General features: G+C 42.8%; 2 long non-coding RNA genes across 2 annotated transcripts; both read left to right on the forward strand.

Annotated features, from left to right (window-relative positions):
• The first annotated feature begins 3,854 nt into the window (after positions 1-3,854).
• Positions 3,855-52,289, forward strand: LOC109392311 (uncharacterized). Its single transcript, XR_002126038.1, has 5 exons — positions 3,855-3,937; positions 10,950-11,009; positions 15,496-15,710; positions 35,973-36,071; positions 52,164-52,289. It is a non-coding gene; the product is annotated as an uncharacterized LOC109392311 (long non-coding RNA).
• A 6,922-nt stretch (positions 52,290-59,211) lies between these two features.
• LOC109392356 (uncharacterized) lies at positions 59,212-61,329 on the forward strand. The gene is made up of 3 exons (XR_002126045.1): positions 59,212-59,826; positions 60,539-60,584; positions 60,681-61,329. It is a non-coding gene; the product is annotated as an uncharacterized LOC109392356 (long non-coding RNA).
• The last annotated feature ends 10,760 nt before the right edge of the window (positions 61,330-72,089 follow it).

Here is a 72,089-nt window from a genome sequence, read left to right on the forward strand (position 1 = left end):
TCTGTCAGGGGGCTTCTTGTCCCTCAGTGCTGCTTGTACTGTGTCTCTGATAATCAATGCTACCCTTATCTTTGGAGGAAATGCTGCCCAGTGATATCACACACTGAATCGATTAAAAGCAGAACTTTGAACTCATCTGTTTGGAGAGGTCTCCGTAGAGTGAATCACTCAGTCCCCCTTAATGTGATCCGATGCCTGCCGGAAGCCCCAGTCCCCCTTAATGTGATCCGATGCCTGCCGGAAGCCCCGTCTGCAGCTCAGAGGCAGCTCCCCTTTGCAGACCCAGAACATCCCGCATTTTCACAGATCAGCTTGGGCAGGAGCCATTCTGTGTATTTATCTACAATGAGGTCACCTTCAACCTACCTGCCTTCGACTTTTGTTTTTAGCACAGTTCAAACAGAAAGACCTCCAGATTTCCTCTGCTTTCCCTGTTGCTGGACTTTCTCATTTAATCCAGTGCTTACCGTCATTGCACTTTCTTTGCAGAGAAAGTTCCCAGCAGATGGGTGTTTCTGTTAAATTTCAAACTTCCAGCCCTTCCCTAGATGGGAGGTGGAGGTACATGAGCTGGTCTCCTAATTCAGAAACATGGCTAGGAAGAAGAGGCATTCAGGAGGTGTGATCAAAAGTAGGACCTGTGCTATGGACAGTTGGGAACTTGAGTCCTGGGGGAGGCACATGTGGCCCAGAAAGGCCAGGGAAGACTCCATCAAGGAAGTGGGACTGGGGCTGGGTCTTGGAGAGGGAAGGAGGGATTTGAAGGGGCAGGAGATGGGATGGGGGTGTTTTTCAGTGAGAAGGGAGGGGCAGCCTGATAAAGCACAGGGCTGATGGTGGGCATGTATGCCCAAGGAGAAAAAAGCAGGCACTGTCAGAGGTACAGGTGGGCGGGTTGGCTGAGTGGGATGGCCAGAGAGGAGACAGGGTGTGCCGAGTGTGATGGTTCATGTTTGTGTGATCCTGGCTAGGCTACGGTGCCCACTTGTTTGGCCAAATACCAGTCTAGATGTTGCTGTGAAGGGATCTTTGAGATGAGATTCATATTTAAATCAGTAGACTTTGAGTAAAGCAGATTGCTGGCCATATTGTGGGTGGGCCTCACTCAATCAGTTGAAGGCTTTAAGAGCAAAGATTGAGGTTTTCTGAAGAAGGGATTGTCCTCATGGCTGCCACACAGACAGCCTGCCTGTGTTTCCATGCTGCTGCCCTGCAGGACTCGGACTCAGGACTGCAGCATCAACTTTTAGTTATCATCCTACCGGCATCCCCTATAGATTTTAGACATGCCAAACCCTGAAATCTAATGAGCTAATGGCTCAAAATAAATTTCTCTTTCTCTCCATATATCTACTTATATCCTATCGGTTCTGATTTCCTGGAGACCCCTGGCTATGACCCTGATAAAATGGGGTTTTGCTGAGTGATAGAAGTTCAAGGACAGTTTCTGAGAGCCAGGCTCCCTTTGTGTGGTATTTAAAGACCAGGCATTGAGTCAATTTCTGCAGCCAAGTTCAATGCCCACCAGACTCTGCCCAGGGAAGCCCATGCAAAGTGATTCCTGGGGACTCTTTAAATGACCTTCCATGCAGACACATGACAAGTGTGGGGTGGGGCCTGGCTCACCCCCAGTTTTTTCACTTCTTGGGTGGAGATGTTTTTAATTGACAAGAAGTCCCTCTTCCAGTGGAGATTTTCTTGTTAAAATCAATGTTCTTGCCTTCTGTCACGCAGCAGAAAGATTGTTTTTTGGTAAGCGCGCCCTGGATTGTTCTGACCCAGTCGTGTAAGAAGCATCTCTCCTGGAGGCCGCTGTGCAAATGAGTCTCTGCAGAAATGTGTCCGGGCTGTCAGGGTGGGGAGAGATATCTTTAGTAAGAGCAGGTCATGGAATGAGACTTCCCCACTGCAGCATGGATGGGCAGAGGGGGTTTCCACCAGGACAGTTCTTAAGAATCTCTGTAAAAATGCATGACTCCATCTGTCTCCTCTCTCTTCCTTGGCTTCAGATGAGCTGAGCCATTTAAAAATCCCCCAACAAGGGACCTGAGGCACCAGAAGAAGTGATGAACAGATTTTCAATTTGGCTTTGATTTGCATGAGTTTTTTTTTGTGTGTGTCTGAACTTGGGGCTGGAGATGGGCAGTGGGTCTCCCCATAAGAGGCAGATTCCTAATTGGTCTGGACAGACTACTGGTGCTCCTGGGTACAGGGCTCTAACCTCAGCTTATGGAGAGAAGGAAGAAGTGGCAGAGGAAGAGCCAGGGGGGAAATGGACTATCAGAGCAGCACCCAGGGCCAAGGGAAGGACCCCGTATCCCCACCAGGGAGCCAACCCACCGGATCTCCCAGAACTGCTGCTCAGTGACTTCTCAAGGGTGCCCCAGGGGGCGTCTTCTCGACCATGGCGCTGACTGATCTCTTCTGACTAAGGGCAGCCTTGTAATTTCTCACAGGCAGGATAGTGGGGACCTCAGACTGAGCCTGGGGGTTCTGTGGCCCTGGGAGCTGGAACCTGGCCCTCCAGAGGGAGCTGCAGAATATCTAGAGAGGAGGGGCTGGGGGAGGGGAGCGTTCTGGCTGGAATAGTAGGCCCCAGGATACCAGCTCCACGTGTTGATAATTTGGGATGTCTTTGGTAGTGGTGCTGGGGCAATACTGCTTGGGAGGAATGTGTATTAACAGTAGCCAACATTTATGGGTGCTTATTTGTTCCAGGCACTGGTCTAAGCCTTTATTCATATTCAGTAATTTAATTGCCACAGCAACCATCCAAGGTGCTCTTACTATTCTCATTTTCAGATGAGCAGCGATGCTAAAGACCTCGCCTAGCTACCTCGCCAGTAGGTGAAGGTACAGCCAGGTGGGGACCCAGGTGGGCTGGTTTTGAGCCCTGTTCCTAACCCCTGCACGCAATAACTCTCTTCTAAGCTGCCACTTGGTTTCAGTACCACACCCTTCTCTCCAGCCTGATGTGTGGGGCCAGGCACACTGGGCTGTCCTTCGAAAGACCATGTAGACCTTCCTGGGGGCTGCGGCAGCCTCTATTAAGGACCTTCCAGCTCAGAAAGGAGATCCCCTGGAGCCTGTTCAAACCTTTCATTCTGCTGAGATCCCCTCCAGCCTTCCTCCTTTTGCCAAGTCACATCCTCTGCTTGCCTTTGGAGGCCTGGACTCTAGCCCCATCCACTCAGAGGCTGTGGGGAGGCAGCCTTCTAAGGCACTGCTTTTAGGGGAAAAGTTTCAGTTTGATCTGGCAAGTACACGGATTCCCACAATAGAAATAGCAATATAAACATCAAGTCTAGATTAAAATTAAAAAAATCCAACCCCATGGGCGGGAGGTCTGTGTCCCTTGGGCTCCAGAGCTTTGGGCAAGGGCCTGAGGGCGATTAATGCGCGAGGCCTGGAAGCTCAGGGAGAGGATAGCATGGACCCAGCAGCTGGGGACTGCTCAGTCCCCGAATTTTACAAGTGGGGAAACTGAGGTCACAGACAGGAAAACTTGTTCATTTCAGGTCCCAGGAGACCTGACCCCCATTCTGAGGGTCCTTGTATCTTGGCTCAGGCTACTCCAGGGGCTTCTCATGGAAGAATCTGCTGGCCCAGGGACGCTGCATGGCTGGTGCTTCTGGTTCTTAGAATAGCATTCATTCATTCAGTCAGTCAGTCATTTGTTCACAGGTATTTATAGAATGCCCACTGTGGGCCAGAGACTGGACACAGGATACAGCTGTGAACAAAACAGGCTATCCTCTCCTCGTGGAGCTATCATTTTTTTTGGAGTGGAGACATAAACATACATTACATAAATAAACTTTGTGTCCAAGGTGGTGAGGACAATGGGAAGAAATGCAGACGGGGGTGTGAAGTGTCCCCTCTGAGGCTGGTTCTGGTCTGAGAGAGCGGGACCCCTTGAGCCATGGGAAGAGTGGTGGTAAGATCCCCCTTGGCGACAGCCTCTCCCCATGTGAAGGGGCAGGAGTTAGAGGACAGGGCTGGGGACCAGAATTCACACGACCATATGAGGGGTGGCTAACAGGCGGCATCCGAAGGGCCAGGGAGAGTCCTGGGTGGTGAGATGAGCTGGGAGTTCAGGGCGAGCTTCCCGGTAGAGGCCAGGCTGGGCTGGGCATTCAGGAAGTGCCCTCGGAGGGAATTTAGGAAGGGCAGAAGCGGGCACAAGTAGAGCTTTCCAGCTGGCTGGGAGCAGCCTGTGGGAGGAAGACGTAAGGGGTGACTCTGGAGGGATAGTCAAGAAGCAGTGTTGGAGCCTGTGAAGAACGGGCTCAGCAGGCTTTATTTCCCAGGCATGGGGGCTCCTCGCAGTTTATAGCCAGGGGACGTCACTGGGGAATGGCTGCTTTATGAAGGACCTGTGGCAGGTGCAGGGGGTTGTGCGGCAGCAAAAAGGTGACGGCATTTTGGGCGCTGATTGTGGGGTGGAGCGAGGGGATGACGCCAGGGAGAAGCTGTAGGACTTGACGCCTGAGCCACAGTCCTCAGTCCGAGGCTGCTGCTCTAGGTTTGGAGGGAGTAGCAGCCTCCTGTTTCACTGCTCTGTGCATGTGTTGCCGGGATGGGGAGAGGTGGCCTGAGTGCTTGGGGACTTGGTACAGACGTGGAATCTTATGATACCACAGCTCTGCACCCCCCCAAGCTCCCCTTCCGTAGCTGCCTCCCCGAGTCTGCCTTGGATTTGACCATCCCAAATCAGACAGAGCCTGGGGGACACTTGGCAGAAAAACCTGGGGTCAGCCCAGGGATAGAGGAGACGCATGTGATCTATTCCTGCAAGGCCAGCTGGGAAGGGGGTTGGGAGGCTTCCTTTTTTATTAGTTAAATGTATTGGGTGGCAGTGGTTGGTAAAATGACATAGGTTCCAATGTGCTGAGTTGAGTGACACTGCAAGAAAGAAACCCCAGGGCAGATCTGTGTCCCTTCAACTCCACAGGCACAGTGTGGGGAAGTTGGGGCCCCAGGGAGCACTCTGAGCATCTGACTGGTCTGGGTCCCTTGGCTTGTTGCAGTCTGGCAGGAGCCCTTAGCATTTTGGAGTGGACAAGGCCTGACCTAGTCCTCAGTGTCCCTGTCATAAGGGTCAACGCCTCCAGCCTGGGCCCCGCACTGGGTCTCGGAGGAGAATCCTGCGGTGCTTCCAAGCTCACTGAATGCCCCTGGAGAGGCCCACACATGGTTTCCCAAGCAACTTCTGGGAAGACCTGGGCTGGCTGCGATGGGGGCTCTGGAGGCTGCTAGGGTTCTAAGGGTGCCCTGCCTGTCAGAGCCATGGCTGCTATTTAAGGGACAGATGTCACTAAGGGTGACCCAGGCTCATGTGTAGTGGACAGTAGCCAGGTGGGGACACCAGGTGAAAAAATGGAGACTCAGAGATAAGCAGGACCCCCTCTGGCAGAACAGAGGCTGGAATCCTGCCCTCACCCCCTCCTAGCTCACTTTCACCTCCTCAGCTCCTTGAGGTCTCAGGCGGGGCTTAGCTGAGAGCTCTCAGAGGCCACCACAGGACAGCCGCATGTGAGAGCCAGCCATCTGAGACGGGGACTCTTGATTGACTCAACCAGGCAGCTTTGTTGTGCCCTAGTTGTCTCCCCACCCTCTCTTTGCAGACTGAAGTGGCGTGTACTTTGTGCTTAATTATAGTGCTCATCATCAGAGGAGCTGCCTGGAAGCACATGTCATCTTGTTTGGGGCTAACAGACACGAAAGCTGGAAACTATCTATTAGATCATCCCATCCTGGTCTGATTTGTGTCTGAGTCCTCCTGTTTTCTTCAGCCTGGGACTCAAGCAGGAGGGAGCCTGTGCTAGGCCTCCTGGGAAATGGCCCCTGCACATGTTTTTCTTGGGCTCTGCGCTCATTTTCCTTGTCTGTCGATTCATTTTCTATCCAGCAATCTGGCTCTGCCGGCCTTGCTCTGCTGCGTCCTCCCAGCGAGCATCGATTCCTCTGGCTTCTGTTTACGCAGCCTCTGCTCTGTGGCAGGACTGCGTGCTCAGTGCTAGGGGTTCAGACCGTGATATCAACTGGTCCCTGTGCACAGACTAGGGCAACGTGAGACATGCCTATGAATAACCAATTCATGGCTAAAAGTGGGACAGTGGGCCGTACCATGCAAGAAGTTTCAGTGTAGTTAGGAAAAAGACAGGTCACTTTGGGCTCTGATCATCAGGATGGCTTCACGGAAGACTTGGTATTTGAGCTGGGTGAGAATTGGCTAGGTGGGATAAAAAGGGTTAGGGCGCCACCGCGGCAACCGACAGCCTCCCCCTCCTCCTGCCTGACTGGGGACTGCTCAGTATCCTCTGTCTCCACTTCACCTTTTTGGCTGTGGATTGAGTCCCTCTACATCTGACCTTTGCCACCTCATCCCCTTACTTCTCCCTCTTCTCCCACATCTGGCCCATTTTAGATGCACTGGGCAGGCAGGTCCAGGGTGTGGCGGGAGGCAGGTGACCACAGTGCTAGGGCCATCGCTGCCACAAGCCGTCATCTGCAAAAGGAGGGGTGAGGGTGACCTCTCTGAACCCTTCAAGCCTGACGTTCTAGGAATTTCTAAAGCAGTGAGCCACTTGGCTGCTCCAGGGTCCAGAGGTGGTGGCCTCATATCTGTTTCTTCCTCGTCATGACTTCAGCCATCACCACTAGCCCGGCAGCTCTCCGAAACACACATCCCACTGTTCCCTGCTGTCCCCCTGGAGGGGTCTTAGAATCAGCATGTCCAGAGGGACCTGCACTTCACACCCTCTGATTCACCCTCCTGCCAGAAAGCATATCCATAACGCAACACTCCCACACTTCCGGTCACATGAGTCTCTTGCTTAAAACCACTCTACCAGGGTAAAATCCCCAGAAAACGCAGGGTGGTGGGGCACAGGTCATTTGTGACTTGATCCCAGGATCATCTATCATGGCTCCCACCTCTCAGACATCATACTCAAGCCACCCGAGCTGCTGAACACAGCTCTGTGCCTTTGTCGCATCTCTGTGCCTCTGCATGTGCTCGTCCTTCGGTGTGGAAGATCATGCTCATCCCATGTTTGCTTGATGAGCTCCTATTTTTTCATAAACACCCAGCTTCCTTATCACTTCGGTAATGAAACCTTCCCAGACATTGCCTGTGCCAGTGCATTGATCATTTCCACTCTCTTTGCCATCCCTGACCTGGTAAATACAGCTTTTATGGCACTTATCAATGTTATTATCAATTCACAGATCTGTGGGCATACTGTCTCCTGTCCATCTTTGGCCCCAGTTTTCTCTAGCACAGTCAGCACTTACTAAGTGCTAAGTTTTTTGTTTTTTAAACTGAATGGAACACAGTCCCAAGTACTGACCTACAGGACTCAGCCCGTGGACATCTTGGCCCTGCTTGAGGTCAGCAGTACATTTCCAGAGGCTTCTGCAGTGGACAATAGCAGGGAGAGTCTGTTTTTTCAGCTCGATGCATGCCCTGAGTTAGTGTTAGGTGTTTTCTCCTTCACAGGCTAGAGCGAGCCCTTGAGCTGACCCAGAAGCCCTGAGCATTCGTCACCCTGTATTGATAGCCATGTATTTTCCTCCCCTCTTTATTCCTAGAGATGAAGGAAGAAACACAAGCTCATGTTACAAAGACTATTTCCCATGTTTATCAGCTCTCCCCCTCTCAGCTTGCGCTCAGAATGATTTCTTAGTTCTCAGCTTTTATTCCTCTGATCAAAGTGCCCGAGGCAGTGAGCACTGGGGAGGCGCTGGCATTTCTGCCTGAGTCTCATGCCCTCCTCTTCTGGGCTGTTTTAAGAGCCAGTAACCTAAAGGTCTATGGTTAGGTGTGCATGGCCTGGTTGGGGAAGAGTCTCCAGGGGCTTATGGGGCCCGGCTCCCCTCGGATGTTGGGGAGCAGCTGCTTTGCCTAGGCCTGGAGGAGATCAAAGCCCCTCGCATCTTCCCTCATCCTGCCTTTCCCATTCTGTTCACTCAATCTAACTTTTCTCTCCAATGAATTAAATGCAGAAAATCCATGAGCAAGATTTCTCTCTTCAAAGAATCAAATAGCCTTTCTTTCTTTCCCCCTTTTTAATTTTTTTCCCCAAACTGTGAAAAGAAAACATGCAAACAGACTTAGAGTTAAAGGTGAGAAGAAAGAAAAGTTGCAGCAAAGTAATTTCAACTTGAGAAGTAGAGCAGTTGAAACCCAGAAAACAATGTATGCTCAGCAATATGGTCCTCTCCTACAAATTAATTAACCCAAAGTGCTTGTTTAATTAGTGTGAGGGGTAGGGAATTGAGTAGCTAACACTATCTCTCACCCAGTTTAGAATTATGTTTAAAAAAGAATTTCCTCTTTCTTTTCGGAGAGGGTTGAGAGAGTTGCCCCATCTATCAGGAATCAGCAGATACCTCATGGCTGGAGACATATTTTGAGATGGGTTTCGCATCTGAGGAGGTGGTCTTTCAGCTGCATCCCCTGACCCCCTGCCTCTGTGCATGTCAGGTGGGCCTTTGCGGAGTGAGGGCAGAGGCCACTCAGCTCTGTTCCTGGAGAACTGGGTTCTGAGGGCCTCCTGAGACCAGGTCTCCAGGCCTCTCAGCCCTTCCCATCCCCCCAAGCCCCCCCCCCTTTGTGCTGTATACAAGATCTGACAGTTAAGTTCACGAACTTGCTGCAACGACATTGCTAAACTTTTTTGATATCAGAGGGATTATTTATTATGAATTTGTACCAACTGGACAAACACTTAACCAGGTTTACTCTTTGGAAGTGCTGAAAAGGCTGTGTGAAAAAGTTAGACAACCTGAACTTTCTGCCAACAATTCCTGGCTCTTGTATCACCACAAGGTACTAGCTCACATGGCACTGTCTGTGAGGAAGTTTCTAGCCAGTAAACAAATCACTGTATTGGAACACCCTCCCTACTCATCTGATCTGGCCCCCAATGACTTCTTTCTTTACCCGAAGATAAAGAAATATTGAAAGGAAGACATTTTGATGACATTCAGAACATCAAGTGTAATACGATGAAAACTCTGATGGCCATTCTAGAAAAAGAGTTTCAAAATTGCTTTGAAGGGTAGACTAGGTGCTGGCATCGGTGTGTAGTTTCCCAAGGGGAGTACTTCGAAGGAAACCATAGTGATAGTTAGCCATGAGGTATGTAGCACTTTTTCTAGGATGAATTCACGAACTTAATTGTCAGATCTCATAAAATTTCTGAGTTCCTGCTTTTGACATGAGTGTGGGTATTGATCACCTCTTGAAGCACTGGGAGAACTCAAGTCAGTCAAGTTCTCAGAGAGCTGCAGTTGAAGATTCTGTGGCTGATGTTGTGAAGGAATGTTTGTTGGATGCCACGCTTCACGGGGATCACGGAGGGGTGTTTTAACTCTCCTTTTTTGTTTGTTTTGTTTGTTTTCCATATACTCCTTTGGCATCTAGTAAGGCTTATGAGCTTGCTATGGACTGAATATTTCTGTCCCCCAAATATGTTGAAACCCTAACCCCCAATGTGATGGTATTTGCAGGTGGGCCTTTGGGAGGTGATTGGGTCATGAGGGTGGAGCCCTCTTGAACGGGATTAGTGCCCTTCACAGAAGAGGTATGGAACAGATGTTCTCTCTCTGACATGTCAGGGTACAAGAAGAAAGCAGCTGTCTGTAAGAATTCTCTCACCAGACACTGAGATGGCTGGTGCCTTGATCTTGGGCTCCCCAGCCTCCAAAACTGTGAGAAATAAATGTTTGTTGTTTAGGCCACCCAGTCTGGTATTTTGCGATAGCAGCCTGAACCAACTAAGACAGGGTTTATTGTCAGAATAATGCTTTTAAATGCACAAGATAAAATACATAGGAATAAAAAGGAAACTAGGTATATTGACATACAGTTATCAAAATATAAATAAAACAGATACATAGCACAGTCATATAAATGCTTCTTTCTTAACTCATTAAAAAGAAAGATCTACTTATAGTTCTAATAACCATCATATATCTGAAATAAATAATATTTTGAGAAATCTGAAACAATCATAATAAAGTATTTGATTTCCACTGTTGAGAAATAGTAGGCATTGCTAAAACTACGTACTGTGCTTATTGCCACATTTGTATAGTTCAGATAAAGGTTCGTGAGACTAAAGATAGACATTTTCCCATCCAAGTTCACTGACCCTCTGAATTCTGTGCAGCTTTGAGTGAGCCTCCACTGATGAATAAATGAGATTCTTAGGGTATACCCCAACCATTTGTGGCTTCAACTGAATCCTTATAAGTTCCTCTACTTGGTGGGGGGGTCTTTGCTCCTCTCTGGGGACTGAAGGATTGAGTTTTTGGGGCCACTGAAGATTGTGATATTAAGGAATTGGAAGACCAAGAGGACAGAAATGACCAGAGAAAACTGGTATAATTTGTGTAAGATAAGAAGCACTAGGTCCTTGGCTTGTGTTGGGAGGAAAGTGGGGAGGGCATGTGCATGGCTGAGGAAGGATGTGTGGGTATGTGTTGCTTATGTGGTACACTGGCCAAGTCATGAGGGAAAAGGGAGGTAATGTGGGGCCAGGCAGGGGGAAGAGAGTCGGCGTTGGGACATCTTGGCAGTTAGAGGCGGGTGACCTGAACACGACCCTCTTTGGGCTGCAGGGTGGAAGGGGCTCTCCCTAGCTCATCACTATAAAGGACATATATTGGGGCTGCAGGCATATCGATGCTCAGATACCTGCTCATGTAGTTGGAGTTCTTTCTCTTCCCTGTTCCTCGGGAGCCAGGCTTCAGCATCATCATGTATATGCTTTCACCCATTGGTCACTCACTTCCCAAACAGCCCCTCCCAGGTCCTTTCAAGCAACAGACTCAGGCTTCATGTGCAGATACCCATAGGCTGCTTGTCCATTTGCCATCTGCTTAGTACCTGTGATGACTGAAATAACCTCTGAACAGGAAAATATTTTCTTTCCTAGTTGCTGTTCAGAGGGGTGGGCAATTGAACTTCTCTGCTTGAAGAAGATAAGTTGATCCAGGTAAGATTTAATTTTACTAAAGGAAAACCTCAAAATGACTTTTCCCTGTAAGTTAATTGTGTGTGTGTGTGTGTGTGTGTGTGTGTGTGTGTGTGTGTGTGTGTTTGAAAACAAAGACTACACAATACAGGTGAATGATATTTTGCAGTCTTTGTTCTCCAGGATGAATCTCAGTGCATCAGACAGGGAGCTGAAACTTGCAGGCAGAGAAATAGAATCCCCAATTTCTCCCTTTTAACCTGAATCCAAGCTCTTCCAGGGCACTGGGCCAAATACAAGTAACCAAGAGTGCATCTCGGAACTTGGTGGTAAGAGATTAGGTGACAATCCTGTTCAATCTTAAAAATCATTAATGCGATATTTGACATTCTTTTTTTCCTACTGTCTTCAAAATCCAGTGTGTGTTTTACACGTACAGCACATTGTAATTCAGACTCGCCTCATTGCAAGTGTTTGGTGGCCACATGTGGCACGTGGCTACCATATTGAGTAGCGCTTCCCTAAGTCTGTTCTTCACCATGAGCTGTGCTGCCCCTTGGATGATCTGCCCATGGAACTCAGCAAGGCCTTGGAGATGGGTCTGGTTGCAAAGGCATGCTGTGATGTAAGGATACAGGAGGCAGCCCAATGGGAAATACACCACTGACACTAGGACTACTTTCCAAAAAAAAGAAAAAAACAAAGCAACCTGAAGACTACCATCTCCTTGAGAAACTTGAGAAGGCTCCTCCTGGAGTTCGTGGGTGTCCTGAGAACTGGGAAGGTATCTTCTGCCACCCTGAGTGTGCAGTGGGTGCTCAGAGCCCAGGGAAAAGGTTTGTTTATCGAGAGACCCCATGGGTGAAGCAGCCCCATCCGTGAGACCAAGGCCATGGCAAGAAGTTGAGGAAAAAAGGCAATGTCTCCAGCTTTCTCTGTTTTCTCCTGTGTTTCTCCCTCTGGATTCTCCAGTGCTGCTCTTATTTTTCTGTTGATGATTCTGTTATTCATGTATCTGCTTGCATCCCATTGTATTCCTTAAGTGGACTAGATGCCGTTAACATTTATAGTTGGATTATATATCACAAGATGATGTAAAAAACTTCAAAAAACAAGGCAGAGAAGTAAGAATAGGAGAGATGAATGGAACCGGGTATGAGGCTAGTTCAAAATACACATCACTTAATGCCTCCCATGTTTGCTAGAGATGGGCCGTGTTGATCTGAGCCCAAGCTTCCCACCAGCCAAGGCGAAGAGGGAGGCATGGAGGGATGTGAGTCACAGCACAACCCAATAAGAATCAGATGCTGAGTTGGCTCAAAGTCATACCGTGATGCAAGGACGAGCATGGTGGGAGACATACCGATGAAGACAAGACGCTGTCACATCCTCAGTGCTGTTCTTCCTGGATTCCTCCTTGGAAGAAACATCCTCAGGACCCAGATGCCACCTTCAGCAGCACCGTGCCCACATCGGTATGAAATCCTGCCCTCCCACTCACCCACTGTTCCTTTCTTGTCTCCGTGGAGGCTGCAGTCACCTCCTTGCTGTTCTACTGAAGCTATTCTGCAGGAGCCCACCTGAGGCTCGCCAGACACCCAGCTCTTGGATAAACTGGCTCAATCTGAGTAAGTTTAAGTGATTCTGAGCAATGCATTTCCATGGCAGGGACTCCAGGGAGCTCGCCAAAGTCAGTTTCCTACCTTTCTGGGCCCATGGGTCATGTTCCCAGCCTCCTTTGTAGCCAGGTGTGGCCTCAACACGGAATGAGCAGAAGTGAAGCATGTTACTTCTGAGCTGAAGTGATTAGAAAGTGAATGCATCGTCTCCAAGATCCCTTTGCCCATCTGCTGGCTGAAAGGAGAAGGCTATAGAGACCGAGAGCAGGATGGAGTCACAGGAGGGAAAAAATCTGAGCTACTGAAGTCCCGGTGGAAGAATGCCCAGCCAGAAAACCTTCACTGAACTGTGATATGCATGAAGAACCAAATTCTATTCTCAAGCCGCTGAGAATTCCGGGTTTGTGCGTTATAGGAGCTAGCATTATTTTAACTACTACAAGTCCCCCTGGGGAAATACTCTCTAAACACAATACCTCTTAACCAAGAAAAATTGAAAGGTTTGAGTGGCACCAAGTTCAAGGTTATATTTCCCGACAACTATTAGGAGTGCAAATATTCTCGGCTGTAGGGAAGTGGGTAGGTATAGAGCCTTATGTTTAACAGTCACCAAAGGTGGGAGTAAGATTAACACACTCTTGTCAAAATTGTGTCACCTTACAAGAATTCCTGCCTGAATAGAAAGCTCTCATATCTTCTTTTGGAGATAAGCCAGGATGTGCCTGTGGGTAAGGCCAAGATTCTCCTCAGGAAATCATTTTGGGTCTGCCTTGACACATGGAAAAATGGTACCAAGGCCACATGCTTTCATACTATGTAATCTGCTATAGTAATTGTAATCTGAAAAACATTTTTAAACAGCTGTAACCCTACGACTGCTGCAGCCCTTCAAAACAAAGCAGAACTTGGACAGTGAACTTGGCCGAGTTCCCTTCTCACCCTGGGCTTTTGTTTCCAGGCATGATGAATGATAAATGGATGCGATGGGCCAAAACTGCAATTTACAATCTGTGCGTACGATGCCAAACAAAAACTCTCTAATGCACTCATCTATAGCATGTCTGTAGTAAACACAATTCTATTCCCGTTGTTCTTACAAAGCATAAGCACCAAGCACCAGCTAAGCAGCAGAGCGGACATTTCCAGGTACCACACCCTCCACACAAAGTGAGACGCTCATCATATTTATGGCCCAGGTCCTGCAGGCCCCAACAAGGAGGGAATGGCGCCCCCTGCTTCTCTCAGAGCAGCATGTGGGCGTGCACTTGTGCTTACGGGTCACTGGGGACTGGGCTGTGAGGCTTGCTGGTGTGCAGGGCTCCGTGGCCCCTGATGAGAGTTCGACACTAAGTAAGTCATCTGCAGAGCTTGGTGATGTGCCCAGGAATGAGCTCACAGCTCTCCAGATTCAGTGAACAGACAGGAGTAACAGCATCGAAAGGTCCCAATGATGAGATAGAGCGGGGCTCCATGCTGGGCGGGGCTCCATGCTGGGCGGGGCTCTATCCTGGTGTGTGTGGGGGGGTGTGCTCCTGCAGGGCCGCCTGTGGAGCCCATGTCCACCCAAGGGACACAAGTACCTTTAATTTCAAACTTTAGACTGCATGGGATGTGAATCCCTTGTCCCTAGAGCAGGTAAAGCCGAACTCTGGCTGAAGGATAAGAAATAAAACCCCAGATCAGATTTTTAATTCACATTTGAGGTCTTGAATGATCCTAGAGTTGAGCTCCCGGTTGTTCCTCTTCTGGGAAGGTTATAGGGTGGGGTGTGAGTGTGGGCAGGTGCTTCCTCACTGTGAAGCGTGAATGGCTGGGACAGCTGCAGTGAGTGCTGGAGGCAGCAGGTGTAACGTGCAAAGTACATTGTACCCAAACCCAGGTTGTGTGAGGTGCTGCCGGATGCAAAGGCTCTGTCACTTTATGCTTCACTGGCTTTCCATCCTTCTCAGCTGTCAGGACCTTGAAGGAGACACACTATTATGAGGAAGTTCTAAAAGCCCCTGGCACAGTGCCTTTCAAACTTTCAACGTGCCTAAGACTCACCTGGGCATCTTGTAAATATGCAGATTCCCGGTCAGCAGGTTTGGGGAGGGGCCTGAGATTCTGCATTTCTAAGCAACTCCCAGGTGATGCCAGTGCTGCTGCTCTGAGGACCACAAGCTGAGTAGGAGGGTCGGGGGATCGTGGCATGTGTGGACTGATGTTTGGACAAGCAGCGCTTTTGTGCAGCTCACCAGAGCCCTCCCTGGAGGCTGACAGGGATCTGTGAAGAACACCCCCTGGAGGGCCTCCTTCTATTCACCCCAGCTTTGTACTTTGTGTCTTTGCTTCTGCAAACTTGGAGGTGCCTCATTGTACCTTATGTCTGAGCTAGGCATTTAGAGAATATCACCTGAGAATGTCAGCAAGCTGGCCAAAGGCACCTGGTTGAAAGCCCGACAAGGAATGCGGAAACTGGTTTATGTTCTCAGCTCTGCTCCCGACTGGGCATCCCAGGTGAAACCCAGCTCTGTCTCATTCTTCCCGTTCTCTGGGGATGCGAAGGCGCAGGGTGCCTCCATCCTTAGAGAGGCTTGGCTCCCTCCATCCTGACACGTGCATGTTTTCTGTTTTATAGGAAGAAATGTGTCTTGGCTGTAGGCCCATGTTTCATTCCAGCGCATCCTTTTTACCAAAAGAGCTGTCCCCGGAGCTGCCAACAGTGTTGATGAGAAAGCCATCCAACAATACTTTGGATCTGGGAGCGTGGCCTGACCGCAGACGTGGCCTCCCCCATACCGTGAACCATCCAGCAGAAAGTCTGGCACATGGTGTTGGCATCTTCATTTTTACCCTCACATGTAAAAAATGTAAAGCTCGTTATTTTCTTTCCTTTTTTTTTTTTCCAGCTGGGAAAACTCCTGTCAGTGGGTGCAGCGTCCTTTCCAGATTCAATATTATGCAAACTGCATCTCGGCGAATGGAGTAAACAAATATGTCCATGGAGCTGCCTGATGCAGAGATGGAGCTGCCCCAGGACCGACGCAGCTGTCCCAGCGCATGGGAGCCGCTGAAGCTGCCACCCGGCCAGCCCTGCCACCATCTCTTTCCTTCCGAGCATGAGGTAGGAGTCCGAGAGCCTGGGATGATGGGCCACTGTGATGCCCAGTGGCAGGGGACAGCTGGCGTCACACAGACTACGGGTGTCTGGGGGTCAGATTGAAGCCATTATTGGCTGGGTGGGTGGGGGGGGGGCTCTCGTCAGGGTGTCAGAGTAAAGCTCCAGACCCTGCCAGGCCTGTGTCTGCTCTCAGCCCTATCCCCGACAGTGAGGCTCTCAGCCCCAGGCAAGGCTGTGAATTTTTACTTTCCACCTGTATCTCCCCAGCCTGGCAGGTACTGGCAGGAGGCAATAACCCTCCACCCTGGGGGGTCTTTCTGGCAGAGAGAACTTGGCCAAGTCCCTTCCCACCAGGGGCTTTAGTTTCCAGGCATGCAGTGTCAAAGTGGGTGTGATGGACCGACGGCTGGCATCAGCATTGCTGTCGACACAGTGTAGGATGCTTCTGTGCTAGGCTGATTCCCCACATGTTCCCATTGCAATAACCCTGTGAGCTTAAGTACTGTTTAAGTGTTTCCTTCTCAGCAGTTGAGGAAATAGATTTAAGAGGATTAGAGTGCTCTGTTGAAAGGTGGGCAGAGAATAAAGTGGAGAAGCTGGTGTTTAGACCTGGGGCTGTCTTTTCAAAAGTCTCATCCTTTCTTCTTTGCTAAATGGCATCATGCTTCCCAAACACCCCTGCATTCAGAACACAAACGACCAAGCTAAGCAAAATGACCAGGAACGTCCGAAGGGTCCAACTTCAAAACCTGAAATTAAATCTTTATCCATCTGTTCTCCAGGTAGCACCTCTCTTACCCTGGCTGGCTTGACTATTTTCCCTTGTAGCTCCTGTCCCCTTTGTCTGAGACAGGGCAGAGAAGGAAGAGGCAGGGTAGAGAATCTGCCCTTAGGGAAGAGCCATATTTCCCTGTGTGTGTGTTTCTTTGGACAAACAGAAACTGGAACATCCTCAGCTAGTTTGTGATGAAGCAAGAGTCCCTCCTCACCATGAGCTACCTTCTGGCACCCGGCTTTGCAGAAGTACTTGCTCAAGCAGACTGGGGTCCATCACTAACCAATGGACTTGAAGACTCAGAGTTACTGAGAATGACTATTTGCAGCCATGCTAGCTGGGTCCCCGAGAAATTGGGCAGGTCTGTTCCTATTGTTTGAGAGGAGAGATGAATTCTGAGGTGTCAAGAGGAAATGGCCTTGTACCCAGTGTCCCTGTGCCTGGGGTGCCATATTGCTGAGCAGATGGCAGTGTCACGGCCATGCCTCTGGTGGAGAAAAGACTGAGATGAAACCCCAGAACTTTCTTGTGTTGACAGCTTCCGAGCATCTCCTTAAGCTTTCCAGGGCAGGCGCTGGGATGGGAGGCTCGTTAGGCCGCAGGAGCAACAACCAAGGCCAAAGATTCATGTGTTCAGCAGGTAAACAGCTTTGTGTGGAGGCCGTTGATGAATAAGATATATGTGATCCTATTTTTAGCACCTAGCATATATCTGATATTTCATGTTGGTTTTGGATGATCACATTGTGGAAGTCTTCAAATCTCTCCTCTTTCTAGAATCTCATTGACTTTATTTTTCCTGGTGGGAAAAGCAATCAACCTAAATATTCTTTGAACAATCACTGTCTATGGTCAGTGTCACCCATTCAATGTTTATATCCATATGCCAAACAAATATCCCAAAAATATCCCAGGTGATGCATTTTGAGGGTTATCACCAGGCTAGCTTATTTGCTTGCCCATCTCACCCTCAATACCTCTAAAATACATGATTATATATACAGACTATAAATACAACAGAGTTATGCGAATGAATTTATTGAATAAGTAACACCACTAAATTAGGGGGGTAATATGTGCACTTGGGAAGCTTATTTTGCTCATTGTACTGCCAAATTTGTGGCCTTTTGCATCATGTATCTGGCTGGCCACGGCAGCATATGTGGTGCTGTTCTTGTTGCCTCACACAGTTGTATGTTTGCCCCTTGGGGATGACTTTTCAACTATGTGTCCATGACGCTCCTATTCACACACTATGTGGCAGACAGACTCTGAGGAGACCCTCCATGATCTGTATCTCCTGTTCATATCCTGGATGATACCTTCTGCTTGAGTGCAGGTGGGGCCTGGCTTGCTTCTAACCAACTGAACATGGTACAATTCACTCCTGTGATTACATTGCATTATATGAGACTCTGTCTTGCTAGCAGATTCACATTAGAAACTCTTCTTGCTGTCTTGATGAAATAAGCAGAAAGCCCATATGGCCTCTATAAATGGTGGATGGTCTGTAGTTGCTGAGGGTGGTGGCTTCAGCCCTTAGCCAGCCAGACACTGGAGCCCTCAGTCCTACCACCACAAGGAAATAAATTCCACCAATAAGCTGAGTGAGCTTGGAATCAATTTCTTCCCCAGTCAAGCTTCCAGATGAGGACACAGCCTGGCTAAAACCTCAATTGCAGCCTTAAGAGACCCTGAGTAGAGACCCAGCTAAGTTGTCCCCAGACTCCCAGCCCACAGAAACTGTAAGATAATAAATGTGCATTGCTTAAAATCACTAAATTTGTGATTATTTATTATGCAGTAGTTGAAAATGGATACATGACACTAGGGAGTTCATAGCCACCTGCATTGTGAAAGAGGTTCGATGCTGTTACACTGAATCCTCCTGTATGTCATCTGAAATGTGTCCTTTGTGTGCTCTTGAAAATGAAAAACTAGGGGATTTGCTGGAGAGAAATAACAAATGCCTCTGGATTTAGGTTTATGGTTGTTAACATCTGTGCCTATAGGCCAGATATCTTTCCTGAATTTCGGATCTGAACGCTTACTAATATATCTTTACTTGGTAATTCCACCTCAAAATAAGAAATGTCCCAAACCCAACTTCTCATTTTCCAAATTGGATCCTTCCCCACTGCTTTTTGCATTAAGAAATGGCACGCCTCAATGTTAGCCTTGATCCTCAGGCCTCCCCCACAGGCGACAGGTCCTTGGGCCCTTGCTCGGAAGAAATGGTTCTCAGATCAGATTCCTGATGTCATGCTGGAGTGGAGAGATACTGCAAGGCTCCACAATTCCCGGGCCTTTGTAAATTGGCCCTTGGGCTTCTGCGGGGTCATTGTTCTTATCTCAAGGGCCAAAGACAGTCTTTCATTGAGTGGGAAGGAAGTCTCAAGCTGCAGACCAGGATAATAGACAAGACAAGTTGCAAAGACACCGGGTCCTGGGGACTCGCAGAGACTCTCAGGTTTTCTCTGAACATAGGAGAAGGGAGGAGGACTTTTGCCAAGGATACATGACTTCCTGCCTTGCCTTTCCAGGCTATTAATTCTGGGCTATTAAGCCCAATTCCCTTCCATATTAAATGGCATGAAAGTTAACATCCAAATAAAGTTACAAAAGGTTTATTTAGTAAGGAATGTTCTTTACATCCTTACTAAGCAGTTAGATACTTCTGCCCTTGATGAATCATAGGTTAAAACACCCCTCAGTCTGCAATATTTGCCAGGATGAAAAGTAAGAGTTGCATTCTCAAATGCCTATGATGACAAGGAGGTGTCTGTTCAGATGAAACGGCAGAAGTGCAGAAACAGAAATTGTGCTTGTCTCTAAAAAAGAGACACAAGATGACTGAGAATTGTCATCTGGGAGAAGGGGAAGAACTAGCCCTACATAAAAAAGTTAAAGGGATAGGAAAAAAGGCAAACCGTGACGTCAGAGTGTAATTATAGCTGATGTATCAAGCTTTGCAATGCAATGCTTGGATAATTAAGCAAAGAAACATCAGAATAGGAAGCGTAAGATGGAGCTAGAAACGAGGTCATTACTCAACTTGTATGCTTCGAGTTCTACTATTGTTGATGGAACTGGACATGCGGTCCTCCACAGCCACTAAAATTGTTAACCTGGTGAGTGCAGTCACTTGCACGGTGGTGGGTGGAAGACACATCTGGGTGCAGACCTGTGTTCTACTCAGAGAACAGCTCCGGTTCTTTCTAAACTGTGGGCAAAGGAGAAACTAAAGCCATTTAAAAGTATTTATTTCTAAAAATGTCGTCCATTTTATGTATAATTTATAGCTGAGAATATGATACATTTTATGGACATTTGTGATTTACTTTTCCATTATATTTTCTAACTGGAAAATACTGTCATAGAAAGTAGTTGCTGATTTCTAAATAATTATTTTTCTAAATGTCTAATAGCTTCTCATTTAAACAGTCATCTTATTCTCAAACAGTCATAACTACACTTTCTTATTTCTTGTGGTTAAAGGTTTTTTCTTTTCTTTTACCTTGTTCCACTGTCTCATAGATATATAATGCCAGTCACATATGTAATTTAAACTTTTCTGGTAGTGATGGTAAAAGACAGTAAAAAAAAAGGTGAAGTTTAATAATGTATTGTTATTGAATATCTGGAATATAATTTTAACCTAAATCAGTAAAAAATTATAAATTTTTTACATTAGAAGAAATACCAGGTCTTTAAAATTTTGTGTACATTTCACACTTACAGCACATCTCAACTCAGATGAGCCCCATTTCAAATGCTCAGTAGGCACATGTGGTTGTCATTTTTTGGACAGCACAGGTCTAGAATTTCTAGAATGCTATAAATAATGACCATGATTGCAAGTAGGCTGGTGCATTGTTTTCTGAAAGTGGCAACACCACTTAATTTTAAATAGCAATCATTGACATTTTGCCTGGACAGGTTTTAATATTTTTATCATGTCAAGGAGCAATCTTCTATTCCTAGTTTATGAAATATTTTGGTTGTGGTGGTTATTGTTATAAATTATAAATGCTATTGAAGTCACCTCCTCCTCCTTTAAGAAGATATGTTGTTTTTTTCTCCTCTGACTTAGTGACATGATGTTTTAAGGTTTTTCTCACATAGTTAACTATCTTTGCATTCCTGGAATAACCTTTACTTAGTTATGGGGCACTGCTCTTCTATGTTACATGATTCAATTTGCTTTTGTTTCATTTCCCCAGGTCACATTTCATTTCACAAGGTCAGGTTTTCCCATGAAAATAATGTGAGTAAAGCTAGGCAGGCACGGGCAGGCTTTAGACCGAGAGAGGGAAGAGCTGATTTTTCTCCGTAGGGTCAAGAAGCTGAGCGTGTGGGGCAGGATGTCAAGGCAGAGTCTGTGGTTGAGTCTGGAACCTCCTAGACTCGGTCATCTTGGCACGGTGCCAGTGCCTTAGGAAAAATGGCCAAGTATGTGAGGAAAGTGCTGTGCAAGGAAATGGCAGCTCTGGGAGCTCAGGCATTGAAGGCTGTGGAGCCACCACATACAGGCGTGATCCTTGCAGACAGCGAGGTCCTCTTCTTTCTCTGCATTCTGAGAACTTCCAAAGGAATAGCCTGGGTGGTGTGTGTCTCAAGGACCCTGAGACTTGTGACAGTGGCCTATAGGAGCATGGTTCACCATGCTGGTGTCTGGACCAGTGAAAAGCTTTGATCCATGGGCAAGGATAAACCCTGTCCCTGGGTCACATGCTTTCAACAAATACCATGTGTGCTCCATGAATAATAGCAACAAGACACCTGGCCCTCTGGTGGACGGATCAGGTTTTCTAGCTTTTTTTTTTTTTTTTTTTTACAAATCTAGTGCTATTGTATTTACATAGAGTAAATGTCCTTAAGATTCTTGGAATTTTTATGAAAATGGTACCCAGAGGGAAGGAAAAGAGATGGCTTTATCATGGGGAGTTGAGTACTAGTAGTTATTTAAACTCGACTATTAAAATGTGACTATCAGTTTTCTAGGGCCACCAAGATAAAGCACAACAGACTGGGTGGATTAAGCAACAGAAATTTATTTTCTCACAGTTTTGGTGGCTTAGAAGTCCAAGATCGAGGTGTGGGCAGAATGAATTTCTTCTGAGGCCTCTCTCCTTGTCTCATAGATAGCTGCTTCCTTCCTGTGTTCTCACTGTCTTTTCTCTCTTATGCCTGTGTCCATATTTCCTCATCCTATAAGGACACTGGTCCTATCAGATCAGGGCCCATCCTTGCAACCTTGATTTAACTTAATCACTTCTTTAAAGAGCCTCTCTCCAAATACAGTCACATTCTGAGGTGCTGGGGATTAGGAGTTCAACATGTGAGTCAGGGGAGGGGCACATTAGCTCATATCAATGACCATATTTTTATCACCAAGTTGAAACAAATGAAAAATATTGTTGATTTAATTTTATTTTGCCTCTATAGTCAAATGAAATCAGACTGCCATTCTCTTGTTGAGTGAACTCTTTTGCTAAATTTTAGACCAGGGTTAACTAGCTTTTTTAAATAGTTGAGAAAATTTTAAACTTTAATTTAAATAATTCAAGGTTCTGTAACAGTTTATACAGGCCCACAAGGCCTGTTCTAAAAAACCCTTGGGACCCAATGTGTTTCAGAATTCAGGACTTTGGATTTTTAGAAAGGTAATAAAGGACATATACTGTATGTCACACACCTGACCCAGAGGGATATGGGGCAGCAGTGAAAAATAAAACGTGTTACTATTTTACACCATGGCATGAAAGCAATAATTGGAATGGTAACCATATATATATATATATATATATATATATATATATATATATATATATATATATATATATATATATATATATAAATTCAGGTCAATTTTTACTTTTAAATGAGTTCCAGTCAGGTTTTGTCTTCAACTGTTTTATGAAAACAACTGGGTTTGCAGAGCATTTGGTATTTTAGGAAGGTAAATAAGGGATATGGGTCTGGGTACTACTGAGATTATCTTTCTGCTGATAACATGAAAGTTTCACCTGGGTATATCTTGCTAATATCATATCCCCACATAGGGTGCCAAAAAATGTATACACATTTTAAGAAAGGCAAAAACCATACTAAAATTATGCTGATGGTAACCACTTTGGGCACCTCTTGTAATTGCAGAAGTCAAATGTGACTTTTATTCATCTTTTGTTATCGGTATATATCGAGTAGTACAATTTTAATACAGTTTTTTTCTTTCTTAAAATGCGTATACATTTTTAGTACCCTCTGTATATATTATATAATTTTAAAAATAATATATAATTAAACATAGTTATATATAGTTAAAATTATAGATAAATTTGTATACACACATATGTGTATATGTGTATATGTATATGGTTTGTTGAACTGTTTCAGGTTTGTCTATTATTGATCTATCAACTTTGGTGAAAATCTTTTCCTAGTGATTTTCAAATTTACTGGCAGGGTTGAAATAGTACTCATTCAGTTTTTAAAAAGTAAACTTCATATTTGTGGTTAAGTCGTCTTTTTATTTCTAATGTTTTTTTTTTCCTTAATTTTTCTGTTTCTTTAAAAAGTCAACCCTTGGGATTATTTCTGCAGAGTTCTTTCTAAAAAGTATTAATTTACAATATTATCTTTCTTACTTTTTTATGAAAGATTTTCATATGCTGCTGTTTTATTATTTTTTTTTCTGACTTCTTGAGGCAGATGCTTAGTTTCTCTATTTCATTGCTTTTGAAGCAATGCAACTGAGTCTCAGAAACTGTCTGGGCGCTGCTTTGGTCTCATTCTGTAAGCTGGTGTAGAGTTCATACATTGCAGGCTTGATTAACTCTAAGGCCTGTGTCTCCATCCTCTCTTGACCCCGCCTCTCCCTCAAAATTTCAAAACTGCCATCTTCAAAATTTGCCAGTATCAATTTACTTCTTCTTTCCTGTTTGTTCATCCTCTTCCTCTGATTGTAACTTTCTTCATTGGCGTTTTTCAAAAACCAAACCAAACCAAATCTCATTCTCTTCTATTAAAACCAGAGGAAGCCAAAGCCTTCCTTAAATCTGCCCTCTCCTTTTATAGCAGAAATGTCAAGAGCTGTGATAAGCAGTGATTGATTTAGTTGCTCTTGGAGGTGGGGTATTCTTGGGGATGACAGGGTCCAATGAATGAGAAAGGCTTTGGGTGGCTGAAGTGGAGAGAAATCAATGAAGATGAAGAGCTTGAGATGAAGAAACAAATGGCCCATGAGGCCAAGGTGTTAGATCAGGGTCCTGGATTCATCCAGAACAACAGACAGACTCAGAATCGGGGAAAAAGCCATGAGTGCCACCCTCCTGGATGAGGAAGTGGGAGTGAAGGGGAAGGTGGAGAATGGCAGCAACTAGAGAGAAAGAGGGGGGGGGGAAGAGAGAGAGAGAGAGAGAGAGAGAGAGAGAGAGAGAGAGAGAGAGAGAGGCTCTGCACAGCCATCAAAAGCACAGTGGGTGTTTCTGTTTAGTTTGTCTTTTAGGAAAGCACCCTTTGTCTTAATCTGCTATCTTCTTTTTCTATTTTCTTTTGTTTATGCCTCCTTTTTTTGGGAGAGTGGTGATTTTTCTGTTTTCTTTCTTCTGTGTGCTCTGTTTTCTGATTTCCTTTTTGGTAATTTCTGTGCAATATAAACCCTTTCAAATTCTAGTAATGATTACATTAAATAAAAAATATTTTAGCTTGTATATCACTTATTATCAATGCCAAGTACTCACTAGCTCTCTGCTATCTCAGATGAAGAAACACACGCATTTCTACCTCTCCCCTTCACCTCTTTATTCCTCCTGCACTTGACCCTCTGTCCCCATTGTGGGCAGTATGTTAATAAATTGCCACATTTTACTGAATTTCTTATTTTTAAATTGAATTTTTACATTATGCATATTCTACCAGAAGGCTTATCTATGACATTTTCCTTTTGTTTTGTGACCACACTTATAACAATTATATAGAATTAATTTTTAGTGTAAATGTTTTCAGTGTTTCCATTAGAAAGCTAGAAGGGAAAAGGGCTGGAGAGAGAATGGTTAGATGGCATTCTGGGTGAGAGACCTTGGCTCCAGCCTTAGGTTAAGTTCTTCTTCAAGTGCTTCATGGGAACTTGGAAAAGGAGGTTTCTTCTTTCTTTCATCTTATCTCTCATCCTGGCCATATTACTTGCTTTGTCTGCAATGATGGTGGACCTGCCCGTAGGACCAGAAGCTAAAAGTGACACCAATGCCAGCCTTTCCTAGATTTCAGCCATCACACATCTTACCTGAGAGGCAGAGCCCTGTGGAAGTTCTCTGAATTCCTTGCCCTCAGTTTCCTTCCTTCCCATGTATTTTTGTTGTTGTTCTATATGATCCAGAAGACCTTTCCAATGTGGCTTTGATCTTAGATGTTTGGCTCATGAGTATAGTTTGTCAAGAGTCAAACACTGTTCTAGGAGCATTCCAGGTATTCTTCTAGGCTTTTCAATATTGTCTCTCACCTTTCTTTGGGTTGATGTATATTTGAGAAGTTTCCTGGAAACAATCTGCAGATGTCCTGGGAGGTTGGCAGTGCTCGGGATGGGGTCTTCAGGGGTGTGGACCTCTGGACACATTGCAGAAGTGATAGGGAGCACTCCTGCATTGTCTCCATCCCAGTGGTACCCCTGCTGGTGAGAGTCCTCACAGGGGACATAGCAAATATCTGGATGTACCAGATGCCAGAGGCATTCCAATGCTTCCCCAGGATGCCATTCAGGTCTCTATCTGAGTGTGACTGCATTAATGAACTCCTTCCCTTCAGGCTGGTAGGCTCCCTGGGTGTAAGATACCACTAGATTTTTCTCCAAGGAAAGGACTTGAGCCACATGACGGAAACTTGAGTTTAGATTTGGCTTCAACACGTTAACGCTCATGTTATTTTCAAGAGTTTAAGAAAACCTGTAGGCGTCAATCCATTGGAATTGATTTACTAGTTTGGGGTTGTTGTTTTACTCTTTTAAAAAAAGAATGTGTGAGTGTGTGTGTGTGTGTGTGTGTGTGTGTGTGTGTGTGTGTGTGTTTCTTGTTCGTGGACTCATGCTATTTAACATTCAAGTTGGTGGCTGCAGGTTAGAGCAATGTGATCCCATTTGGGTGTGATCCATAGACGAGCATCACCAGCATCACCTGGGATGTGTCTGATATGCACATTCCCAGGCTGCATTCTACTCCCACTGAGGGTGGGCTGTATTCTAGCAAGTCCTCCAGGGGATTCTGGTGCCAGGAGAGAATGAGACCATTGTCTTAGAGGGCGTCCAGTCTTCCCTTCTCAACTTGCACACGAAGATTCCCCCTGAGGGGAAGTGTTTACCCAAGGTCACACGTGGGGTCAGTCAGAGCTGGGGTCAGGACACAGGGGTCACACATGAAAACAGCTGACAGAATATCGGAGGTCTTCCATAAATTCACTTTGCTTCCTCTTGCCGCTGCCCCTCTCTGGGGGCGGCAGGGCATAATCAGCTAGGGAGGTATTGCTCTCTCAGTGCTCTTCTATCTTTCTCCTCTCGAATCAAATGAAACCCACAGAAAGATGCCAGGCCCCTGCTGTTAGCTCACTGTGGACCCACGAGCTAGCTGCCTGCCTGTGCCCTCATTGTTATGATGAAGAAATGAAGGCTTGGCCGACTTGGCTACGAGCCTTCCCAGTTCCGACTTTCTAAGGCTCCATGGCAGGCTCTGACACACACGTTTCCGCGGTTGGCTATCAGCAGCCATCTGGCAATTAGCAGTCTCTGAGGCAGCTAATCCCACTCTGAGCTGGATTAAAGCTGAAGCTTAAAACATGGAGATAGGCAGGTGATTTATGTTTGAGTCTTTGGGTCCTGCTGTCCCTGGCAGCCTGGTGATGGAGGACAGAAAAGCTGATTTCCTCCCTTATCTATCTGGGGAGGCTCAGAGGAGCTGCATCAGCTTTCCAGAGGGACATCCTGTGCTGGGAGGTGTGCTGGGCTGCAGGGAGCACCAGCTGAGTGCCAGGAGCCCGGCCCCCGCCACCGGGGCACAGCCGGGCTGGCCAGAGGAGGTGGGGAGCCACGTTCCCTGTCCTGAGCTGCATCTCCAGGAGCAGGTGCCATGCGGAGCCTGGGGGATAAAGGCCAGATCATCTTGGACCACGGCTCCCAGATGCCATCATGCCCTGGGGTGGCAGCTGACAAGCCCTCCAGCTCCACTGGGGTGTCCTCTCATTAGGCGACATGGTCAGAGACCAAACTCATGTGTTTGTTCATAGCCTGAGGAGATAATTAACTTGTCTCCATGGAGAGACTTGATTACATTCGTAGCATGATCAGAATGAGAAGTCTGAACTTGGAGATGCTGGTGGTGGTGGGAGGTGTTTGCAATGGTTGGCTGAGGAGCCATTTGTTCAGAAATTGGGCGAGTAATCACACAAATGCCTCCTTTCCTAATTGTTGATAAAAATCAGCTATTATGGCAGACCAGGAACTCACTCCTGAGACAACACATTACTTAAGGTAGGCATGCCTCCGAATATGTTAGGATGATCTAAAAACATTTCACATAGCTGAGTTTAAAAACAAATTGTGCCCGTGGTGAATTTTGTATGGAGCTGGGCCTAGGGGAGCACAAATGACTGCCTGCATTTTATGGCTGGCTTGTTTCTACTGTCACGGACCACTTTCACAAATATTTACTCAGGTGAGATACCTTATTGGGCACCTACTGTGTGCAGCTCTGTGCTAGGTGCTGTGGAGCTGAAGAAGGCAGGTTCTCTATCCTTGAGGTGTTGCCTTCTTATTGGAACAGACAGTTTTATGTGATATCCTTGAACCCTGAATTGTGTGGTTTATTCTGTGGGGGCCATGGATATTCAATTGATGGAGAAGTCAGAGTGGATGGGCAAGTAGTAGCTAATCCTTCTTGAGAGCTCACCTGTACCAAGCACAGTGCTAATCAGCCATGACCCCACTCAATTCTCACACAATTTGGTCAAGTGGCTGCTATTATTAATTCTTTATGTACGAGAAAGCTGTGGGACAGAGAGGTGAAGTACCTCCACCATGATGGGAAGAGGCAGGCCCAGGAGATGTGCCCAGGTTTGTGAACTTGAACTTGAAGAGCCTGTGTTTTTAGTGCTAAGACTTTAGAGAAATTGGGTCACAGAGATTGTGCCTCCCTGTCCTTCCAGCCTCGTGCCAGCACCCTGCAGCCACACTGACCTCCTGCACTTACTTGGGCACACCACGTTGCTTCCAGCCTTTGGGGTTTTATCTCAGCTTCAGATGCCCTTGCCATCTCTGCATAGCTTTCTGCTTCTCACTATTTGGAGCTCCCATTAAATGTCCACTCCTCACAGAGACCTCTGTTGGCCATCCGATCTCAAATCACCCTCCCCTCCTTCATTCTGGAATCTCGTACTCTATTTGTTTTCATGGCCTTTACTATGGCCTGAAATTAATGCACGTGTGTATTTGTTGACTTGTTTATTGTCCCATTATCTTACCAGATGGTAAGATGAGGAATCCTTGGATCTTGCTGCCGTTGAAGCATCTTTCTGTTGGGTTTTACAACAATTTGGCAGGACATGCAGTTCAGGTGCTTCGAGTCTCAGTTTTTGACAAGGATGCTGAAGCTCAGAGAAAGGAATTGATGTATTCAAGGTCGCACAGCTATTCTATGGCGGAAGTAGAGCCATACCCTGGATGGGCCTTTTATGCCTGGGTCAGTGCTCTTTCACGTATACCAAGGACCCATTCCATGTGACAATAAATAACCAATCTCATTACTTTAGGGCTCTGGAAAGCATAGTCGCTGAATTAACTGATGGCTCTGACTTAAAGTTTGTCACGAACTCTTTCACCATCTCCATCCTCCAACTTGTCAAATGGAACAAAATGAGATATCCTCATTAATAAGAAATTTGATTCTTGAGATTTGAGACAGAGTAATGGATGAAACAAGCCTAGACTATTTAATTAATTAATTTGTATGCCTATTTTAATCCACAAAATTTCAATTTAGCTACAAAAATACCTACTAAAATAAGATGCATATATAAGAAATTAGAGCAAAAGGAGAAAAAAATACTAGCTGGAATCATTATACGGTCCAGAAATGAAACTGAAAACACAAACTTAGAAGATGTACTGTGGTTAATTGAACACCGTTTAGGCTATATGTTTTCTAGTAGGTGTTGTCAAAAGGAAAAACTTGGTTGGTTACATAATTCAAAATGTCTTTACATAAGAACAGAACAATTACTTAGAAAGATATAGCCATTCCATTTTTTAAACTGGAAGTTAATTTGTCTTAAAAGGAAAATATCTAGTACCCTGTGTGTCAAATTTTCTAAACCTAAGGCCTTTTTGATAGCAATAAAAACCTCACCCTTCCGATGAGACTTATCGATGCACAGAAAATGGATTCTATGTTCTATCTAGTCCCCATTAGACAATTGTGTTGATCTTTACTTTCTATAGATTGTAGTAAAAGTAGGTACTGCTTTACTTCCCAAGTCAAAAATTAAGCCATCAGGTCCCCCAGAGATACTGGAATACCCCTTCCATGGAGCCTCACAGCCCTTCTCATTTGGCATCCGTCGCCATAATGATTGATTTAGGCAAGAGTCATCAATAGATGCTGAAACTATTGGATAAAAATTTGATGAGGCACAGAATGTTTACTTAGTCTAAAGTATCTGCACTTATTAATTACAAAGGGAAACCTAGTAATTCCACGATGAACATCCCCTTAACAAAGTGATTGTTATCACCATTTATGAAACAAACCAACATATGCCTCCTGATATGATAAACTGAGAAAACCACGTCACCTCTGTGGCGTTCCTGCCACAAAAGTGTAATCTGTTTACTCCAGAGTAAATGTCAATCAAACGTTGGGCAGCATTTTCAGAAACAACATAATCAAGAGGAAACATCAGACAAAACCACGTTATTATTGCAAAAAATAGCTGGCTTATACTCTTCAAAAACTGAAGGTCAGAAAAAAACAAAGAGACTGAGGTGCTGTGCCCGATTAAGGGAGACCAAACAGACACGGAAACTGAATGCGATGGGTGATCCTGGACTAGAATTTTCTTTTGACTTTTCTTTCTTTATAGTTATCTCATTTTTAAAAAAAACATAAGGGGTGTTGTTGGGACAATTGTCGTAATTTGAATAAGATCCACAGATTAGAGAATATGAAACATTATTTTCATGATTTTGGTTATGTTACCCTAGTTACATAAGAGAATGCCCTCAAATAATACACATTGACATTTTAGGGGTAAATGGGTATCATAACTCAGCAACTTACTCTCAAATGACTAAATATATGTATAATTTAATTATATATGTATATATAAATTAAATATATAGAGTTTAAATATATATAATTTGAATGAATAATAATTTGAATATGTATGACAGGGAGAAGGTGGTAAAATTTTAATAGTTGTAGAATATGGAAGAATGGTATCTGGAAATTTTTTTTTATTATTCTTGCAAATTTTCTGTACATGTGAAATCATTTTAAAATAAATACTTACAACCTAACAAAGATTGACAGATCTAATTAGCTGGTTTTGAGGGGACCCTGGCTAACAGGCTGCCACCCCTCTTGCTGGTGGGCGGAGCATCTGTTTACTCCAGAGTAAATGTCAATCAAATGTTGGGCAGCGTTTTCAGAGACAATATTTACCATTTCAAGGACTCTTTCCTTTTAATTGAGTTACTTTGTAGACTCATTGTGTTTCACTCATAAGGTCCTGTCTCCAAATTGTATTGTGATAAAAATTTCTTGTTAGCATAGAGAAAAGAATGACATTCTAAGAAAGACTTAAGTATTTCTCACCTTAAAACATCCTACTTAATTATCAGCACCTTCCGCTGCCTCCATATTACTGTTATTTATATCTCACTGGGAGGATTTTCACAAGTGTCTTTCTGTTGCCTTTCATCACCTCTTTTTGATATATTTTCTTTTCCTCTGCTTTTTCCTTCCAGTTTTTGTATTTTATTTTATGCTGACAGTTTTATAAGGAATGGTTTTAATAGGTACATGTCGTAAAATGAAAATATTTTACTAGGATATTACATAAAATACACAGGAGAAACTAGGGTATAAATTATATTTTTATCGTAAGATTTTACTGCAAATAAGTTTGCATATACAATCTTTTATTTATGATAAGAGCAAATTCTTTTTACTTATGGCTGCTTTTGAATTTGGTGCTTCAGTAAGGAAGCTTATGGGTAGCTACATAAAAGAAGGTTCTATTTTGATGAGAAATGAATCTCTTATTTCAGGAGTGTTATTTTTCCTGTTGACTTATAGAGGGAGGGAAACGAGGAGGTGGAGGTTGCTGAGGGAAGGAGAGATGCGTCAGTCTCTGTAAGACAAGGTGGTGCTGCCTCCTTACACTTGCAAAGGGGTGTATGTTGTCAGCCCTCAAAGGGGCCTCAGTGCCAGGGTGGTCTCAGCTTACCCTCAGTCTACCCCCACCCAACCTACCTTGTCAAGCTCTAGCCTTTTCCGTCACCCTCAGAAAATCGACCCATCGGCTAAGACCCATGATATCTCCATTGAACCAGTTTTTCCTGCTTATGGAAGCAAACAGTATTAAAGCATAGGAATACTATCAGTGGTTTCTAAACAACAATGCAATGATCTGTGTGCCCCTCCCCAGAGATGAAGAGACATTTTTCACGCAAGTCAACTGCCACAAGCAAGATCATAAAATGATTCCAAATTTTCTGCTTGCAATTATTCTTTGTTTGGCAATTATGTTTTCTTTTTTAATATTTTCATTTAAAGCTATGAATAGTTGTGGGTCCTAAGGAACAATTGGGTGCCACAAAGTACCCATCTTTTCTGCACTCAAGGAAGCGATACAAGGAGTTGGACCTTTTATATAAAAAAAAAGTGCCATGGTTTTGCTCAGGCTGGCTCAGCCCCATTGCAAGCAAAGTCCTCCTCATCGGTACCTAATGTATTTGGAACTAGACAGCCAGGATTACTTGGACACTTGAGGGATCCCCTTCTCATCAGCCACCCGAGGCAGAGGGCAGGAGCTGTGCAAGTATATCCTGGCTATTTCTGGGTCTTGCATTCGATTGGGAATACAAGATTAAGGAAACTATGTAGCCTGTCTCTCTTTCTTGCTGACTTGCAATTTCTATCTTATTGAAATAGGAAATTTACTGCAATGTCGCCTTGCCCCTTGAGAGGAGGTGTTCCTAATTTTGGCAGGCCATGAAAAATGTCCTATTGGAAACTGCAACTCAACAAATAAGACACTTTCATTTAATGGTCTGTACACAAACATTTATAGAGTCCCTTTTAAGGTCCTATATTCCTTCCCAAAGCACCTTCTTAATTTCCCATTTCTGTTAATGGCACCATCCTTTGTCCTGTTCCTTGGGTGAAATGAAACAATAGCATATTCTAAAATGCAAAATTCCAGGGAAGGAATCTTAAGAAAACCAATGGGTGGATTTATAGTATGAGATTTATCTGCCTCTTTTTTTTTCTTGGTCAAATCACCAATTATTAGTTTTCTTTTTTTTCTTCCCCTCTCCTTTCATTTCCCTTCTTTTTCCCCTTTCCCTTACTTTTCTCTCCTATTCGTATGTTCTTTGCAAAAGGTGGAGAGCTCACTTAGAGATTCATCTCTGAAATGGATTTCTATGGAATGGTACTAAGAAGCTCTGGTTTTGCTTATTATTCGCACAGAATTAAGGTCTTATACATACCCTCTTTATGTGTGGCCATTCAGCACAAAAGGAAGCTGGCACTTCTCTTTCCTTTTACTTGTTAATTTGTCTGGCCTGCTGATGTGCATGCAGTTTCCACTGGGCGTGTTTGGGTGCTAACGCATTAGGGCCTCTACCTTCTGAGTTCCTTCTAGGCCAGCGGTTCTCAACCCTCCTAATGCCACGGCCCCTTAATACAGTTCCTCATGTTGTGGTGACCCCCAAACATAAAATTATTTTCGTTGCTACTCTACAACTGTCATTTTGCTACTGTTATGAATCATAATGTAAATATCTTTTTGTTTTCCAATGGTCTTAGGTGACCCCTGTGAAAGGGTCATTCGACCCCCGAAGGGGTCGCGACCCACAGGTTGAGAACCGCTGCACTAGGCAGTTGATACCCTCATGGACTTAGGAGCTCTAGGGGTGGAGCAGCCCTGGGCTAGCCTCTCATGAACAACAAAAAAGTCTTGGTAAGCAACTTAAGAATACTGTGCAAGGGCAAAAATCAATGTAAAAACTGCCAGAATTCTCTTTCTCTAATAAATTGACCTTTGCTATTGCCAGGTTCCCATGCATCTTTGTCAAATAGACACACATAGTTTTAATGTGGTTGTGATCAATGTGTGGCTACATTGTTACATTCCTCTTTTATTCTAGCTATTGTAAACACTTATCCATATTGCCACGCCATTTTATTTTTATAAAAATCATTGAGCACCTATGTATTTCTGATAGCAATTATTGAGCAGCTACTGTGTTAGAAAAGAGGATGAGACAGCATTTAGGATACATAGCTGGACTCAGACCAGAGTTGAATTCTTGGCTATGCCCTTTGCTGACTTTGTGTCTTAGGCAAATGACTTAACTTCTTTGAGCCTCGGTTTCCTCGTATTTTACATTGAGACTAATTAACAACATACTTTATTAGAATTATAAAAATTTAATGACATATGGAGATAAACTGCAAAATTCCTAGCACAGTGCTTGGCATATGCTAAGCATTAAGTTGATGCTGGTGAACATGATGCTGATATATTTGGTTATGATGATGTGCCCATGACCTCAAGGGTTTTAATAGAGAGAGACATATATAAAAACACATGCAATAAGGAATGGCAAGCCATGATAAACATCTATACCAGGTTCATTGGAGGCCTCTTGGAAAGTTTGGCTGATTCCATGTGGCAATGGAGGTACAGAAAATCAAAAAGATCTTTACAAAGAGGCAGTAAGTAAGCTCAGTCTTGAAGCAAACTGACACTTACTGTGCTGATACAGCCCCAGTAATTCCAAAGATGCATGAGCAAAGTCCAGCTCACCTTTTGAGCTGGGGTTGTGAAGGATGGTAAGGATTTTACTACGTGGAGGTGAAGGAAGGATGTTTGTTCCAGGTAGAGGCTCCCGCATAAGCAGACACTGGGTTATGGATGTTTATTCAGGAAATGAATGTGCCTGTGTTGTGTTTAGTAGGAATGGAGGCCACTAGTAGGAGGTGGGGCCTTTGCAAGAAAGGAGGCTGGAGGGGCAAGTGCAGTACATCTCTCAGGGCCCCAGGGGCCTAAGAGCTTGGACCTTCATCAGGCAGGTGATGGGAGTGCCACACTCCCACAACCCATCTGTTGGCAGTGTAGAGCCCGGGCTGGAGAGGGCAAAGCTGGAGCGGAGCAACTAATCAATTGCCTTGGTCCAGACCAGAGGGGGCGGAACCTGAGCTAACACTCTATAATATTCCACCATGTTTATTGTCCACGTAACATCAACATCCTCTTGTTCACGGGCACTTACATTAACTTGAAACATTTGCTGTTCTGAATATTGGTTTGGTTTGCATCTTTATATATCTAAAGATATTTCTTTCAGATATTTTCTTTAAGATAAAGGGCATAAACATTTTCATGACTCTTGAAAATTATAGGTTATTTTGTTTCAAATGGATTTTCCAAATGATATTTTCTCCAGGGTCCATTTGTATATGGGTTTCACAGCATCATTGGTAACTGGGCGCTGCCATTCTGTTCTTTGTTGTTTTAGAGAGCACGAAACTGTTGTTTTAATTTGCCTTTCCTTGATATCTACAGAAATAAAGTGTTTTCCCCATTTGTCTTCTAATTGTGTGTCTTCACTTATGATTGCATGCCCTGTCCTTTGCCCATTTGATAAGCAATTGTGTTAAATCCTTTTTTGGCTGGCCTCTCTTCTGGAAACTCTCCACACACACACACACACGTTTCCCCACAGGCTCTCTTTCTAATTTCTTTTCTCTTTGATCTATTGAAACCAAATCCTTTTTCTAACTCAATATTACAATAGACATAACAATTCTAATTGCTCTATTGATTCATGGCCACTGCAGCCACGGGCACATTAGGAAGAACACGTCTCTGCTATCAGGGACCCGGGAGTAAAAGCCTGACTTCACGAGTCTAGCTGTGTGCTGCGGTGTAAGCATCTTAATCTCTCTGAACTGGTTTGCTTACCTGTGAAATGACCTCAGTAGTATATGTCAGGATCCATAAAAAATGGTATTTGGCCATCGGTAGCAGAGACCCAAGTACAGTGGCTTGAAAAAATTCGTAGTCCATCCTCCCATGTTAAATGATTTTGGAGGGGATATTGCAGTTCCATGAGATCCTTTTCCTGCTCATAGTGTGGCTGTGAGATTAGGGCTGGGCAGCCTTATTCCTTAAAGGTCAGGAAGACAGTTGGGTAGTGTTGGAAAGTGGCAACACTTACTGAAGAAAAAATGAAGTACCTATTCTATGCAGAGCTCCAAGGTGTTCTCTAGTGGGAAATCTACGTGCTAAGTTAAATAAGATCTTGGTTCTTACATTGATATCTGAATCATGGACAATGGTTACCTCCTTCTTTAGGATGACCCAGACTTGGAATCTCTGGGCTCCAAGGTGACTGACTCCGTGGTGCTCTACCTCAAGTATCCTTACAATAATCTCCCAGCCCAGAAAAGTCATCCCTGTAAATTAACTAAATGCAGGATCATAAATAGGTATTTGGGGTTATTCACAGGAAGAGTCCACGTCCTCAATCCCAGATCAAGTCAGTGATGGATGTCTGCTTTCGGGATGTGTACATTCTGGTCTGTTGGTTGGAAGATCAGCCTCATGATTTTATTAGTCACGTTGTTGACCCAGTTGCTTCTGGAGTATCACAAGACCATGTCACAGCCAGAGGGTCTCACCGGTCCCTTGCCAGCTTAGAGAACATGGACTCTTATGGTTCCCTTGATATGGTTTATTATTATTATTGTTATTATTATTACTATCATTACCCATAGAATCATAATTCTGCTTCTGTCAAAATGTGTTCATTACAAGTGACATTTCTGTTCAGATCTCATAGTTCATGCCTGAAAGCAAATATATTAGGATTAATGAGCATTTTTGCTGATGAGAAGAAAAAGCACTGAAGGGTGATTGGACTTTAGCCTTTTAATGGGTCTGATATTCTTCTTTCATCAGAGTTGACAAGGGCATATCTGGTTCACTTATGCTCTGTGTCATGGTTTAAAAATATGCTTGATGTGACACGAGGCTAGCTTTTCATTCACAATAAAGTAACCCAGTAATCATGAGTGCATGTCAGCAGAGCTCCATTGAATGGGACGTCTGGGCAGAGGGAATGTGACAATGTCAACCTGGTTAGCAGGTGGTGGAAGGGCTTTGATTGGTTTATTAAAATGTTAGTGTAATTTGATTCCATTTTTTTTATGCAGTTGACAGGAGGGACTTACAAAGAGCAGCCCACTCAGAGACCCAGGTGCCAGCTCTGAAAGAACTGCAGATGAACCCAGAAGACAACCATGGCCATGCAGGTAAGCAGGGCATATACGCTTTGACACTTTTTGCTCACAGTTCAAATGGAATTAGATGTGCACTGGAACATACTGGAACAGGGGTCAAGTGTTGACTCAAAGGGAACATAATTAGAGGACCTCAGGGCCTTGGGAGCTTGGGCAATCTTGTTAATGAGGTTGGGGAGAGTTTTCATACTAAGGACAGTCATTCTTTTTTTTTTTTTTTGTATTCCAAGATCTTGAAATTATAGAAACCAGGGAGATGAATCAAGATATCAATTCTAACAGGCTCTTTTATCACCATTTTGTGGCCATGCTATTCAAGTGAACAGACTGTGGTCCTGATGAGGGCATAGTTCCAGGTGTGGTGCCTTCAGGTTAGCGGGCATGTTTCTATCAGATGGCTGCAGACTCCCAGATGAACCTCACTGGGCTCTCCTAACTGCTTTTACTCACACTCCCACACCAAATGGGTAGGTTTTATTCCCCATACCAACCAATTCTCCAGCTTTCCGGACATCAACTGGGCATCCTACAATTCAATTTAATCTGACTCTAGCTTATCAGAGTTAACACAGATCCCACAGATTAAGGGCTCAGTCTCATGAGACTGTCCCCGTGCTAGTCACAAGTCTCAGATTGCCATCTGGACCCCTGGTCAACTGGCTATAAATGATGGTTTCCCACCACTCCCTCCTCAGGTTTGATAATTTGCCAGAATAATTCACAAAATGAAGGGAAATAGTGCTTATGTTTACCTTTTAGTAGAAAAGATATTGTGAAAGCTACAATGAACAGCCAAATAAAGAGGTACATACGGTGAAACCCAGAAGGGTTTGCATGAAAGAGCTTCGGTCCTGTGAAGTTGGGGTGCACTACTCTCCCAGAGCATGCATGCATTTCCAACCCCTGTTGTTCAGGGTTTTTCTGGAGGTTGCCTTAAATAGGCTTGACTAGTTAAATTGTTGGCCACTGGCGATTAAACTCAATCTCCAGCCCTTCTACCCTCCCTGGTAGTTGGGGGATGGGACTGAAAGTTCTAAGTTTCTAACTAAGGCTTGATCTTTCTGGTGAACAACCCCAATCCTGAAGCCAGTTAGGGCCCCCCAGAATCAGACATCTCAACGACATGCAAAAGATACTCTTATCATTCTGGAGATTCCAAGGGGTTTAGGAGCTGTGTGCCGGGAACCGAGGACAAATAGCAAATATTTATTTTTTTTATTATATCACAGCCTCAGGGACAAGGTGAAGGGACAAGGGGAAGTGGTGCTGAAGTGGGAAGTCACTTGGGGAAAGATGCCATCTGCCGCTGAACACAAGGTTGCAGGCTAGGCTACGGCGTTAGGCTAGGGTTGTCACTTTCATGTCCTCACCCTCAAAAAATAAAAACAATAAAAATGAGTATCTAGCATCTGCTATGTGCCAAGCATTTTCTTGAGTGATGTGATGTCAACTGGGCACCATTCAAACCACCGAGGAGCTCATGATATTGGAGGAAATGGCATGTAAGCAACTGTACCTAACACATTGTGGAAAGCCATAGTCAGAGGCTTGCAAAAATGCTGTGGGGACACAGAGGAGAGAGCAATTAATTACACCAGGAGGTCCGTGTAAGTTCCCACAGGAGACACAACATTTGCAACTGGGCTGTGAAAGATGAGAAGGATATTATCGAGCAGAGATGAAGAAAGTATATTCTAGGTAGAGGATACAACACATGCAAAGACAATGAGTTATAGATGTTTATTCAGGAAACGGTGAACTTACCAGCATGGTTATAGCAAAAGGTGTCTAACCAGGAGCTATCATAATGGTCAACATTAATCAAGCATGTATTATATGCTGGGGACTTTTTAATGCATCTGACTTATTTCATCCTAAAAACAATCCCATGAGGTACTTACTAATACTATCTCCATTTTTTCGAGAAAGACATAGAGGCTTCAAGACGTTAAAGATATTTCTTAAGGTTACCGTAACCTATGGCCTAGAACCAGAATTAGAGAGCAAACAGGCGGACTGTGGCTGACGAGGAAGACAAAGGGTACAGGACTTTCTATCTCACACCACAGGTTTATTCTTAATCTTTGTCCCTCCCAGAATCCTGATGCAGGTATACAGCATGATCCAATTGGATGAAGGAAGAATAGTCTTGAATTTTCTATTTGTTTTTGTGTCATCTTTTTATGATTATATTTCATGTGTTGCATCATGTCCCCACTATGTTAATACATTAGAACATGTGTATAATTTATAAATACATAGGTATACGTATATTGGGGTTTTTACTGAAACGTTTATTCCTGGAAGAACTGCAAATCAAACAGGTTTTAAAAGAAATGGTCTAGACCAGTCATTTCCAAGTGTGGTTTCCTGACCTGCAGCATCACCAAGGAACTGGCTAGAAATGCAAGTTCCCAGGTCCCCCAACAGACTGACTGGCTCAGGTACTCTGGCAGTGAAGCCCAGGAATTTGTGTTTCAACCAATCATCCAGGTGAGGCTCATTGGTCTAGGCAATATAACTTTTAAGGTGGAAAGTGAGATGGCTTAATTTGAGTTCTCGAAAGTTAATTCTAGTTGGATTGGCAAAAAATGAGATACTAGAAACCAGGAGGTCCTTTGAAAGGTCGTGGTGATGGTCATGGCAAGAATCAAGCAGGGTCTGAGTCAAGTAAGAGAAACGGATTTTGGAAATGTTTAAAGGGACAAATTCAATGTGACTGAATTTGCAGGGGAGGGAGAGGCAGGTAAATCTATATATGGCACCAAAGATTCCAAGGCACAGAATTGCTGCCATCACATGTGCCTAGGGGTTAGTGTGAGGTGCAGTGTATGACGTCAGGGATTGCTAATGAATGATCCTGTTGAATTGGAAGTACGTGAAGGATATTCAAGGTGAGGAGGCAGTTGGAAATTTAGACTTTCAAACTCAGAAGAGACATAAGATTTGAAAATACACATTGGAGAGAGAACAGCACCTATGTAGCAATAGGAACATTGGTCATGGATAACATGAGGAAGTTCTCTCTTTTTTATAACGAAGAATGTGGCAGAATCATCTGTGATGAATGAGGGGGCCAGAAGTGAAATAGGGGCCTAAGACAGGAGCTGATATTCGGAGCAACTAACATGGGAAACGGGAAGAGGAAGCGAAGCGTGAGAGAAAACTAAGGTATTGGCACGTTGACCTCTGAGACCACATTGGGCCCACGGCAGGTGCTCAACATGTGCTGACTGGCTGGAAAGTCATGTGAGCTAAGAGCTGCAGTGTGGGCTAAAAATTAGGGAGTTTTAACCTTTTGGTGCCAGAGACTCTTTTGGTAGTCTAGAGAAGCCTATAGCTCCTTTCTCATAATAATGTTTTAAAATACATAAATTAAAACACATAACACTTCAGATAAAGTATTATCAAAATATCAAAAGCAAACTCATGATATAGTAGGGTATATATTATAGTAACATATATATCTTTATCAATGTGTTAAATAATGATTTTGTCAGTGGGATTAATGACCCCAAGTTCAAAGTCGTGATGTGTGTACATGATAGTTTGAGATGTGTGCAACAACTCTTATGTGATATGAAAATATTGGTGATTTCTTCTGGTGATAAAAGTCACAGGTACTGCTAAAATTTTTTGTTTGTTACCTGCATTCATAATTGAAGTTATTGCTAAATTCAGTTAGAGGTTACGGAAATGAATAATTTTTGCCCATGAAAGCACAAGGATCCCCTCTTTGTTCTGTCCATGGGCTCCTTGAGGGTACATGGACTCTGAGTTAAAGTCTCCTGTGCTCAATGAATAGACAGAAGTGCATGCATTGCTCACAGGTAGTCACCAGTTTGTTTGCAGATAGGAATTGATCTCCTAGGTCAAGTGTCATATGCCATGCTCAAGGAAAATTTTCTTTGAAAGACTTGGATGTTTTAGATATGATGTAATCTGGGTGCCTTTAGCTAGGCACCATGGAAATTCATTAAGGAGAAGTCACTTTGTCTCTCAAAAAACCATTAATCTTGCTAACATATCTTCATCTGGAAGAGTAGGTAGTGTGTATTGACAATAATTCCCCAGTTTTTTAACTGTACTTCTGGTGATTTAGTCAGAAGTGACATAATTTGTAGTGTTTACTATCTATGCATGATTAGATAAGTAAGGTTATGGCAGTGTAGTAAAAGTAGTTATGTGTTACTTTGCTAATTTTATTAAAATTAGAAGTAATATACAGGTATGATTCAAATCTCACATTTTGCTCATGAAGAAACTAAGACCCAGAAAGAGAAAGAGTCCTTGTTCTGGTTATCTACTGCTGCATAAACAATTTCCCCCAAATTTAGCAGCTTAAATAAAAAATTATTTTATTTTTTTTCCACAATTTTATGAATCAGAAATTCAGGTAAGTCTTAGCAAGGTAATTCTTTTATTCTATGTGGCATTCAACTGGTGATGGGCTGGTCCAGAGGGTCCAAGAGCGCTTCCTACTATGTCTGATGCTCAATGCTGATAGCTGGAGAACTGTGTTAAGTTGAAATTCGGTTGTGTTAAGTCAACTGAAGTGTCTATACCTCCAGCATGGTGGTTCATGGCTCCCAGAAAGTGTTGCAAGAGGCCCTGGTGAGTGCTTCAAGGTGTTCTACGATCTAGTCTCAAAAATTCCACATGTCAATTCTGATGCATTCTATCAAACAAGTTGAGAAGGCCAGCTCAGAGGAAAAGGAAGGGATATTAGACACCATCCTTCAAGGGGAGAAGTGACAAAGAAACTGTGACCATCTTTGGCCTATCACAGTCCATCTTTTGGCCAAAACCCATTTATATTTCCCCAAATGCAAATACATTTCCCACCTCTGAAGACCCTCAAAATTCTCATCCCTTCCTAGCATCAGATTCAAGCTGCAGTTTAGGATCTTGTTCTATAAATAAGTCCAAAAGCTAATAAGACTCCTCAGGAGTGGTTCTTTAAGTGGATTCCTCTTTTTTTTTTTTTTAATTGGGGAACAGTGTGTTTTTCCAGGACCCATCAGCTCCAAGTCAAGTAGCTGTTTCAATCTAGTTGTGGAGGGTGCAGCTCAGTGGCTCATGTAGGGATTGAACTGGCAACCTTGGTGTTATGAGCACTGCACTCTAACCAACCAGCTGCTCCATTGATGTGGAGATATGTTAAATATATTCACATTAAATAAAGAGACAAGATGTCTGCCCCCTTCACAACCAATAGACAATGGTGATACAAGGTGTTATAAACAAAACAGACACTCTCAACCAAACAGGTGAAAACAGGAGACACAGCAGTCACTGGTCTAGACCCATTCAGAAATCCAGCTAATTATAAAACAAGCTGGGCACATGTCACCACTTCATTGCTTAGCGAGGCCCAGTCTTCCTCTCTGGGAATGATTCTTCATGGCGCCTATCTCTGTTCTTTGGGCTCTTGGTTTTCCTCTCTGAGTCACGTTTTCTTTCATATAAGAAAAAGCCTATGTTTGCACAGAGTAGTTTTCTGTCTGTTTCTTTTGTGGGTACAAAGGTCTCTTTTCATTTTGGGCTATCTCTATCCAGCTAACTTCTGTAGTACCATTCTCTTTAAAACTTTCTGTGTTTGTGCAATTCTTTTTTGGGTTAATGCCATTAGATAAAAGTCGCCCTCACAGTTATCTTCCAGATAAGCTTCTCTGTGGCTTGTTGTGACACAGTGTGCTGTACTGTGGGACAAAGCCCTTTTGTCTAGATGAAAGATCTTCCTTCCCTACCAAAGAGTGTACTTTAGGTTTATATTCCTAAAAGTCTTAGAAGTCTTACAAGGCGCACCTTAAATCTTTCTGAGTCTCAAAAAAGGTCTTACAGCAACAGCCTTAACATCTTCACCCTGAGACCATTTATTACTTTGAGATTATTTCACCACCTGGAGTAGCTGGGAATGGAAAACATTTTTACTCAGGAACAAGCAAATCCTGGCTTCTTTCTATCTCCTCTAAATTCTCTTGAAAACTGTGCATTTTCTTGTTTAATCTCACTTCTCATTATCAGTATATTTGGCCACATATAGTCAAAAGAAACCAGTTGCTACTTTTGATATTCTGTCTGGAAATCTCTTTAGCCAGATCTAACTGTTCATTGGATACCTTTTCTATTTTCTACATCACTGCAGGCAACAGTTTCACTCAACTGTCTACTACTACATCCTTCTCTAGCCTCTAAAAACATTTTCCTCTTGGTCTTTTGACACTTTAGTAATGGTCTCCTCCAGGTTCTTTTACCTTTCGCCCACTTCTTGGCTCCAAAGCAATGCCACATGCTTTATAGTACCTCACTTCCAGTATAAAATTCAGTTTTGGTTACGTGTTATTATGTAACAAATTAATCCAAAATTTAGTAGCTTAAAATGGCAACTACTTTATTATATCTCACAATATTGCTTCAAAAATCGGAGAGGGCTCAGCTGGGCGATTCATCTGTTCCACATGCCATCAGCTGGGTAATTAGCACTAACAGTGTTTAGTTGACAGAAGGGCTGGCCTGAATGGTCTAAGAAAAACTTACTCATGCTGGTTAGTGAAATAGTTGGGGTTAGAAACAGGTCTTCCCGTTCCTACCACAGAGGTCTTTTCTTCTACCTCAGTTGGTCCAAACCGTCTCTTAATTTATTGTTATGGGAAGATTTCTTATGCTTTTATTTAAATCTTTAGGAGGGAGAAAGGGTGGTGTTGCCTTCACCGACAGGCAATCATCCTTGAATCTCTATGTGTAGATTCCTTCATGGGATGTTCTGGAATGCCATGATTCTCTGATGCTCCCTGCATACTAGCAACATACTTGGGGATGATATGTACATTTGGTGTTTTTTTCTTCTTGTTTTGTTCTCACTGTCTGAGCAACAAGGCATGCAGTTATAACTTGTCTTTAATTCACTAGGCTCTGCTCTCTGCCTAACCTGCCCTTCTGATGACCAGGCAAGCTCCCTGCATCCATGTTTCTCTAACTGTTATAACTGGGGCTGCCCAAAAAGGAACTATAATCCTTGCCCCTAAAAAGTGGGCTTCTTATCAGGGGGATGTCAAAGCTTCAACATCAGTGGGGCTTAGTAGTAAGTCCTGCTCTGACCTGGTACTGAGATGTGTAGAACTCCTAAGCCTGTCCTTATTCAACAGACTCACTCTGTAGCCTTTGTCTCAGCATCTGTATGGGTTTTACTTTCAGTTCATTTTGACCCTATTTTTATGTGATTGGAGTCCATCTTGCTCTCATTCCATCAGATAGAATATGGGGATTATTAAAAATAGTGATGAAAGCACATCAAAAATCTTTCAGTGGGAGGGATTAATGTAAACTCTGCAGGGGAAATCAATTTGCTTTTTTTTGCTAAGAAAACACAATGAGTAGAGGAAAAATTAATCAGAAGACTAGAAAAGACACAGGATATTATCTCCAGCAAAATGGACATAAAAAACAAACCACAAAGCAAATAACGTGCCCTATTATTGGCCAAAATGAAGAGAGGCTGAGATTTGGAAAACAAATATTTTTCAACACAGACACATATGGAGCCAGAAGGCATTTTAATGTTTTGTGTTTTTTATATCATCTATGCCAAGAGAATTTATGCTCAGAACATTTCTTCATGATTTTTGGAATTAATAATACAAGAAAGGAGCTTGGCATATTAAATGAGGATTCTGTTTTCCACAATGATTCAGCAATAGACACCCCCGAATGTCCCACCCGGTGAGAAAATGGAGGCTCAGAAGCCTCCACATTTAGGCTTCTATCTCTTTTTTTTAAAGAACTAACATATAACAAACAGCCTGTGGGCCCAGATAAGCCCATTAGGATGACCTATTTAAGAGCTTAAAAGGTCAAGTCACTGAAACTGTAGTGCATAATAAGTTATTTATAAAAATTCTAGGTACTCTTCAAAGAAGAGTAATTTTTTTTTCCTCAGGAAAAGTGATTTTCTGAGGATGTATATATATATATATATATATATATATATATATATATATATATATATATATATATATAAAAAATCTCCATAACTAGACAATCACCTTGAAGGGGAAGGCTGGAGACATGCCAGATCAGAAATTCAAAGATCATCTCCTATTTGTCTTTTGACTCAAATGTACAGAAAATATCTTCACCTGTTCAGATTATTATATTATACTGTCTCATTTAAGAATTTGATACTGTTACATAAGGCCACAGAATAAAGTGTTGGAAAGCCCTTCATTGAACTGGTGGCAACATGGGATTCAGAGAGGTCAGGAGACCTGTCCAAAATCACACCACCAGCCAGTGTTAGAGCTGAGGCTGAAGTCATTCTCCTCATCCCTAAATCTGAAGTTTCAAATCTGGACCCCTCTTCACATAGGCAAACAATTTCTGTATTCACTGTTGTGTAATGTGATGTGTCTCTTGACTTCTTTCTTTTTATTCATATGGGTTTAGATTTTCATTACTTCTCATTTATGCATTTGTTCATTTAATTATCAAATATTTGAGTGGCTGGATATGTTCTATGCTCTGAGTGATACAACATGTATGGACTTTATATTCCACTGGAGACAGGTACACAATGAATCAATCAATCAGTCAATCATCAAAGGCAAATTGTTTCAGGAGTAACTATTTTACATAGAAAGGACAACTTCTATAAGATAAGGTGACTTTGGAACAGAACTATGAAGGGAAGTGAAGAGCCAGGCGGGGAGCTGGCTTCATGGATGTCTTACCTGTACAGCACTAGAGGGTGCCACACTGGCTTTAATGCTCTGTTGCTGCCATCTTGAGATGCTTAATAATTATTTTAACAAAAGTCATTTTCATCTTACACTGGGTCCAACTAATGATATAGCTGGTCCTGGACCAGGAATGAACTATGTGATAGTTGGAGGAAGAGCATCTCAGAGAGATGCACCAGTGAGGGCACAGGGGCTGAAATGAACAAGAAATAGAAGTCCAGTGAACTTCAGTGGGGTAGGCAAGAGGGGAGAGTGACAAGGGGTGACAGTGGAGAGTGGGGAGGGGGCTGTCAATCGACCCTCGTAAGGACTTTGGCTATCATTCTGAATGAGATGGCAAAGCCTTTGACCAGAGCGGTGACATGATTTGACATTCATTTTAAAGCAATTATCCTGGATTTGAGCTATTTGGCTATTCCAAGAGCTCAGTGTAAAATTTACCTGTTTCCCAAAATAGACTAATAGCAATTTTACCAAAATTAGCTATGTATCTTATAAAGAAGACTTTTACATTTCTTAAAATTCAAAATATTAAACAAATATATTAAAGTCTACACGAAAGTGACAAATTATCAAGTCTCTATGGTTATATAGACTAAAGCTTTTAAAAAATTTATTCCTTTCCTAGATTGTTTCAATTTTTAGAATCTTGCAGTTACAATTCCTAACCACAGATATACTTGCCCATGGAAATATCCTTTTTCTTATCTTGTTATACTAGAATACGGACCATACATATCCTGGAGAATGTTTAATCTTCAGCTATACTTCAGTTTTCTCCCTTGAGAGAGAAGAAAAAAAAATCTTGCTCCATTGTTGAAAAACACCACTGTTTCATGAAAGAAGATGTTTCTGCCAAATATCCAAAGGATGAATTCTTATTCAATTCTCTTGCTGGTTGGAGCATTTCTTTTTGAAAAATTAAAAATGATAAGTTTCTGAAACTAAATCTAAAGATTATCCAGTGTAAAATACAGTACACGGAATTTAAAAAGAAATTTGATATAAGAGCATGAAAAGAAAATATGAAGTTGCCAAAGGATATTATTCTAGAGTAAAAGAGAAAAGCACTGGATACACGATATACATTAGAGCTTTATATTTGAAGTTATAGAGGTTCCTTTGTAATGTGGGGTCCAAGTGTGTCTGTCAAAGTTGATGGGAGGTTCTCGGAAGAGAAAAATATCCCCTAACGATGTCCTGTGCATGTGTAACGCTTCTAGTAATTTGAAAGTGCTTTTGTGTCGTCTGTCTCACTTTATCCTCATCATTCCTGAAATGGGTAATGTGGGTTTTATTTCTATGGGTAGATAAACAAATGGAAAACAAAAGAATTTAAATAATAAGCTCAAGGTTGATGGCAAACCAATGACAAAATAGGAATCTAGATGTCCTGATTCTCAGTTCAACGTTCGTTTCATGTCTCATACTTGTTCCCTTCATGCTGAGGAGATGGGGTGGAACTGCGTGTGCTCAGTGAAACAGACCTGCACATACTGTTGTATAATGGTCACTGATGGTGGTGAAAATAGTAAAAAGAGATGGAAACCCCCCCCCCCCACACACACACACCACTTAACAAGGAATATAATTGGACCTCCTCACAACTGAAAATGTCCGCTTTGCAAAATCACTGTTAGGAAAATTAAAAAGACAAGCTATGGACTAGAAGAAAATATTGGCAAAACAGAAAGAACTTATTCCTAGAATATGCAAATTTCTCTGCAAATCCAATGGTAAGAAGATGTCCTACCCAATTAAACATTGAAAAATATTTGAACAGACACCTCAGCCAAAAAATATGGATGGCAAATACGTCTACGAAATGCTCATCTTCATTAGTCATCAGAAAAATGGAAATTAAAATCACGATAAGATGTTGCTACACACCTAAAGCAAAGGCTAAAATAAACATATCAGACAATGCCAGGAGCTGGTGAGAACATGCCGAGATGGGAATTCTCATATATTGCTGGTGGGAATGCAAAATATACAGACAGCCATTTGGCAATTTCCTATAAGAGACTGTATAACCCAGAAATGCCACTCGTAGGTATTTACTCAGGAGAAATGAAAAATTATGATCACACAGAAACCTGGACCTGAATGCTTATGGCCACTTTATATCACAACTTCTTTCAACTTACGCAAATCATATGGATAAACATACTCTGGCACATCCATGTAAAGGAATACCATTACACAATAAAAGGGAATAAAGTATAGTGATACATGCATTGTCCTGGATGAAGCTCAGATGCATTCTAGCAAAAGAAAGAAGCCAGGCCCAAAAGGCTGCATACTGTTTGGTTCCATTTACATGACATTCTGGAAAAGGCAAAATAGATCAGTAGTTGCCAGAGGCTGAAAATAGATGGAGAGGTTGCCAAGGGGTATAAGGACATTTTTGAAGGAGATGGAACGGCTCTATATCTTGATTCTGGTAGCTGTTATAATTTTGTAACCGGATGTGTCAAACTCATAGAACTGCACGTCAAAAAGGTCAATGTTGTATGTGAATCATGCCACATAGAAAAGGGATATAAATACATGAAGTCTAATTGAAACCGAAAGACATGATATCTAGTTTGATATCAAAAGAAAAAATATGCCAAACCATAAGAAAAACATAAATGGTCTGGCATTTCTCATATTTAATAGTACATTTAAATTGTCGGTTGAAATTTTCAACTACTGTCTTTGAAAGTGAAAATTCGAAGACATCTGATTTGTTAAGAGTCCATGTTCAACTAAAAACTACATATGCTATCAGAATGAGATTGAATCATGAGTCATCTAAATAGCTATTTAGTATATTTTTTAAAATGAAATAATTGACTGAAAAAGCCTTTACTCACTGGTTTATTGAGCCATAAAGAAATAATCCAAATAATCAAGCCTCTAGGGTGCAAAACCCCAAATCCATACTCAGCAAAGGTAAATAAAAGCAAAACACATTACCGTTGAGGGTTGTTCTTTCATTGGTCAGTAGGTGTTGATGTACTATGCACTCTTAGGAGCCATGTTTAGTTCTTAGTATCGTATGTGAGTATTGCTTATTTGCCTTAAGTATTTGAAACATATTTGACTTGGTGCCAACATGGTAAGTTGACCTTCAGAGCCCTATCAGGGTTTTTTTTTTTGCATTTCAGTCTAGTAGCTTTCATGATCTGGTTGTCCCAATGGAAAAAAAAAGTCTAAGCATTTTGCAGAATCTACTTACCAGTTGCGTCTTGGGTGCAGTCTCTGCTCTCTTGTTGAAAATGCAAAGACCTCAAGTTTAGTAAACACAGTCATGTTTTTCCACAAGGTAAAAAGGCACTGCTTTGTATTTGGGCAATCCACTTTTAAAAATAAAAATGGGAGAATCAGCAAAGTGCAAATGTAAATAACCTTGAAATACCATTCTCACATCTACTAAAATGACAACTAAACAAACCAACAATAATTCTCAGTCCTGCTGATTATATGATGAAAGTGGTACATTTTTGCCAAAATGGCTTTATAAATATCTAAGCTTATTTGTAGTAACGAAATGAAAGTACACCTTGAGATCTTAAAAAGTACATTTTGATTAAATAATTCTCCATTTAGGAATTTATCCAAAGGAAGTACTTTGATGGGAAAAAAATGGTGCCTGACCCATATATCATCTCAGAATGAGCTAAAATAGCATTAAAATAGAAAGCTAATTAAATGTACACCATTTGGGGAATTGGATAAAAAAGAAATTGAGTGGAATACAGACTGTGGGGATGTCTCAGGTGGTAAGAGAGTTGGTTTTAGCTACTTGTGGTCAGCACTGATGTTCAAGCATCTCCTGCCTCCTCTCCTTCCTGCCCCTATAAGGGTGCTAAGCACCTTTATGAAAGTATACATTTTATTTTCTTCATTATCTATCTCCTTCAGCTAGAACCAAAGCCACCCCATGAGTGCAGAAATTCTTGCCTGTTTTCTTCACTGCTGTGATTTTTTCTTTTTCTGTCTCTAGAGCAGTTCCTGGCACATAGCAGACACTAACTAAATATTCATTAAAAATAACAACCAAAAAAAGAATGAAAAGATACCCAGCAAAGACTTTTTAGTGGCCTGATTTTGATTCTGTTTCTGTTTTTGCTTTTTATTCATCCATTTGCTTGTTTGTTCATTGAGCAAATATTGACGGAGGCCTACTCTGTGTCAGATGTCATAATAGGTCCTGGTGAACAGACATGAAGCAGGCAGTTGTGCTCCTGCAGAATAACGGAGCTCACAGTGTGATGGGAAAGACAGCCGCTGGACCAGTTATCTCCAGGGAGATGGAAAGGGAGTGGAGGGTGCTATAGGGATGTACCCTGTGGGGAGCTCACCTGCTCGGGAGTGAGAGATCCTTAGAAATCAGAGCCTTACGTGATGGGGAGGAGCTCAGTCAGAGGAGAACAATTGAGTCCTGGTGGACGCACATACAAAGGAGTAGAGCCACAAACCTGGCCCTGCTGAGGACAGTGGAAAACCAAAGTCACTGCGGTTGAGGGCGTGACCATTGCAGGGGAGCACAGAACATGGTGAGAACCTGGAGGCAGACAGACTGGAACATGGAGGCCCTGGAAACTCCCCATCAGGACTTGGGTCTCTATCTCAGAGATGATGGGAACCTGACAAAATATAGCTTTGTACATACAGGCAAATCATCCGGCCATATTTGAAGTTTGTAGAAATAGCTGTAATTGCCATATTGAGCCTGGCAGGATGCCTGTCAGCCCGAGGCCGCTGGCCCTGGGAGGGTACCGCAAGCGTGGGCTGGAGGCCGGAGTCGTGGGTTCAATACCTGTTCTGTTCTCTGACCTCCCACGGACAAAGGAGATCTCTGTTCCGTCTGCCTCACTGAGTGGTTATAAAGAGGTGTTGTGGCTAAAAGGCTGTGAAGTGCTGTCATTGTGAGGAGTGTTCTGTATTGTTCATCTGACCTGGAGAGGATTAGATCAAAATAGAGAGAAGGCCTGTATTTTCTCACAGGTCAGCTGAGAAATGGGCTTATTCTCACTGCTAGTCTATGTGAAAACAATGCAAAGATATTTGTTCGAGTTATACTTTTAATTCCTTCAATCAGGTATCACAGGCCTGGGGATGGGAAAATTAAGCAATCTATGCTTTCTCGCGTTCACCATGTAGATTAATTTGGGAGCAGAGACAGAGGGTTGCTATGGAATTGTGAAGAAACGAACGCTGGCAAAGTTCTCACTGTCCCCCACACAGGCCGGGGGCCTGGCAGCAGGCCCCCGGGAGGCGGGCTCCATGCGGAGTGCCCACACGCACAGGGAGTGATGCTGGCTGCTGCATCCCCATGCTCCATTTCTAATGAGTTCCTAGCCTGCTGCGGCTTGGGGCCCAGCCTTTCAATTATTCAAGAATGGGAAAGTGTTTGTTGCCGGATGCAGGATTTGCTTTTATTCAACAGAACAAAACCCTGGTAGGTGAGATGCAACAGACAGGGCAGCCAAGGTCTCTAGATGCACACAGACTGCTGACAGAGGGGCAGTTGCTCTGGGAAGGGGTCCAGTTCAAACAGCATATAGAGTGGATGGAGGAAGGGAGGAAAGGCCGACAGAGATGAATAGGGAACATCCTGATGCCGCCTTCTATTTGTCCAGCTAGAGCTGCTGAACTGGCAGGGGCCTCAGGTTGTGGTGGCTTTGCAGGACAGTGGCCCCAGGCCAGGTGGCTAGAGCTCCAGCTTCTGGCTGCCATTCTGCTGCGTACCCACCTTGTGTCTTTGAGAAAGCACTTCTCCTCTTTGGGCCAGCGTATCCACACCTATGAAATGGGGAAGGTGGATTAGATGATTTCTAAGGTTCCTTCGCATCTCTGTCTCCTAATTTCAGGGTGATTTTCAGGTCTTGGTGCCAGCTGTCACCGGACCCTCTGCTTAGGATAGAACTGGTATTGTTTTATCTTCTCTGTTCATTCTCACCCATTCAACCCTTTATTCTTTCTTTCAACACACACATACTGAGTCCTTGCTGTGTGCCCGGGGGAACCCCTTCAGGGGATCCCAGACTGTGTGCTGCAGCCAGATTATGAAAGGCGAGGTGAGCATCACCTCTGCTTGGGCTTTCTCACTTGACTTTGAAGGCTGAGTTAGTTCTAGAATGCATGTGGCCCATTCATTGATGCATCTATCCACTCAACAAATATTTACTGAGCATGAACTATAAGCAAGGTGGCATATAAGGGAAAATCAAATATGAATCGAATTCATCAAATTTGAGATAGCCCTCAAATTTACATGGTCTTGCTGATGCGACTGATATGTAATAGGAAAACTATAATGCAGAGAGATGAATGCAAAAAAAAAATCTGTGCACAGGGAATTGTGAGAGCGCAAAGGAACAGCGTCCATGAACACAGGCGGGAGAACCCAGGGGCACCTCTCCCAGGGGTGGGGTCTGAGCTGAGCTGTTACATAGATGTATTACTTTATTCTGATTATGAAAGTTATATGTATGCATATACCAGGGTGCCAAAAAAATGTATACACATTTTAAGAGATGTTAACACTGGTCATCATTGCTCAAGCAGTAGTTTACCATCATCAGAAGTGTCTGGACGCTGATGGTAACCACTTTGAGCACCTCTTGTCATTGCAGAAGTCAAATGTGACTTGTCTTCATCTTTTGTTATTGTTATATATTAATACAATTTTTCCTTTCTTTAAATGTGTATACAATTTTTTTGGCACCCACTGTATATGTACATATGATACATATATGATTATGGGATACATTTGTATGAAACAAAATTTAAAACATTCAAAAAGAAAGAAAAGAAAGATTAATAGTTATCCCATAATTCAAAGATACATAATTTTGGAATACACTTTTAAGATATTTTTGATATCTTTTCTTTCTTCTTTCCTTTCATTTTTGTTTTTTTGTTTTGGCAAAAGATCACACCAGAAGTACTGCTTTGTAAGTTGCATTTTCATTTGATAACATATCATTGACTTTTTCATATCAATAAATAAAATTCTACTTTATTATTTTAAAAGCTGTATATCATATTCTATTGTATAGATACCCTGCTATTCTTTTAACTAATGCCTTCTTGATAGATTTGGGTTATTCCAATTTTTCAGTATTATAAACAACATTGTGATAAACATGCTTTTCCTTAGGACAAATTCTTAGAAGTTGTATATCTAGGCCAAAGCATATTTTAAATATTGACACACATTGCTAGATTGTGCTTTAGTTTAAAACCAGCATTATACTTCTCTTAGCGTGTGTGTGTGTGTGTGTGTGTGTGCATGTGTGTGTGTGAGCGAGCACGTGAACTCACACATGCATGTGTATTTGCTAATATTAATTGAGTACTTCCTATATTCTAGACCTTAGACTAGGTTAGAGAAGAGAAAGAAGGCTTAAGACAAACACTTCAGCATGAGCAAGAAGAGAGCAAAAGTGGCTGAGATGATAGGCAGAAGACAGAAAGCTTTAAAAGACATGCAAGAACTGCCATGGTGAGTACAAATAGCCCAGCCCACTGTAATGGACTCTGAGAGAATCAATGCAGAAGGCACTAATGGGTGTTCATAATAATGACCTTGAATTATCAAGAAGTGTTTTGTTGTTATTTGGCTGGCTGCATTTAAGAAGGTAGGGTAGTGTGAAACATTTTCGATGAGATCTCCATCAAAATAGTTCGTGTTACTTAAATTAGGTGTACAAGAGGTAAGTCTTCAGCAAGCTCAGCACCTTGATTATATGGAATGCCTTAACCATCTGAGAATCTTGGGAAGCTCAGAACTGAATATATGAGAAAAGGCATCTAAGTCATCTTTCCTGCCCTCAATGGCTTCCAATTCTTGTTGATAATATAAGCTTTCACCCTTCCTAGATGTCTTTGCATTTTAATAAAGGACTTTAAAAGATCATAATGTCTTATCATCTCCTGGGATCCAAATTCCAGTAATATAATGCTAGGCACTGAGAATACAGGAGGAAAGTTTTATAGGACAAAGGATTTTTCTGGTGACTCATGCAGAGAGTGTGGGCTTTTCTTTGTGTGAAGATAGTCCAGCAGGGTGGGCTTCTTAGCTGCTCATGTCCTTTGGGTCATAAACTCCCACCTCTGAAAAGCCCTCTGGACCGGAATCATGTCCATAAGACCAACAGCAGAGTGATTCCAACATGCTTATGGCCAAGCAGAAAGCTAAGGGGTCCTCAGAGAAACTGATTGGACTGTTCAGTACTAATCTGAAACAGAATTATGGATCATTTAAGTGACAAGTGGCCCTAAGCTTTCAGAGTCAAGGCCACTGGGGTTCTGAGAATTCTGGCTGAGTATCCAACAGGCCTCTGCTCATTACTTCCATCCATGCCAGTGTTTAAATTATAATGAAAACTGAATGCAAAAATTTAGACGACTTGGAGCTTTTAATAGCTATCCCCAGAACGCACAGCCCTGAGGCAGAAGATGGAGGGTGTCGGAAGCAGAGATGCATGAAGCCATCCCTTTGCACTGTTGCTCTCCTCATTGGCGCCCCTTCAGGAAACAGCCTGGATATTCGAAGAGCTCCCTGGCTGGATAAAGGCTCTAGCCGGGAGGAGGTACCTGCTTTAGAGGGTTAATCCACACCTTTACCTAAACCCTCCAATGAAAAGAGTAGCCCTGAGGTCTGGGACAGTCTCTTAAATCTGCTGAATTTTGATGCATTCCTGCATGTTATTCCCAACAGTAATTCAGATCAACATTTGCCTGACAGAGGCTTAGCACCCCTCCCAGAATGTCCCTAACTTTCTCTGGGAAGCAAAACTTGGGTCTCTGATAAACCGGCAGGAAAACAGCCTGTTCAGGTCCAAAAGGCTCTCTGCTGCCTCTATGTTTCTGAAGTGCCAGTTTCTCAATCTCTCCTGTTGGTGGAAAAAAGACAGCAAGGCCACGAGTAGCTGATTCTGACACACAAAGACCAAATGAAACTCCTCATCTAGCCTTGGACCGAGGCAGGGAGATTGGCTGCTCCCTGCACGTGCTCTCAGAGGTGCACGGACATCTCCTTTATCCAAAATAATCTCCCTCTTCTGTGGTTAATATCTGTGATTCCATTAGTAGGGGCTAATTCCCCTGTGGCCTGTGTGGGTTCACTTTATATGCCTCATCAATCATCGCACCTTTCATGTGCTGGAAGCAGATGTATAGATGGAGGGATCCCGGGGTGAGGGGACTCTGGGCAGCTAATAAGTGGGGAAGCACACTCGAGCATGAGAGGAGTGCGGAGACAGGCAAGACCAGCTTTTCTTCTCGATTCCTCGGGCTCATCTCACACATGTTCTGTTCCTTTGCTCTGTGTGTCAGGAGCTGAACTATATCCCACCCCAACATCACATGTTAATGTTCTAACGTGACTGTGCTTTGAGACAGAGTCTCTAGAGACGTAATTAAGTTGGTCATATGGGTAGGCACTAAGCCAATATGACTGGTGTTCTTATAAGAAGGGGAAGTTTCAACAGAAACGTGTGCAGAAGGAAAGCGATAGGAAGACATATAGAGAAGGTAGCCATCTACCAGACGAGGAGAGAGGCCCCAGAAGAAGCCAACCCTGCCGGCGTCTTGATCTTAGACTTCCAGCCTCCAGAGCTGTGAGAAAACAAACATCTGTTGTTTAAGCCCCCCACCCCAGCCTATGGCAGCCCTAGCACACTAATATCTCATGCTTCATATCACCCCTGCCCCGTCCACTCACCAACCCAGCCCTATTGTCATCACAGCCTCCCTGGAATAAGGTTGCTGAGTGGTTTAGCTCATACCACCTGACCACAAAGTACTACTTTTAACATTTAAAAAAAAAATCACATATACTGCTCTCCTCCAGAAAAGCCAAACTTAAAATATTTTAGGTTCCATCTAGTTCAGGGATTCAAAGTCATTTGCTGGAAATCATAAAAAAGAAGCTCAGGAAATTAAAGGAAACAGCCTGACACCAAAAGGGTGGCTCCAGAAAGAGATTAGGATGTTTCCTAGAGGCAGAAGCCTCCATCCCTAGGCCAGAGAAAACCCTGGGTGTAAACCTGGGATGTGCAGGGGGTTGCAAAGTCCCTAGGGTGGCTCAAGGCTGGTTAGAGCCATTGCCTGGCTCTGACGGGCAGCAGCGGGTACCATGCCCCAGGGAGAGCCCGGGCTGAGACTCCAAGCCCTGGGGGAATGGTGCCATGCCTCACTGTGCACACGCACATGTACATGGACACACATGATCACAGAAGAATGGGGCCTGCCTGAAGCCTGAAATAGAGGATTTTCCAGGCAAGGGAGATGCTCTCGGTTGGAGGAGGGTTTAAAAAAGACCTGGAGGTCGGGGTCAGAGAAAAAACAAAACAACCATCTTCCTTTTACTCCCCGAAGCCCAGGTGGTGCATTGAGTTAGCAGAGCCAGCGATCAAAGGGGTCCTGTCAGCTGTCAAATCTGCCTGTCCCTCTCTAGGTACGAGCCAGGACAGCCCACCCCTCTCTGTAGCTCATTTCCACATCAACTACACTTTCCAATAAGCTCTTACTCTATTAGATTGCTTCCTGGAAGAGCCAAATATTAAAAATCGCCGGTCAGTCAGTTCTTTATTTTGTTATTCACCAAACTGATTTTTTAAGCTCCGAGCCAATAAAGCGGTGACGGTGGAGCACAGATATGGATTTCTCGTTCTCCCACACTCATATATAATAATAATAAAACTTTATTAAACAAGAGACATGTTGTTTCAGGAAATTTTTCTTTCCCTTCTCCAGTGCCCTGAGGCAAAAATATACAATCTTATTAACTTCCTGGAAGAAATACACCATTCCCTTGGTGCACATGCTGAGCATTCATCTTCTTGGACCTGGGAAATGACACAGGCCCTTGACGTGAAGGTGTGTGGGCCACACTTTTCCAGGGAAATCTAGGGGACTGTGTCTGATTAGGAGACTCCTAAGGTGTCTGCACAGGGTCCAAGAGGCCTCTGGAAAGGATATTCCAAAATGTCCCAGGCCAGGCGGGCAACGAGAAAGGCAGTAATAGCACGCTGGTACAGCCGGCCGTGCGAGACCTCAGGGAGACAGAGTTCACCCTCTCACTTTTCAGACAGATGCTGCTGCATCATAGCGCTTGTGTTCAGGTGACCCTTATTTTATTTCATACTGGCCCCAGAGCACAAGCGCAGTGATGCGGGCAGTTCGGATCTGCCAGAGAGAAGCTGTAAAGTGCTTCCTTTCAGTGAAAAGGTATGTATGAATAGGAAAACAAAACAAACAAAAAAACATCGTATCTATCATCTGTCTATCTATCTGTCTATCTGTCTATCTATCCATCTATAGGGTTCAATACTATCTGTGGCTTCAGGCATACACTGGGCATCTTGGAACATATCTCCCGTGTATAAGTGGGGCTACTGCATGCAGAAATACAGTAAAACCTTGGATTGCGAGTAAAATTGTGGTTTGCGAGTGTTCCGCAAGACGAGCAACCATTCCTAATACTTGTTAACGTGATAAACGAGCAATGTCTTGCAATACGAGTAGTTTGTTTCTGGAACGAATTATGCTTTCAAACCTTCATTTAAGGAGGTAATTAAGGTTAAATGAAGCCATAAGGGTGTATTACTTACTGTATAGGACTGGTGTCCTCATAAAGACAGGGAGAGACACCAGATATCTCTCCCTCTCACTCTCCCTCTCTCTCTATCTCCCTCTCACTCTCTCTCTCTCTCCCTCTCCCTCTCTCTCTCTCTTCCCCCCCCCGCCCCCCACAGAGGAAGAATCATATGAGGACACAGTGGGCAGGCACTGTAACAACCAAGGAGAGAAGCCTACAAGAACCCACCCTGCCAGCACCTTGATGCTAGACTTCCAGCCTCCAGAACTGTGAGAAAATGTCTGTCATTCAAGCCATCCAGACTGTGGTATTTTGTTATGGCAGCCTGGGCTGACTCATACAGGGGCGGACAGAAAACACGGCACGTGCAGGGGGAGGGGCAGTGAGCAAGACGCTGGGGGCTCAGGTTCTCGCTGCCGGTTCCCTGTGGGCGAGCAGCCTCTGCAAGTCTCAGTAGAGAAGAGCCAGGCACTGCTCACCTGTGTTTGTCCTTCACTGAAGTCTTAAAAACAGAACATGTACTTCTTGTCACTAGCTGGGATCTTTCCAGGAAAATGGGACAAGGACCAAAGGACCTCTGATGACCATTCTAAGTCATAAGACTTTCCTGTAACAGCACATGCAGAGTTTATCACTGTAAATGTTTTATTAGGATTTTTAAAAAGTGGGTTTAGAAATCTGTTTTCTCCATATAAGAGGAGCAACAGTGGGCTAATTATAAATGAGTATTTTTATATATTTCATATTATATACTCCAGATACTGTTCAGTGAAACCAAATCAGGTGAGTGTCAAATATACATGGTGTTCAGCATTAGTTGTGCAGATGTTTACACTGTATAGGGGACATTTCTAATATACACAACAGCTGCAAAGCGTAGGGCACGTCTCTTGCCCTCCCTCCTGCCCACCATTAGAGGAGTTAATTTGATGGGATCCTCCTGATGTCCCTCTGGCCCCACTCAGGCATTAACAACCTTCTAGCTCCGGACCCTGAGCCCGGCTTCCACTCTCAGCCTCTCTGTCTGTTTCATTTTTCTCTAGATCCCATTTAAGATCAAACACCAAATGTTGTCCAGGCAATTACTGTGCACTCCACTCTGTGCTTTGCAGAACTGTGAGATAGCGACTGAAATGATCTCTGGGGTAACTTCCAACCTGAGCGACAGGGGAGGAGGTAAGGATGTGCCTCCTCATAAATCTCAGGTTTTGCCCCCTCCAGGAAGCCTTCCTGATTGTGCAGACAATACAAGTGTTCCCTGAGCCCCATTAATTTCCTCTCTTCCTTCATGTAGAGAGATAGTATAGTTTCCTACCTTCCCTTCATTGACAAACAGTTCATGTGACAATATGTGGGTGAGAGTGATGTATGTCACTTCCAAACTTGACTCTTAACTCCTTCATTTTTTCCTTGTCTGTCAGTGGGAGAGGGAGAAACTGGTGTAAAATGCCCAGGTCCTGGGAGATGGTGGGATCTGCTGTATCTAAGAAGCCTGGATCCCTTAATGACTATGTGGAGCAGAGCCCCTCCACCCACATTAGGCTGAAAAGAGTGAGAAATCAATCTAAACTGTGCTAAGCCACTGAGAGTTGGAGATTGTTTGTTACAACAATTAGCCAGTCTCGGCTCATACACTGACTGATTTGCGAGTTGAAAATAGTAGTCATTTGATCTCTAATGGAACACACACTCAAGTCGGGAGCTCATGAACACGGGTAGACAGTTTTCTAATGCGGTAGAGCTACGAATGCAAACCACGACCTGTCTGACTCCAGAGAGCATGCTCCTGATCCATTTCTTCTTTAATACTCTCTGGGCTACAGGGGTGACCATCAGGTGCTGTGGGAGAGCATGAGAGAAAACCTAGCTCTTAATATCTCTGAGCTGAAGGTAAGTTTTCAAACCATGCATATGGGTGTTTTTGTTGTGTAGTGAGAATTGTGGCTCCTTATTTCACCAGCATCTTCCCATCTCACCCCAAAGGAACTAAAGGTGCTTTTGAGCTGGATCTAGGACCATCTCCTGGGGTGACCCTTGGGCTGAAGGCAGCGAACTCAGATAGCAGGCTGTTGGAGATGGCCTCTGGGGCACTTCCAAAGCCTGCTGGGCTGTCTAGAGTTCAGCTGAGATCCAGAGGCCTGATGTAGTGACAAACTAAGTCTGCAACCCACAGGCACACGGTGGCGGAAATGCCCGCAGGGCGAGGGGTGGGGAGCCCAGGACTCCTGAGAAGCACTTCTCCTATTTAATGGGAGGTTCACAGATAGAGAAATTCAGAGCATTCTCAGTCCTTCCCTTGCGCTCCTGCCCGCCCAGCCTGGGCTTTGGCAGCACTTGCTTTGGTATACATTGCATTCCATCAGCGTAACTGCAGGGCTTTGGGGATCATTTTGGAATACTAGGATGTTAATGCATCGAGTTTTGTTCCAAGCAGTGAGCCACCTCCTGGGATTTGGGAATCTCTCTTTTAAATCCCGATAGCACTAATGAGCTAGTCAGGGCTTCTGACCCCCTCCACTCATCCCCACCCTCCCGGGGCTGCTCTGGGCGCTGCGATCAGCCATGTCTGCACTGTACTGCAGCAGCCACGGGCCTGATGTAGCCGCGGACTCCCGATGCAGCAGGTCACCTGGAGGCATTCGAACCACAATGTCTTCTTTTTTCCCAAATTACTGAGCACTCCTAAAAGTACTGTGCACACGCAGGCTCTGGGTAAATGCTTATGGTTATTTTGACATTAATTGCACTATGTCTTACATAATAGTGTTTGGCCAGGAGATGTCCTCCCATTCTATCCCCAAGAAAAATTATTCTGGGATCCCAAGGAGATGGTCCTGACAGGGGCGGGTGATAAGGGAAGACACACCCTGACAAGCAGCTACAAACCATTTAGCCTTTTGTCCAAGCCTGTCTTTCAGTGTCCCCAATTTACATTTACTCACTTGGAAAAGCTTTATATGACACAAACTATATATCAGGGCTGTTCTGAGGGGGTCTACAAATGTTTACCAATTTACTGTTCAGCACTAATTTTTATGCCCACTTTATAATAAGAATTCCAAGACAACAGGGAGGTTAGGGAACTTTTCCAAAGTGACAGAGCTAGTGAGTGGCTGCCAAGCTCCAGGGACCACTCACTTAATCACAGTGCCACTCTCTCCTCCATGGTTATTCCTGTCTCCGTAACTTGGCTCAGATTGTTCATCCTATCAAGGATGTCTGTTCTTCTCTTCATACTTCAAAATTCTAGCTCATCTTTCCAGACTGGCTTGCAATGCAGTTCCTCTAAGAAGTTTTCCTGAACATTCTGCACCATGCTGCATTTGACTGGCTCTGGACTCCAATAGCGTAGTGATTCAGAACGTGGCGTTTGGAGTTACAGTGTATAAGCATCGTTCCAAACCCAACACTATTACTTTACGACCGTTGAGTAAGTTACTTAACGTCTATGAACTGAGTTTTCTTACTTGAGAAATGGAGATAAATACTGTACTCACCTCACAGGGCTGTTGAGAGGACTACTTGAATTACCATGTCTAAAATAATTAGAACAGTGCTTGACTTATACTGTGTGCTATATATACATTTTATTATTATTATTGTTATTGCTATTGTTATTATTGGCATTATTTCAAATCCTCCTCTCCTATTGCTCTTACATCAGTTTTACTTTCCTTGTCTGATCCTTATGTCCTGCAAGACTGTAAGTTTATCTACTCCTCTGAAGACAAAAATTGGTTGTGTTTATGTTTTTTAAGTCCCTTGGCACTTTGTGCCAAGGGTAAGCATGCAATTAATTGCAATAGTGAATTAATGAGTTGAAGTTACCCCAAATTATAACCCCAGCCACAAGGATTCAAAAATCTCTTTCTCTCCCATGAAATTGTACATAAATATAAGTCACAGATCTTTATCGATTTTGGAATGGTGTATCTTAGGGAAAATTGAATCTGTCATAGTTTAAAGAAAACCCATTCTTAAATAAATTAACAGATGCATTCATTAACTGGGCCATCCAGTTAAAATAGAGCAGGAATTTCATGGGGTATGACTATCAGTAGTTTGTGGAGGGGCATCGGCCTTTAAGAATTTGTGGCTCCTGATGTCACCTTCTTAACCTTTGTTTTCTGGTCTTGTCTTAGGCAGTTGTTTATTTATGATGGAGATTCTGCAGATCCACCACACCAGGTAAGTGAGAAACCAATTGAAACTGATGTCTTATTATCACTTGAGGTACCCAGCAAGGAACCACTTGCAAAACTTTTGCTGTTATTTGCTGTTGAGATCCTTAGGTTTGTTGACTCCAGAATATTTTTACGGACTCCTTCCGAAGTCAGTAAGACTCCATGACTTGCAAGGAGTCAGGAAGCTACTGAAAGGTTCTCGGTCTGCAGTGGACTGGCTCTCTGCAAGACAGATACATGCTGTTTCCACTGAAAATGGGGACAAGAATTTAACTCCATGTTGGCTGGCTCAACTTGAAAAGGGCAGGGCCTCCTGCTGCCTTCCTCTGGGGAATGTGCCATCATTTGTTACTGTTTTGGAATGTCAGCCTTTGGGAAGGAGGCAGGTGAAGAGTTATGGACAGCAGAACCTACTATTCTTACAACAGAAAGAACAGAACCACGTGTTTATAAAAAGCTCTGGTTTCCCAGGGAACACTTCCTGGAGCCAAGACATCCTCTCGCACCCTCAGGTCATCAGCAGGGCTCCAAATTGCCCTGGTAAGGAAAGCGAAGCTCCAGGAAACAGCTGTGATCCCAACGGTTTTATCGCATTATACTCCATTCCTCCCTTCTCAAAATATATCCTCAAAATATTTCATGGAGGACCCTGTATAGCTTTGAATTTTTTTCTTCCTGTTCAAAGAACGATTTGGGATGAGTTGATATGTCACCTCATACTTTCCTGGCTGCCCTGAATGAACTATGAACTATACATTAAATGGCATCCCGCAGATTGCTCAGCTTTCTATTTTTATTTTTTTATTTTTTAATTTTTTTTGACTTTCTGGCTTGGGAAATATGGAGGAAAACAGCTGACTGGATAGGTTCAGGGAAAGGGAAGTGGTGAGTGTTAACCCCACTGGTGGTTTTGGTAGTAAACCAGTCCCCACCCTGTGCTTACCATGCTGGGGTTGTTGGATGTGTACCTTGTGAAAGCTTTCCCCAATTCTCCTACAGGAACATCCTCCATAACTCCTTTAAGGCATGTTTGGTGTTGTAAACAGTTGTTAAGAACACCCATTTCCTTGTTACACCTCAGCTCCTTCTCCATGACATTACACCTTTCTTCACAGGTTTGATTTCATCCACTGTTTCATGCACAGTGTACATCACCATCACGAACCCCCTTCTCAATTTGTACCCCTCATCTCCATGTCAACAACCAGAACTCTGGTCCATTTCTTATCATTTCACATTCAGACTATGGTGATTCAACTGGACAGCCTGCCTCTCAGCTCCATGCACACCAATTTATTCTGTGCTCCCGTGCAGATTCTTCTTTTTAAGTCACTGCCTTGCTCAAGAAAATTCAAAGGGCCCCCCATTGTCTCCTAACAATTAAGCTTAGCCTGACTTTTAAGACCCTTTAGAATCTTTCTTTGCTGGGAGTCCCTAATATGTACTTTATAATTCTCATCATTCCTCAATTTATACGACACTTGTGGCTCTTTTCATTGTCACATAACATTCTTCTTGGAATGGCCAACACCCTCTTCCTTGCCTCATCTGTCAAGATATTTAATTCATTTGACAACCTCCTCCTCCTCCAACTTCTGTTCTCTTCAAGAACCTGGCTTGTTTTAACCACTTCACATCTATTACATACTGCCTTGTTTTCAGAAATATGAGTTCCTTCCGCCTACATTATCAGGCCATTAGCTTGATTCCTTCTGAAGTATAACATCAGTTCTGTCACCCCCACCCAAGTTCTCTCCCGTTCACACCAGTACTTACTCACAAAGAGCCGGGATTATAGTAAATGATCCATAAGTATTTTAAAAATAAATGACCTAAAGTTCACCTTTGGGAACTAGATGATTGAGGTTCAATTCTAAGGAAAAAAATAGCATGTGTTTTCTTGTCAGTATTATTGTGGGTGACACACCTTGGGATACCAACGCCTCATAGAATCTTCCTTTACCTGTGGTGACTCTGAGTGGAAGGAAGGCCCACCCCTGAGTGTCAGGAGGATAACTTGCCTTGCTCCCCCTCACTTTTTGCATACAATTTCCTCTACTTGGGATTCCCTTCCTTTCCTTTTCCCTTGAGATACTCTTCCCTAACTTTCAATATTAATTTCACATATTATCATCCTAATGAATCTTTGCCAGATCTCCCCTCTCCATTGAAACTCTATGTTGTTTAAAACAAAAAACATAAATGTAAAAGTTAACACAATTGCCCAGTACATATATAGCCTGATTGTTTTGGGGAGTATAAATCTCACCTCATCTGTGGACCTGTGTCCTGCCTTGAACTGGACTCCCAGTCTGCCATCTCATTGTCACAGAGAGGTACTGGCTCTGAGCATCTCCCTAGCTCTTCCTCCACAGAATGTGCTGGCATTCTGACTTTTTCTGCTTCACCTGCAAGAACTTTATTACCAAGGTGAAAATCTGAGCTTATTCTTTAGTCACCCAGGATAACATACGGCCTTAAGATATGTCAGCTATTGTTTTGTGTTTTCTGCATGTGACACACATGTGTGTAATAGCCTTTGCTCTTCTAAATGAATCATTTTTGTTGCCCCCCACCACCACCACCACCAGATACAAGACACTGAAAGTTCTTTGGGCAGAATCAAAATTACTTAAGATATATCTTGCTTATCAACCTGAGTGTTTGGGTTCTCTACTCTAGGCAGCTCACTTTTAACTTCTGTCCCCCACCTTAATGGCAGAACAGGGGCCCCAATCTCACCAGATAGCAAAGACAAACTATAAATACACTCTTTGTAAATGAATAAATACATGAGTGAGTGAATGAATGAATGCCTACATGAATATAAGAAATGCAAGGCCCCCGTGACAGCCCAAGCTGTCTGCGTACCATAATCCCAAATCCAAACCAACAGCACTTCCTTAGAAGGACAGAATATTTGTAAACAGAGCCTCTACATTTAGAATGTGAGGCCTCACAGAGTTCCTCTGGAACTCACCAGGGCCACTTCATGTTACTCCCTGAAGTCCCCAAACTTGACAGCTTTCTTAACACAATTATGGTGAGGAATACAAACATAAAAAATTATGCTATTTGAAACATAAACTATTTGCTGTTCAGAGGAAAATTCTGAATTTAACTACTACTTGGCAGCTGTCAAAATGTAACCCTATGACACAATAGTGATTTAAAATGTAAATAGAGATTTAGTATGCAGACAAGGGACCAGCCACCCCCACCCCAGCCCAGTTCACTGGAAACTTAGCCCTTGTTGGATTTGGACTGTGACCGAGGTACTCGCCAGGTCTCTGCCTGGACTAGATCTCAGACTAAGCAAGTTTGCAGGATATAACTCCACCTCCACTTCCAAGGATATAAAGCAAGCACTGCAAAGGAATGGCTTAAAATACATTTTCATGAAGGAAGTTTGCACTAAATGAAGTCTAGGTTAATCACCAAAGCAGACATCTGTAAAAAGTAACACGTGACCTCCAGGAAGGAAAGGTTGTACATGAGCTGCATTGTGCTTTGTGTCCACTGTGTGTCCCCATCGTGAGTATTACCTGCAGCGAGGTCTTAAGATGTGCATTTATGTCCATATGAACACACTCACACGCTAGAGCTCTGTGCCTTAAAAATATGTTCTCGTCACTAACCTTGCATGTTCCTGTTTCATTTTGTACGATGGAGACAGCCAGGCAAGACTCCTTGGTGTACCACGGCAGGCCGATTAGCCTGCAGTCCTTCCAGGCCTATTAGCCCCTCCTTACCTAGGGGCATCTGTCACCCCAAGGCCTGGCAGTGTGACTCGGGGTTGGTGCCAGTCCCTGTGGAGCCAGTGCTGTTCACAGTTTCCCTGATATGAGCTGGCAGACGTTGCCTGGGCTGGGGGTAGGACTCCATGACCTCTAAGTTTCCTTCTAATCTTAAGACCCTGTGACAGACTTAGAAGACATGACGCCGATATTCTGCAGTATAAAACCATCACCCCTAGCTAGAATTCTAAAGCTTTTCTGTGAGTCTCTCCCACTTTTATCAGAAGACCAGTTCAAAATACATAGCACGTAGAAAGAAATGTGATCCATCAGTTTTGTTCCTGTTTTCTTAAATTGCACCTAGTATTAATATAATTATGTGAAAGCATATGACCAAATGTGAACTAGTTCGAAAACAAAAAGTCATAAACATTTCATAACTGCCGCCCAAATGCTTCGAAGCTCCAGGCAGGAGGAAGACAAGCTTAATTTTTTTAGAGGAATTTCAAAGTCAATGAGGCAAATCAAGGAAGCTGCCTATGGATGTAAAATTTGGGGCACAATTCAGTTCAATTTCACAAATATACATTGAGTATCTATCTACTAACTGTCGGGCACTGTGCTGGGTTTGTGTTCCTTATGAAAGGGGTTTGTTTGTTTTTCAAGGTTGGTCCCGCACAGATGGCTGTGTTGAGAGGTGGATCAGGGCAAGGGAACAAATAAGCAGTTTTATGTTCAATAATCATCATTACAAAAACAGCCCAAAAGCTACCATTGACTGAGGGCTGATCATATGCCGGGGCTTATGCAACACCCAGCATTGTATATGTAGATGAATGGTTGTATATATAATTTCTAAACTTACACTAAATCAGCAAAGGCAGCTATTCTTACTTCCTATTTTACGTATGAGAAAACCAAGTCATAGCGAGGTTAGATCACTTGACCAAGGTCACCCACCCAGTTATTAAGTGCTGAGCCAGAGTTTGAAAACAGCACTTACTGACTTGAAAGCTGGCAGGCTCTATATTACATTTACATTAGTCTCCATTCCACCACCTTCAGTAATGGCCATTGATACTTAGAAGAAAGGATGAGGGAGGGGCTCAAACTGGCCAGGGCTCAGCCCCACCTCCCAGGGCCCCCTGCACTGCCCACCCTGGGCACCTCTTCTTGTTGTTATTCTAAATGGGCCACATGGGTGGTTCAGGCAGGAAGTGGGGACAGCTTTTGAACTTGGCTTTGAGCTAAGTTAAATTCTCCAAGTAGGCAATTTAGGTCAAATATTTCTCAGCCACCTTTACAAAGTCTTTCTTTCTGTTTAAGTCAATTTGACTACAAGTGCAACCTCTCTGACCTGGAGTGTATCAGGCACGCTAGATGGGCCTGTCTACCCCGGGCCGTGGTTCCTGGTCAGAGGGCAAAGCTTGCCTGGAAGTGAGACTTTGAAAAGGCGTTTGGCCTGGTTCCCTGAAGTAAGTCACATGCTCTCAGCCCTCTAGTCTCTCCTCCTGTTGGAGCCCCCCAAGGGGAAGCTTGTATGAAAACAGCAGGTTACTCTCCACCAGCAGAGATCCATCTTTGCCTCCTGTGACGGGCTCAGCCGGTCTGGCAGCCACAGGCAAGCTGTGTCTCATGCGCGAACATCCTTCTTGTTTCAGTAGATAATGGACTCTAGTTAGGAGATAACACAGTAAACACACCATAAACATGGGGATGTGCAGCTGGAATGAGTCTGCATATAAATAAGAGTGCTGGAAGCCAGGGAGGTAATAAGTCAGGAATGCAATGGAGAAAGGTTATTAAAAGGAGCTTGTAAAAATCGGCAATGAGGCTGAGAGTGTGGAGCCTTTCTTGATTACAGAAGGATAAAGGCGGCAGTCTGTCTCATCTGTGCTCTGACTAGCTGGGTTACTGGGCACCTCACTTAAAACCCTGCTGCTACTCACTTTGTTCAGTCGTAAAGTTGAAATTTTATACACTTAAAAAAAAAAGAAGTTCTGGGGCTGTTGTGAAGATGTGTGTATGAATGTATAATGAAAAAAAAACGCTGATATTGCTGCACAAATGAAAGGCCCTATGACTCTTAATTTTGGAAAGTGGCTGAAATGACTCTTACATATAGCTGAGCCCTCTTGTTGGTTGAATATCAAGCAAAGTTCTTTGGTAACAGAAATCTCTCGGGGACATAGCAGGCATAAAGGGAACTGAATGTATTTTCTGCTGTGTTATAGTCAAAACAGATCTTTTTTATTAGCTTTATATTAGTCAGGATATGGTAGGCTAAGCTGTAATAACAAATAAATCCTGAAATCCTCCCGACTTAACAGCAATAATGAAAGGAGGATATTCATACCTTTCTGAGGCAACACCCAGTGTGTCCTGAGTCTCCCTTCCAAACAGCACGCTTTGAGTTCTAGGCTATTTTCCTTTTCTAGTAGCTACACCGTGACTTCGTGCATTGCCACAGAAAAGGAAGAAAGGGTTGGACCCCATGATGAAATGTTTTTAATAGTCAGGCCAGGGTGTAGCTTATCACTTCCACGCCTATTCCATTTTCCAGAAGCCAGTGACATGGCCCCAACCCAATTACAAAGGAGACGGTGACATACAGAGGGGCCCATGCATGTCTTGGTGAGCTCTGTGTCTGCCTCACCTTTCTTCAAGTTCATGTCTGGTTAATGACTGTACAGGGAGACCTTGCAGTCATGGAAGAGACTATACTATTTTGATGTTGTACCAATAACCAGTAAGTCTGAGCCAGGATTATGAACTTGCATATTTTGGGGGCAGAACAAGATCCTTAAAAGGACTTCCCAACCATCCGTAGACCTGATACGTGGGTCCACGGTGATTTTAATTTTGGAAACTGGTGTGTCTGTTCCCTGGCTTATTCAGGGTAACACTTAAGTAATTTAACCATATTTCCAGGCTAATTGCAGCCATGCCATCTCAGTAGCTATAATATAATTGGGATAGTATTACCTTTTAGCCTTCTAATGCTGAGGCTAATAGCTTTGGTCAGGCATTTTACTATTGATTAGAACAGTTTATTAAAAGCCTTGAATCATTGTGTGAAAAGAAAAACCTGTTAAATGCAATCATATATATCTTTTAGCCTAACATCTGGCATTTTCATAGTCTAAATTCATCATAAATTGCTGACATTAGTTACTGCCTTCAACCTGTCTCAATTTTGAAGTGATTCAATGGTGTCTTTTAGAGTCGCAGAAGATATCTCAGCATTGAGATTATTGAGATTTAAATTAATTAAACATGGGGGCCATTAGACTGATATGGCTCTCATGCTATGTTGGCCTATATAAGCACAACAAAATCTAAGCCTGTATATGTCTCGAGTTACAAAATTGAAACCTAAGTACAGCCAATCAGAAACAGCTAGGCTGTAAGCTATAGCCAATCAATAGTTTCCTTACTTTGCTTCTGCCTTTTCTCCATAAAAGTCTTTCCCTGTGTTCCTGTCTGTGGAGTGCTCCTAACTACTTTTGGTTTGGCGCTACCTGATTCAAATAGACTTTGGCTCATATAAATTCCTAAAATTTTTAATATGCCTCAGTTTATCTTTTCATAGATACACGTGTTATATTTTATGACTTTGAGGCCTACATTTGAACAGAATGGACACCTATAGAAAGCAGTTATTACCTTAAAATAGCACTCTGCATCTAAGTTAATTTTAAATACCTTTTCCAGATGGACAGCCAACTGTTTTCATCAGTGTTTGGAACTTCCCAGCGGTAAAATGCTGGTGTGTGAAGGTTACCCTTTCATTTTATCTTCAACAATGCAGTCTGTTCTTCGACCAAGTCCATCCTCTCGGTTTGTGAGCCTGATTATTTGAATTCACCAGTCATAAACTCCATCTGTTTGTTGCCTGAAAACAGTTGAACCAATTTAAAAAAATTTAGAAACTAAATAAATTGTTGAATAAGCCTGAATGATGGGTAGGGTTTGAACACTGAAGTCAGCCATTAAATTTACTTAAGACTTTTGGGAGGGGATTTACTCATGTCTCATCATCCATAAGATCAGATAAGAATTTCCTCCTTTCCCATACTCCAAGTGGTGACATCATTTCCTTCCAAACTTTGCAGAAGAAAGTACATCCAGACTAAATTTAAACTGCTAGATCTGTTCTCTCTGATTACCCTAGGCCCTTAAAATTAATCATCCATACATTCTTTTTGCATTTCTATCTATTTTCTGTAGAAGAAGCAAACAATAAACAAAGGGAAAAATGATTAACACAATATATAAAACATTTGTGTGTTATTTTATTCTTTGAGAATTTGAATATCTTCTAACAGCAGAAGTTATGGTGCATGAAAAGCATTGTTGAAACTCCAGGAATTCTGGGGAACACATGCTGACATAAAAATAAAAGGAATATATGACAAAATCTCACATAACAAGGACTAACTTTTTTCCCCTAACCACTAATATTTACTATAACTGTTATTATATTTCAAGCAGTGCTAAGCATTTTCCATAAGGTATTCTGTTAATATTTGCAAAACATTTTTTTAAAATTAAAGTTTATGGGTGTGACAATGGTTAGTAAAGTTACATAGATTTCAGGTGTACAATTCTGTAAGTCGTCATCTATATATCACATTGTGTGTTCACCACCCAGAGTCAGTTCTCCTTCCATCACCATATATTTGATCCCTTTTACCTTCATCTACCACTCCCCTCTCCCCTTACCCTCTGGTAACCACTAAACTATTGTCTGTGTCTATGAGTTTTTGTTTCTTTATTTGTTTGTCTTGTTCCTTTGTTGTTTTCAGTTTTATGTCCCACATATCAGTGAAATCACATGGTTCTGGACTTTTTCTGTCCAACTTATTTTGCTTAGCATAATAATCTCAAGATCCATCCAAGTTGTTGCAAATGGCACTATTTCATCTTTTCTTATGGCAGAATAGTATTCCATTTGGTGTATATATACCAAAACATTTTTGAGTTATAGTTTCTGTCCTCACTTAACAGATGAGAAGAGCATGTCTGAAAAAGGTTAAGTACCTTGCCAAAATCACAAGGCTGGAAAGTAGAGGAGCTGGGATTCAAACACAGTTCTTCTCTCTACCCTCTTCTTTTCTTTTGTTTACTTTTTAAGGGGTTGGGTAGGGCCAGTGAAAGAAGATACATATTTTTTCAGGTTCTTTGCTGCTTGCAGAAGTCTGTGTGGATTAGGTAAAAGATGTTCAAGCTTTTGTTTCATGGATGACCTTTGATAGTCCCATTTCAGATAATTCTTTTAAAAGGACAGATAGAGCATGCATAGTATAGTAACTCCCTTCTCTACTCACATTACTCAGAGATGGACACAAGCATATGACCATGATTAGAGTCCTTTTTTTCTATATTTTTACCATGAAATAGGGAGTCAAAAAGTATATTTCAGTTCCTATTTGTTTTGTTTGTTTTTTAAATTTTATTGGGGAACAGTATGTTTTTGGGGGGGAACATGTGTTTTTCCCAGGACCCATCAGTTCCAAGTCAAGTTGTTGTCCTTTAGTCTTAGTTGTGGAGGGCGCAGCTCAGCTACAAGTTCAGTCGCCACTTTCAATCTAGTTGCAGGGGGGCACAGCCCACCATCCCATGCTGGAGTCAAACTGGCAACCATGTTGTTAAGAGCATGCATCCAGCTGCCCACCGGCAACTCAGCTGCAGCTCAGCTCACGTTGTTGTCTTCAATCTAGTTGCGGAGGGCGCAGCTCACTGGCCCATGTGGGAATTGAAACGGCAACGCTGTTGCTCAGAGCTCGCACTCTAACCAACTGAGCCATTGGGCTGCCCCCAGATCCTATTGTTTTAAGATTGCCAAACTCTCTGTGCTTTTCACTGATTACTCAAAAAAAAAATTAAACTTCATTGAGATATAATTTAAATACATTTAAGTGATGAATTATAAGTATGTAGAGCCATGTAACCACAAGCACAGTAAAGACAAAAATTTCTATCACTCTAGAAAGTTCCTTCCTACCTTTTGTAGTCCATCCTTACAACCACACATTTGGCAACCATTGATCTTTTTCATGTGACTATAGATTAGACTTGCATATTATAGGATTTCATATAAACGGAATCATCTAGCACATACTCAGTGTTCTTTTTTTCTTCTTCTCAGAATAATGCTTTTGAGACACATTCTTTTTGATGCATGTATCAGTAGTTAGCTCTTTTTATAAGAGGGTAGTATTTATTACTTAGAAATAACACAATTTGTTTATCCATTTACCTGTTGATGAATGCTGGTATAGATTTCAGTTTGGGGCTATCATGGTTAAAGTTATTATGAACATTTTTGAATACATCTTTTTGTGAATGTATGTTTTCATTTACCTTGGGTAAATATCTAGGAGTACAATTACTGATTAATATGGTAAAAGTATGTTTAACTTTATAGAAAACGAATCAACTTTTTGCCAAAATGTTACACTCCTACCAGGAAGCGAGGGTATCCAGATCCTCCATACCCTGCCCAACACTTGGTAGTGCCAGTTTTTAAACATTTTGGCCATTGTAATGTATGCAGTAGTTTTTATTTATATTTCCTGATGATTAACAGTTGGGGCATATTTTCAGGTGCTTATATAAACTTTTAAATTAATGTTTTTGTTTAAATATTTTGGCCATTTAAAACACTAGATTGTGTCTTCATATTGTTGAATTATATGATTATGGTATATATTCTGGATACAAACCATTTTTCAGATATATATGTATTGCAAATGCAAGTATATTGACATAGGCAATCACTATTTATTAGTGTCTTTTAAAGAACACATTTTTAAACTTTTGATGAAGTCCAATTTATCAGTGTTTTCTTTTATGGTTTGTGTTTTTTTCTTTTCTATCTAAGAAAGCTTTGCCTATCTGAAGGTCACAAATATTTTCTTCCTGTTTTCTTCTAAAGTTTCAGAGTTTTAAGTTTTCACATTCAAGCGTATAATCATTTCAAGTTAATTTTTATGTATGGCATGAGGTAATGGACAAGCTTTATTTCCATATAAATATCCAATCTTCCAGCACTTTTTGTTGAAAAGACTCTTTTCCCCATTGAATTACCGTTGGCACTTGAAAATCAATTGATCATATGTGCATAGGTCTGTTTTCGGTCTCTGAATACTTTTCCATTGATCTATTTGTTTATCCTTATGTCTTATTTTGACTTTATAATCGATCTTAAACTGAGTTAATTATTCCATTTTTTCTTCTTTTCAGAGCTGTTTTAGTTATTCTATAGATTTTTTTTTCATTTCTATGTACACTTGGAATCAAGTCATTTTCTTAAAAAAAAATCCTGCTGAGAATCTGATTGTGATTGAGCTGAATCTATAGATTAATTTGGGGAAAATTAACAACTTGAGTATTTCGGTCTGTGAACATGTAACATCTATCCATTTATTTTAGTTTTTGTTAATTTTTCTCAGCAAAGTTTTACAGTTTAAGAGAACAAAACTTGCACATATTTTGTTAGATTTATTCCTAAGTATTTAATTTTTGATGCTATCCTAAATGATATTTTTAAAATTCAAATTTCTAATTATTTTAGTATAGAACTGTTTTGTATCTTGTTTTCTAAAACTGTTCAACTCATTATTAGTTCTAAAAGTTTTTCTCTAGATTTATTAGAATTTGCTCTGTATGTGATTATGTCACCTGTGAATAAAGACACTTTTATTCTTTTTTTCCCAATCTGTATGCCTTTTTTGACCCCAGCCTTATTGAGTGAGACTAGGCCTCTA

Source organism: Hipposideros armiger, unplaced genomic scaffold (genome assembly GCF_001890085.2).
Source record: "Hipposideros armiger isolate ML-2016 unplaced genomic scaffold, ASM189008v1 scaffold_0, whole genome shotgun sequence".
NCBI classification, from domain to species: Eukaryota; Metazoa; Chordata; class Mammalia; order Chiroptera; family Hipposideridae; genus Hipposideros; species Hipposideros armiger.